Consider the following 60948-nt stretch of genomic DNA (forward strand, 5'->3'; position numbering starts at 1 on the left):
TGCATTCATCCGCCTAAGGCAACACACACACACGCCCACAGATCCACAGACATGCTCACACCCACACAAACACATTTTGAGGGCTTCCCCAGAGTGAAGCACTGAAGCATGTCTTCCTCATGCTCTCCCCCAACAAGAAAAATAATCTGCCTGCTCAGCCCACATGTCAGTCACCCAGCCTGTCTGCTTGCCAGTCAGTCAGTCACCCAGTGTGCAGCTTTTCAGGTACATCAGACACTGAAGCTGAATGCCCTACAGACATCCTAGCAGGTCAGCTGGCTATCGGATGGACTTGAAGCTGACTCTGAGCAGCAGATGGCTGCCTGTGAGCGGAGACCGATGAGTGGGCTCAGTTATCACATGATGAGACAAAGGATTTTGAGTTCTTAGGGTGGAAATGCATATTGCAATGCCGCTTAAATCATTTCTACTGGAATGCAATATACGTATTTTCTGTAATCCAGGCCATTATTATAAATGTAGGAGCCTGTTGCAGCCTTCACAACAGTGTTGAACCAGGTTGGATTACAGGAGGGCAACAGGGTTTAGAGGATAATATGTATTTACTGCAAAAAAAAAAAAAGAACAAAGAGAGCATGCTTTGACATTAATTTTACATTTTACAGTGATATATTTAGAGGGAAATATCTTGCTAAACTATGACAAAATGAACATGTATAAAGAACTGTGGCTCCGTAAGCTTTCATTGATATTTCTGGGTGGTTTTATTCTCCTCTTAGCAAAATGCAACATGCGCTTTCTTCAGAGCCTAATGATCATTTCTCTCTTTGCTGTGAACGAGAAGGTTCACACATGCACACAAGCAACAGAGGAAGCACACACCCTATTATCTCTACACACACACACACACGCCCACCCTCTCTTCATCCCCCCATCTGTCTAAATAGGGTTCCCATTTCAGCCCCCTGAGTGAAGCTCAGCACTAAGTGGGACAGTTAGAGGGCATTTTCTCTCTCTGCTTCTCTTTCTCACTTGTTGTGTTTTCTAATAATATGGCTTCTTTGAGCGTGCATGCATGCATCGTGAGTGCATCCTCTGCATTGTGCCCGAATGCGGCCGGTGAATGTGCTTTTAAACTCTCCATGCTCTGCCAGCGAGGAGCCCCAGGATGCAAATATTGACGCTACTTTAAAAGCACATGGGTGTGTATGTGTGTATGGCAGAGGGACGGCGACAACAGACAGATGAGCATGCAACTTGATATCATGATAAGAAGGCAGAGACCTCCTGACAGGGTGACAGAGTGAACACTGGAACTTAGTTGCCTTCAAACTGAAACCACCTGTAACTTACCTGTTTTTGTTTATTTGTCAGTCTTTGGTATTAAAATAAAAGTGCTAGGCAACATTTTCCAGTCGTTTAGCTCCACTGCAGCCTCCTCTGAGTATGTCACTGTGTCTACATCATGTCCTTATCATCCAGCTTTAATTATATGACTAACATGAGATTGCCACTTGTGTCAATGGTGAATATGATGGTGCCTCAACAGTAATGATCTCTTCTTTGTTCAATCCACTTTACGCTCAGCAAAACCCTACATACTTATTTCAAGATAAATAGTCCAAGGGCAACCTACTCCCATCAAGACAAAAACTGCTTATCAGCCACTACAAACACATACTGCTTCTCTCGGCACCAGCTCTCCATCACCTTGTTTGCTTTGGAAATACAGTGACCGGGTTACTGCAGCAGGATAAAAACACTGAATGAAATCATAGAATTTTACACGCTCAAATCGAACAGTTGAGCAAAAGACTAGCTGTGTGATATTCCCTCGATTGTGCCTTAGACGGTGTTTACATGACCGATTCAATAGCGTGAGTTTTGCCTAAATGGGCCCATCAACACTGAATCACGCATGCTAATCAGTAGCCTACAGTACCGTCAGCTCCCGCCAAGAACTTGAACTAGCTGGGGTTCAACCAGAAGTGTAACATGCCTGAAGTGCCAAGCTTAAGTGCTGCAGCAGTCGCCTCTTAGACCAGTTTCAATCGAGATCAGGTGTGTGTGTGTGTGTGTGTGGAAATGTATGGCTCTATGGACATGAGCTATAAAATACATAATAGACATGCATATTTTAGTGTGAGTGCAATCTGACAGCACTATGATCAGTGCAAAACTATAGTATCCATACAGCAGGATCATATTTCAAACAAGACAGAGGTGTGGCCGCTTTCCACGGTTGGGCAGTTAGATTGCACAAACAAATCCAGCCTGTTCTGGCAGCGTTGTAAACGAGCAGATTACACACACACACACACACACACAAACACAACTCACGTTCATTATCTGCATGGTTATCATCACTAAGGGTCCTGTTGGTTGGGTTGTTTCAGGACAGAGGGTCTTCCAGCTCAAGATTAAACAGAGCTACAGTGTGTGTGTGTGTGTACAGTATTAAATCCCCAGGATTACCCCCTGCACTCTTTTGTTACTTTAGTAATCAGCAGGGAGTGTTACTATTATTAAGCTGTCTAAGCACAGACTCCGCCAACACTTTTACATTCCAAAGCCTGCAAACAATGTCACTGTGAGTATCTTTAACCTTTTACCTATAAGCCAACGAGCCTTCCCCCCATCTAATAAACCCATGCTACATAAATAAAATATGGTAAATTAAATAATGATAATCAGACTGAAACTCTAGATCTGCTATATGTATCCTCTGTACAGGTCACTGACCTTTATTCAGCAAACAATTCACTAATCATGCAATTAATGATGGCTCTGCTCCATTTATTGTAGGTGCACCAGTTCCAGAGTCCTGGTTTTATATGTTCTTGCTAATTACTGGCTCACAAGGACACGAAAATGGAACAGAGCCATCATAAACGTTGTTAATTGGTCCCACGAAAAAAGCTCTATCCTTACTCCATGTGCATGCCACACTCTCACACTCAATCATACGGCAATGTGCAACAGCAAAGAACACAACAAAGAAATGTGTCATGCGATTGAGAAATATAGTAATGACTTGTGTAAAGTGAGTAAATAGAGAGGTGCAGTTGCCAATTTCTAGAAATTAAAAATGCTACTGATATACTGTGGTTCTATGTTTCCAAGGCCTGCTCCAAAGAAATGCACCCCTACAGCATCCTATCAGTCTGATACACAAAAACAACTTTCTGCTAATGATTAATGTATGTTGATGATGCACTCTAAATGTGGGATGATGAAGGCATATAGGAGATTTTAGTCTGATGTCATACACACACATATAGGCTGCACGTGCACCATCTACATATAGAGTGCGTGCATGTGTACAGTATGCAATATTTATGTGGGCTTTCTGTGTGTGTGCAGACGTTTTGCATGAGTGCAGGACGTGTTTATGTTGACTGTGAGTAGAGCATTCCCTCCTTGTCCTCAGGAGTGTTCTCCCCGCATGGCGTGCAGTACTCATCTGAATGATTCAGGGCCCTGGGACAGCCCTCGGCAGCTTGTCTCTGGAAGAGGCCTCTCAATGTTTCATGTGAGGTGACATGCACAAGTAGGCTACAGGAAGACAGTGGTGACACTGTGTTAGAGGCGTGTTAAAGGCAGGGTGAGTCATTCTGGAGAGAGATGGTCGATTTTACATCTCCTCGTGGTCTGCAAGCTGCCGTTCTGCGTGTGAGATGAAGAAAAATCTGCTTACACAAACCTTGATCTGCAAATGGGAAGAAAATAAAGTGGTTGGACTGAGCTACACAACACCATTCCAGCCAATCAGCAACAGGTGGCATTCGTGCTCATGCATAGGACAATGGGAAGGGGAGGGGAAGTGGATGGAGTGAGAGGGGGAGGTAAATCTGGCATGCCAATGTGGAATCGCATTGAGAAGGAGGGGAGGTGGTGATATGAACAAGCTTTCTCCAGAATGTCTCACTGCACCTTTAACCTGACTTACCACATTCCAAAAAGAGAGCTTGTGCCAATTGTAGCTGCAACTACTAAAGCAAATCTATTAAATAAATACTCTAACTTGCTAGTAGCTAGAATAAACATAATAAAGCCTCTTAAGCACATGGCATTCATTCAACAAGTGCATATAAAAGACAGATCGCCTTAAAAGGAAGTTGAATAGAAAAAGATAAAAAGCTGTGAGAGAATGAGAGAGGTAACAGATGAGTGAAAAATGTGTGGGTATTCAGTGCTCCTTTTTTCTCTTCATGTAATGTGTATTGAGCTTTGGAGAAAGCTGACACTGCCAGCCTATCTTTATTCCAAGTTGCTGCTGCTGCTGCTCATAGACACTGGTTCCACTGACGCCAGTGGTCACTTTGTCTGACTGCTGTGTGAACACACAAAACTCCATTTATTTCTACAGCGTGTGAGGAGCGTGAAAAGAGCGGCATCTAAGGAGGAAGCAGTTCACTGCCAACGCTGCCAGCACAAATTCCATAAAGTATTTAAAGGCATGGGGCTGGATGAAGCACAGCAGAGTGAACAGCGGCTGGTGTTGTAAAGTTGTGCTTTGTTTTTTTTGAGTCCCATGCAAAGTACCGCACAATGGAAATATATGAAAATGATCAGGAATCTGCAGAGGCACACGTGTCACACAACCACTCTGTATGCGCTGACACTCTGCAGGTTTGACATCTTGTTTTTCTGTAGCAATCTGATTGAGTTCGATGTTTGCTTGTATAGTAACTCCAATCCAATGAAGATCAAATCCTTTCTGAGCTCTAATAAGAAGCAAAGTTACAACCTCAGTCTGGAGCTATTAACACAGAGTTGCTATGGTTTCAACAAATAAAATCTGAGCCAAAAAACACAATCTGGCTCAAAAACAGACATTAAGTTCTGGCCTAATTTCACATGCCACATCCCTGTGGAAGTAAGCCCACAGCAACTCATTTAAAATAAGTGTGTATAAAAATGCACCAACAAAAAGAAACATTTTATTTTAACCCAAAAAACTCTTTTCTAAAACGATAGTTAATGAAGATAGAAATATTATATATATATATATTATTATATATAATAAAGTATTTCAACACCCAGTATTAGCAGCAACAACATAGTAAATTCTATTTGGTTCTGTCCAGCAACACAGTCTGATGTAATTCCTGTGAACTTTTGTTGATGTTCCAGACTTGTGAAGGAGAATTTAAGATAAATCCTGGAAAGTTCATATTATTTTGTGAAATCATATAGTCCAATACCCTTTAAAAATGTGCATCAGTTATGTCTTGCATTTGACAGTACAAACAGACCCAGTGACTTGAGACCGGCATGACCCCGGTGTATTTGTGACACTGACCCCTGATCAGGGAACAAGAAGTCATTGACACGGCGGACAGACATGACCAATAGGATTTGGGATCAATGCGCATTAGTAAATCAGATTATCTGATCAATGTGAGATGTAAAATAGGATTAAATGATCAATGAAGGCCACAGTTGACAGCTGAACCTTCTCAGGGTCTGAACATCACAGTCCATTTTTTGATAGACGCAGTAATGGTAAAATAAGCGGGATGACCAGTGATTGCTTCAAAAAGAAAAGTGCACTTAGTCAGACCCAGTTAGTAGTGCAGCCAAACTTTGGTTCAGCGTAATTTCCAGAGCGAGATTATCTTTAACCATGTACAAATAGATTTTTTCCATCAGTCCCACTGAGCAAAATCAGCTCAGGTCACAAACAGCATTCAGATTAGGCTGGACTGAAGCCTTTGGATGAGATGAAATATTTCTGGTGCCAGAAAATGTGATTTTCTGTTGGTTTTCATGATGAGAAATATTTGCCATGAACATCACGGCCATTGGTTTTAAAAATGGAGTGAGTAAAACCGAACAAACTGGAAGACTCACATTTGTTTTGGATGAATTTATTCTCTTATTCGATTCATTAATTCTTTATAGTGCTTTTCGACATTCATAAAAAACAAGCTTTTTTTCCTATAGGTGCAGTATATGACATATTAATGAGGCTTTCCACTGAGATTTAGACTATACAGACACACAACTTCATCCACTTGGCCCATTCAGGACCATTGCGTAATCAGCACGTTATCACACACAGGACGACAGCTTCCCCTTGACACGCACACTCTTTCGGTACGCCCTCTCACTCAGTCACGCCTGTCCCTCAGTATCCCACAATCCCCCTGTTTGGTCTCAGCAGGTCATGCGCGCCACTCCAAACTCCAGACTGACAACAGCTGGCTCCTCTTTGGCCAACTCGCTGTTGTATGTCCCTTCCAGCTCTCCGTAGCTCTGCTTCCTGCTCTCGGTGCCGCTGCTGCCCTCTACTGTCCGCTCCGTGTCGGTGCTCTCCGTGGCCTCCTCGCCCACCTCCTCCTGCTCGTCGTCCTCCTCCTGTCGCTGCACTTCTTTGTGGCTGATGGGCGCCCCCAGAATGAGGGAGTCTGGACGTGGCGGCAGGGTGTTGGAGTTGGACCGCTGATCTCTGGTGGGAGGAGGTGCAGGGGGGTCAGAGGTCGCGATGGGAGTCACACCAAGCTGGTGGAGCCGCTGTACAGAGAGCGAGAGACAACACAGACAACAATGTTTTCACTCAAAAATTATGAAATATGAACAATCCATATTTTTAATCATGGTTTTTAAGTGTGGGAAATACCATATGCTCTAAATATGACGACTCTTTGAGGTTAATATTAACAGTGTAAATGCTAGAAGGGTACAATATGTGTATTCTAAGACGACACTGTAGGATTTTATGTGCATCCGCTAAAAGTTTTTTGGAAAGTAAAAGTACGGTAATGGAGAACAGTAATTATTCTATTTCAAGACAACTGTATTCATCACGACAAGATAATTACTGTGTTATCTCAAAACAATGATGGTCTTTTTTCCCCAAACATTTGTTTCCTTGATATCACGAGGAAAAAAACTTTGTTATCCAAACAAAGATAATTGACTCTGGATAATGAGATTTTTAAAAATTGCAACATGGCCGCTCCTGGCTTATGCAGAGAGGGGATTTAAAAAAAAAAAAAAAAAAAAAAGCTAAGACAGCAGTGTTTATATCCAAACTAGATGTATAAAACACTCATTTGCCAGCTCATTAGGTTCACCGAGCTACAGCCCTGCAATTACTGTTACCTTCATGAAAGCTATAATGCTCAGTTTGTGTTTAAACTGTTAGTGAGGTGTGGAATCAACTGTGTGATCATCCTGGAGGATGTAGTTTGTGGAGCTGTTGAACAGTATTGTGTTTTACTGTTTCTATTAGTTTGTCCACCCCATTTATATCAGTGAGGCAGGCCTAAATTCAGTGTCCTGACTTTGCTCTGCAGAGAGAATCAGTGCGTGTCGACTCACGCTCTCCAGTGCTTGCAGTGAGCTCTCTGCCTTGCGGCTGTTCTCTCTCAGCGTCAGGATGGTTTTGAGGATAGACTGACGTGGGTGCATGGACCGATCAAACTGGTGATACATGTTCCTCCAGAACCTTGGAAACACAAGTGACACAAAGGCACAGATAAGATTAATGGAGATAATTAATTTATGGCGCTATTAAATATGTCCCGACAGCAGGGAGGCGAGGAAGGCCGTACTGACTTGAAATTGTAGGGCAGGGTGGAAGGCGCCAGCACAGGATGCGCTTCAGAGTACGCGGGGCTGTAGAACGGATTCATGTAGTTCTGTTTATCGCTCATTAGAAATGCCCACAGCGAGTGAGTCCGCTCTCTCAGCCTGGAATACAAAACAGACGTCAGAGAAAGGTATACAACAGTCCAAAGGGGCGATTAGGTCTTCATGTCTCTTTGAAATAGAGGGCTCACAATGTCTTCTTCATATCATGCTTTATTGACTTTAATTATTGCTTCAAGTTTATTTTAAATGAAATACAGTCAGGACAAGTAAAAGCATTGTTTGCAACCCTTTCTTAGCTGGAATATTAAGACACATGTATGGCTATACGTTTTTTGTTATCAAAACACCCTTATGTGGTTGAGAAATGACTGTTGTGCTCAAGTAACCTTTGATTGTCCTGAAAGCACACACATACGCAAGAGATTTCCAGTTGTTGTTGTGGGGACCTTTCAATCAAGTTAATCCACTGGGTCTTAACTTCCTCGGATGGTGAGAGTAGATGAAGACTTCTGTGTTGGTTCTTGCAGCCAACAACAGAGAAACAACACAAACGTGTGTGTGTGTGTGTGCGTGCGTGTTTGCTGGACTCACTGCAGCTCCTCTCTCTGCCTCTGATTGTTGCCAAGGAAGTTTCCATATTGGCAGGAATGGACGTGTTCATGAATCTGCAGCAGGAACCACTCGCTGAACTCAAACGCCTAAGGAGAGGGTCATCATTAAATAAAAGCAATAAGACACATAGGTCTGTGTAAATGCAGTACACCTCTCACACCTGTGGGAACTGCTCTGTCAACTGCCAGACACACTCCAGGAACTGAGTGAAGATAGGAGACACCTCCTTTGGATCCCCGTCCAACTGGTCACACCTAGATGTACACAGTTCAAATAACAGTCACATCGTGATTATTGAAGGACAAACTAAGCAGTATAGATCCAGCAATGCAGTCATTAAATATAAGTCTAACACTGCCTAAATCTCTAGTGGAAACCTCACCTGTCAGCAAACTTGTGGCCAAAGGAGATCCAGTCTTTCTCTATCAGCACCTGGAAGACAAACATTCAACAGAAGAGGAAGTTAATATTCTTATCAGCTCTTTAGTCCTTCTTTTGACTAGTGAACAAACTGCAAGTGTTTGTGGATGGTACCATGAAGCCCTTGATGGTGCGGTAGTAAGGGTCCATGAGCAGCGCGCCCAGTGAGCAGACCTGGGCTGTTCTGTCCCAGCCGTCTGAACAATGAACCAGCACACTGGCTCCTTCCACCACCACCGCCTGGGGTCAAGAGTGAAAAAAGACAGCAGAGGATTGAGAGAACTGAAGCAGTGATTGACAGTCCAGTGTCTATGATGGACTAGAGGAGATGGGCCAGTGATGGGCACTGAGGTTTGGGTTCAAGACGAACAGTTAAGATTTAAAGAAGTGGGAAATGGTGATAAAAAGTCTAATTATCCTATAATGTGCAATTAAATGTTTTTTCAAAGAAACAAAAATCAAGGAGCAGGAAAGGTAAAATGTTTTACCTTGGTGAGAAAGATAGCTGCGTCTACGACAGCTTTGATATGCCGCAGCCAGCCACTGCTCTCCAGGCCAACCAGGTAGTCACCCATAGAAAGAGACCGAGTCCCAATCACTGAGACACCCACACGAAGACAGAAAGTCATTTTAGAGGAACCATTTACTGAATACAATGAAAAGATGTATGGTTTGTATGTGTGCCGCTGTGTGCAGCAACATGTTTTTAACCTTCTAACAGTTTCTGCAGGCTGGTCCTCATTACGTGGATGTTTTCAATGCCAACAAACTGGAAGCGGATGTTGGAGTAGTTGTCCTCGTTCTCATAGCCTTTACCTGCCGCCCGATTAGCCAGCGCGTTCAGCTGCGGGACAGAGAAAACAGATAAAATCTAAATAATTGGAATTCTTGTGCAAACACTGCTCTCAAACTGTGTTTATATAGTGGTGAACCCATTTGCACACATAGCACAATCTATGCCGCTACCTTTGGCCTGGTGTCCATGACATAGACGAATCGGCTGTTGTGATTGGCCTTGCTGATGGCCTGCAGCATGCTCTCGTCTTCTAAGCATCGCGCACTGAACCCAGAGAGAGGCTGACTGCATCGACACACCGCCGCCTGTCGGGGTGAACAGAGTGTTACGATCAGAACAAGGACAGTAACAAACTAGAACTGCCGTGCTGCAGCCGGTTGCCTGTGTCGACCAATCAAATCGCAGTTTACATCCATGTCTTTCCAGACTCATGTAGGACATGCAGTGAAGACTTTGAAGGATTTAATTAAAGGTATTAAGTTATCAAAATATTGACATGTATGATTCCAGTCAATAATTTCCAGTGAGAAACATGCTCTCACCATGACTCATAGAGAGCTTCATCACATGGTGCATGGTGACAGTTTTTTCAAGTTGCTTTTTTGTGTCGTCTCACAAAGCCAGACTTACTGTTATCTCCACAATCCATACTGCAACACAAGCTACTGAGCAGACAAGCCCTGTGGTACACTGACTGCTGCACTTCTACACTTTGGGTTCATTGTCTAACTCTGAGAATGAATCACGTTACATTAACTAATGATCCCACATTGTGGATCAGGTTACTCCTTCCATGTGGATGTGGGCCAATACCTTATTTTCAACCCCACATCACTTTAAGATATGTTCCCTTACATTGTTTTGCATGGAGTATCCCGACACCATGTAAAGCAAAAAACAAAAACACCATGATAGAAATTTTAGACCACATCGCCCACCGCTAACCTACAGTGTTATAAAATGTGTTTTATTCCATTTATGTTTAGTAGAGCCTGATGACGGCAATGTCTGTTCATCAGTTCTGACACTTTGGAAGAAGATACCTTCCTACTGTCCAGATTTCCCTGATATTTCATGGGACAAGAAAATTATTGCTTATAATGTTGATTCTCTCAGCTTTCAGCTGTCGCCGATGCAGAGGCATGAAAATACAAAATACTGAATTATCAACTAAAACTGCAACATCTGACACCTTTCATGGTGTCCCTCTATAGCTCACCTGTAATCTAACAACTACAGCCCCCATGAGTTTGACAAAGCTGAACAACATAATTGTTTAATCTTTATCAAACTGACAAGGAGTTCAAATTTCAAGAGCTATTTATTCGACATTTTACTTTCACTTTCAATTATGAACAGAAAACACTCGTATCGGTGTTCGAGCTTTCCAGTCCTTAATGGATAATTGATAATGACTCAGCACAGTATGTACTGTTAGTTCAGTATGTGTTAAAAGCACAATGACTAAATGCGGAGTGCAGCGATGTCTGTTCATGAGTCCCGCTTACATTTCCGAATTTTCTAGGTATCTAGACAACTACAGTCCAGATTTCCCTGAAATTTCATGGGATAAGACTATTATTGCGAATGATGTTGGCGATCCTCTGAGCTTTCATCTATCACCACTTAGAGGTCAAAATTTCCATCTGTACACAGGAAACATTCAAATCTAATGGCCAGATTTCCATCCACTTAAACAAATCCTCTGGCCTTTCCTCTAGCACCATCTTGTGGAAAACAGTTAAGCTTAACTTTTTTTAAAATATACTACAATTATTTATAATTTGTTTGTGCCTTTTTTGCTGTGGGTGTAATGTCAAGTACAAGTTCGCGGCACAAACTGAGGTCTACTAAATGGGCTGCAGACTTCCAGTCTTTTGTTTTTACTGAACACTTTTCAAAAAGCGACTAAAGAGTGTACAGTTCAAACGCACTCCGCTTTTAAATGTAGTGATTGAAGAGAAATTCATTTTGAAAACTTGTACACTATTACACCTTTAATAAGGATAACCATAAGGATGCTTTAAACAGCACTGTAAAAACATTTGTCCTCATGCTGTATGCAGGTAATAACACTTCATTACCGTACCTTCTTTTCTTGGTAGAAGTACGTAAGCACAGGAAAGCGTCCTTTGCTTCTGAACTTGGAACTCCCCACAATGATGGGCTTACTGGCTGTGATGGGAACATACAGGTCTCGTGGATATGTCTCACACACCTGCAAAACCAAACACAAAACACACTGTGAGCATCAGTGATCACTCATTGAAGTCTGTGTCACTTTTCGTTGAATATTTTATTTTGGAATGAAGTTCCGCTTGTCTGTTAAACTACAGGTTGGAGGTAATATTAAACACTGGAGATAACTGTGAAGCTCCACTGCCCTCTTCCACGTGTTTCAGGTTTTAATAATGTGTGGCAGACCAACTGGTTTCTCCAATACACTGTCTTAACTAATTTCTAACTAAAGTGACACCACACCCTCAGTCATAACCAGATCCCTAGCTTCATACTTGATCAGGCAAGCCAGGACAATGTTGTGTAATGCAAAGGATTACTAAGTGTCAAAAAACAAGCATACCACATGCATGGCTTTGGTGCTCATTAATCACGTAACATCAACAAACTGCGGACTCCTTTTTTTCTTTGTGGCAGGTTGTGTTTATGGCATGCCGAGACAGTGCCAAAGTTCAACAACAGTCAGCAAGTCCTGCTTTAACTGTGCAGAGTGCTCACCGACTACCATTTGGAAGCATCTTCTTTTTTCTGATTTTACTCTTCGTCTTTGCTTTGATTGCTTCCTGTGGTTGGATGATACATCCTTCCCATTGCCAAACCCCTGGAAATAATCTGTGGTGTTCATGCATTTTGTCCTGATTTTGGGGGACGTCAGACTTATACAAAAAGGTGTATTATTAAATAAAAGTCTGGTCTTCTCCAGATTTAAGAAGAAACACCATGAAACTGTGCTTCACCTTGTCAACACTTAAGAAGCAGTTAAAACTGCAGCATCAGACGTAACAAAGAAGTACCAGAAAGTGACAGAAGACCCTCCTCTCAAGGAATCCCCTCGAGCAGTGTTCTCAATTTGGCACTTCAGACGGAGAACACTTAAAAGACAGAGCCAACTGTCTACCTTGTATTCTCTGTTGACGTCGGTGAGCTGCCATTGGTCGCAGGGGACGCCCATCCTCTCAAACTCCGCCCCCAGGTCGATGAGCTGCCACCCTTCCTCTCTCTGTTGGTCGTTCTGTTTGGGGTTGTAGGAAAATGCATAGAGCTCCTCATAGGATACTGCACACAGGAAGGAGAAAGAGCTCAACAAATCACAAAGTTATACGAAGACACTGTGTGTGTTTGTAAATGTATTGATTACATGTGTGTGTAAATGAGCACATTTATGGTAAGAATGAGAGAAAAGAGGAGGGGGGGGAGAACTGAGAGGGCACAGGTGTGAACGGACGGGTGAAAACTCAGATCCTGACACAGACGGACGCACTGAAACCCACCAGGCCGGAGCAGACGCAGCAGCGAGCTGTAAATGTCGTGGCAATCTCTTTCTCTCTGTACCACAAAATGAACCACCCTGAAGTTGCGACACTGGATGACCAGAGGGCAACCTGTGGTGGTGAGGGAGAGCTTCTCCACAGACGCTATGTGGTGATGCAAAATCTGCAGAGGAGGGGAGAAGTGAAGGAGAGTGTTTCAGATCCTGTTTAAAGATTTAGATCTATCTAAAATGGCACAATCATATATTCTGATATATATGGCACTGAATCACCTGCAGCACAGATACATATGGCTAATGAAGAGAATCTCACAGCATGTTCATAATCTTTGTGAAGGCTAGAGGAAGGCTGTATGCCTACTGTAGCAATTCAAACTCCCAATAAAGATCTGTAGTAAATAAGAATGAAGAATAAATAAGATTCACTATTTCTGAAAGACGTGGAAGGATTTCATAGAGACGTATATTGAGATAAGGAAAGTCCACGTCACGAATTATTCATAAATTACTTTAACACAACATAGAGAGGGCAAGAAGGACAAATGCAGCACATCAACATATTCAATGAGGCAGAATTCCACAGGGATTCCAATCATCAGAAATCATAAAGATGCACATACATCAGCATTGGTAATGACCAGAGAAACACCCTGTCAGGAAACTGACACACACACACACACCAACTGAAATGACCAGCTGTTGAGACAGACAGTCACTCCATTGCTGTTTAATATTTTATGAGGCACAAAAAGTCTAACAAACAGGCATCTGCACACAAACAGAACCGAATGCACAACAAAGCAGTGGATGGTACGACTGCAGGCTCCAGAATAAGCACAAAAACAAAGAGGAAAAGTCAATGTTCCATTTTCTCAGCACATAGAGCAGGAAGGATGGTGGGGAGGTGGTCCTGACCCGGAATCTGCTGCACAAAGCATTTTAAACCACGCCAGCATTTCCACTATGCAGACTAGTCACTGTGGCTAGCTAAATCCTGGAGTACTATTTTTATTACATCACATAATAGCATACAAAGAGTAGAGCGCTACTATACATACAGATAGATAATATACTGTTCAACCAAGTGTGCAAAATGTGATCAAGACTCTGTAGAAACCACCAAAAAAGCTGGTCAAAACATTTGAAAGTATTATCACAAATCACAATATTAATAATACCATTTTGCCATATTATAAAAAAACTCAGTGTTGAAATTGCATTACATGAGACTAAATTTATATCACATCCAAAGAATTAGAATGACTACTCTTTGTTCATGACAACAGTAGTTGCCACTGCAACATTAAAAAGAGGTGACAATCAGCAAATCAGGATGCCCTACAGACTGTTGCTGCCGGATATCAACAACCCAGTTCTCAGCGCTATAACAGTAATCCTCTTTCAGGTGGAGGCACAAAACACACACACATACACACCTCACGTGCATGCACAACTAAACAGAGAGCTTGCTAGTATATAATGAGGGTTTTCAACCTCTCCCCTACTTCCTCCACACACACACAAGCTTGCACATTCTCCTCTTCTGCCCAACACACACACACACAAAGACAATTATGTTGCACACTTCCTTGCAGTCGTGGATGTGGTGATGTCTCTTTTGTGTGATTGCTGAGAAGTGACACCGGAATTACACTGACGCTCCATCAAGTGTGGATCGGCAATAATTTTGCAAGAAGAAAATCCCATATTGCAGACTAATGAAAGTTAGTTAGGCTAAAAACAATAACATCAAATGAGCATCCTGAATTACTCACAGTAATTAACAATAATTGTAACTGTGTCATCGCTCCACTGTAGAAATCCTCCCATTCGGCATCAGACCTGATATACAACACTCAGCATTGTAGGTTTTAACAACGTACTTCATCTGTTCTCAGCAAAAGAAATTGGTGCGACTATTGTGGTTGCATCCATGCAGCGATATACTTAGTGAAGCTGTGAATGACACCTGTAACACAGACAGGATGCACCGCTGAAACCACTCACCCAGATCTCCTGTCCAGCAGATGTTGAGTTGTTAGAGTTGCTCTCCACAAAGATGAGATGTGTTGCTGTGAGGTACAGTGTGCCATTTGTGGATTTGTTGCTGAAGCGATCCAACAGTCGCACCTGCTCCACCTGCAAACACACACACACAGACAGACAAGCACACACACACACACACACAAAAGATAACAGCATTACTCAGTAGTAAGATAGCAGGTGGGTGTAAAGTTAATTTCTTCTGCTGGGTGTAAAGTATACAGGATACACTGAAAAGAGGGAACAGCGGATCTTGCTAACAGGAACGACACCTGTCACAAAAAATCTGTAAGTGGCACTGGCTCCATCTGGCACACCACCTAATCCTGACCACCTGGGCCTCATTTCCAGCTGCCAGTTCAATTAGAATTAGTCAAATGATTTCAGGATATGGGAAGAATTTCTAAACACAGCATTGGTATATGGCGTTCATTTTTTTCTGTTTTTGTGTTCCCTGTTACTGTAAATGTATTCTGCAACCCCGATTCCGAAAAGGTTTGGATGCTGTGTGATATTCTGCTGATCCTTTTTGGTACTCAACTGAAAACAGTACAAAGACAATATATTTAATGTTTGACCTCATCAACTTCATTGATTTTTGGAAATGTATGCTTATTGTCAATTAGATGCAGCGACACCTTTCAAACAGGTCGAGACAGGAGCAACAACAGACTGGGAAAGTTGTGGAACGCTCCAAAAACACCTGTTTGGAGCATTCCACAGGTAAACAGGTTGATTGGTGACAGGTATTGACAGGTGATAGCATCATGATTGGGTATGAAAGGAGCACCCTGGAAAGACTCAGTCGCTCACGAGCAAGGATGGAGCGAGGTTCTGAATCAGGGTTGTAATATACTGCTGAGGTGTAGTCTCGCAGTGTTCTTCCACTGCGACCTCCATACACTCTTTCATGCACATATGCACACACACTGTAGATGCTCACAGTAGAACATTTACTCAAGTCACACATTTTCACACAGGAAGAAGGTCGTGGTCCACTAGTGAACAGCAACAACAGGTTTTAAAACCTCTGGTGGTATCATAACCCCATTAAATCAGGTTTGACAGAAAACCTTCAGTCCAGGATAAAAGGACTTCATTAATGTTTGCATACTGTCTACTACACTTTTCTAAGTATAACTAAAAATGCATTACAGGCCTTAACAAGACCTTTCCTAACATGACAAGCATATACTCTAAGACACTGTATGAAAATACTGTTGAAGGACTTTGTGTCGGCTGTAACCATGACACACAAAATACATGTACAGCCTTGAGTGTTGCTTTCCCATCAAATCTTATTTTAGCACTAAAATCCATTAGAATAAGAGTTCTCATAAAAAACAAACAAACAAAAAAATCTGCTGATTGTTACTACACCGTGGCCAAAAGGCTACCGGACCGTTGGATTTGGACTGTCTGCTGCTGTCGCTGCTGAATGTCCAAATCCATGATTCATCACGCTAGCGGTTCTCTTGTTGACTCAGACTTCCTCTCCTTGGTTTCCGTTTTCCTGTCGTTCTCAGATATGATGAAATGATTGTCTCCAAGCAACCAGCAGGACACAGCTTTGTCACGGAGACACTTTTTAGCACATACTGAAAGTCAGTGGTGTGTGTGTTGATGAGTGAGTTAATCTCATAAGGACGCAGACTATGTTTGACTAATGACTAATGTTTAGATTAGAACAATGCAATCTAAGATATGCACATAGAACATCAATTGCATGCTGTTTCATGAGCAAACCACAGAGTTATTTCAACTAAGAAACAATAACAAAGAGTATCACTCGACAAAATGCTCTTGCAGCAGTATATATACAGTAGTAGCAGGGTTTTTCTTTCCAATAAAGTAAAAAGACACGTATGTTTGCATTTCTGGAAAGCCTTCCTCTGCTGTTTCATTCAAGCAAACACCCGTAAGCGCTTGAAACAATGGGGCCACACCCAGTGAGTCTGCGTGGCATCACACACACCTGATCCTCAGCGTACCCTTATTCCCGAGGTAATGTACCGTACAATTGTCCCGGATGCTCGGAAATTAGGTCGCACTCTTTCAACACGATGGAAAAAGCTCACCTTTCAGCACACAAAGCCTTGCAAACACACATTGGAAAACAGAGCAGCTGTAGGCCTAACGCATGTCTTACGGCTTATGTGGGTTTGTGTGAAGGAAAAGCCACCCGAACTATCCACAGCGCAGTCCACAAGTATTTGCACGGTGACAGTTTGTGGGTGTGTTGCCTTTGCACTCCAGCATGCTGGATTTGAAATTAACAGTGACTATGTGGGTGCTGCCTGCATCTCAACACTGCAGCCCTTTTAACATATAAAGGCACAAATTTATGGGACAAAATGCAATTTTACCATTTCACATAACATATTAGTCATCGCATTTAACATCTAGTGGAAACTTACTAAATCTACAGCCCATAGACATCACAGGCCACTCAATGTTTTCCTGTACTGCAGCAATGTGCAGTTCTTGTTTTTTTGGGGGGGGTTTGGCTTTAGTTTATTCTTCAGCAAGTAATTTAGAGGTCATGTGATTATCTTGGCCAGTCAAAAACAGTCCACTGTTTGACGTATTGTTTTGGCTGTACGTTTACTGTCCAGATGATAAAACTGTGAGACTACACAGTTAATGAAACAGAGACTGTCAGTCTGGGTGTGAACATCGTCACACTTTCAGACACCCGACCAGTGCTGCAACCGAGCGGTCCATCAGTGTGCCATTATACTCGAATGCATCTTGGGTTTCTCCTTGTGGTGTTGTACCACACTAGATGCACTGGCTGGCTGGATAGTGTAATGTTAATTCAATCAATAAAAGGGTGTGCAGGCCAGGTAGTAACGTTAGCATTGCAGAGAGGAAGCCCGACTATCTGCTGCACGGGAAAAACAAACAGCTCACTGATGCTCATCACGTCTGACACTTCAAGCTGCTGCCGGCGACACCTGCTAGTCATCGTGCTGTTAAGAGTGGCACACACACATTCAATCTAAACATCGATATCCGGCATACGTTACCACGCTCAAGCATTACACAAATCCTAACAAGACAGGCCGAGCTGCTGACTGTATCCCATCCATTTGTAATTAGCTTGAAATGTTAGCTGACGCTACCTTTGGCGTTCGGATATGCTCCATTTCACCGAGTCGAAACAGCTGTCAGCGACTGTAAAGCTTCAAACGACGCCTTCCGCAGATAACTGAGTCATTGATAATTAGACGACCTAAACTGCTGCATAAGCCGCCTTTACTTTGTTAGAGGCATACGATATGTGTTTATTGTCAATTATTTCACTCCTGCATCCGCATAAAGATCATGGCAAAAACGTCAACACTTACGGTGTGGGATTGCCGAAGTAAAAGCACGAGTTGTAGGTATGGTTGCAGCATAATAAGGGTTTATTTATCCCACTTACTGTGAATTGTGTATGTATTAGTAATTCATTTGTTTTGTATTGGCCATATAGGAAGCAACACAGTCATGAGGGAGCGAAGTTGGCCAGTATTACAAAGCACTTTTAAAAGGTTTTTGCAATAGCACTAATAGTGTTGCAGACAGGGACAATTAGATAAATGTTTAAATTGGAAAAATTGCTGATTGTAAATGTGTTGTTAGACACAATAATGTAAATTATGGTATATTTGCAGTACAAACTCAGTAATTTTTTTGTATGCAACGTAAAACAAAATGAGAATGGGTAAATGCAAATTATGAAAAAATTGAAATAATTTGCAAATAAAAGGTAGCTCCCTTTTATTTGCAAATGCAGAAGATGGCAAGTGGCATGAAGTGACAAAAAATAAAGATAAGGAGTCTGTTCAGATAGTGTTTGTACACAATTTTACTTGAGTTTTGCCTGACGCATCTGTCATATTAAAACCCCCTCAAATGGCGTCTTTTATTTTGAAATCTCGGCCGGATTCAATTTGGGGTCTTTTGGTATTGACGATTTTTGCAACGTCCGTAAGAACCAAAGTTTTTACCTTGCGCATGTGTGAAAGTGTGAACATCACGCGACACAAAACGGTTATAGGACAGACGGGAAACGTAGTTTGTGAAAAGATTACCCAAAATGCAATAGCATTCGGGAAATACCAGGCGGGGAATAGGAAAAGAAGCACCATGCGATAAGTCGTCTTGTGATATTCGGAAGCTTTAAAATCAAAAAACAAAAGATTGGGGTGCGAAAGCATTGAACAGCTGCAGTTGAATAGCTCTGAATTTATTTGGGAAAGGCCGCATTTTGTCTAAGTATGTTTTGAGGAAAGGCAGGACTGGAGTTTTGGCCCTCACGCGGGCATCTTTCAAAGCTAACTAACATTAGCGTGTTAGCTGTGATGCTGGGTTGCCCACTGAGCATCTGTATGAGTAGCTGAAGTCCAAATAGCCAGTTGATGTTAAATGTGTGCCTCTTAAGACAAAATGTCTGGCTTTAACTTTGGATCAGGGACCCTTGGTTCCGCCAACGCTGGTGGGGGATTCTCATTCGGTACCGCAACCAGGTAATGACATATTCCAAATAGCCGACTTAGCTAACGTTAGCGTAGAGTTAACCTGTTAGCGGGTTGCAAACTTGCATGACTAATATTACCCGAGTCTGCACATAGTCGACAAAGGTACCTACTTTTTTGAGAAACACTTTGATGTGAGGATTATTGCTTGTCTATCGATAAAGATTGTTTTGTTGTTATTTTCTGTTCAAAGTTCTGTTCTGTCGTGCACTCGTGGCTTGTCCTGATAAGCAAAGGCAAAGTTAGCGTGACATTCTCCTTAGCAGAAGTAAATGTAAGGTAACCATTATAACGTTAGTTTTTACTTTGAAACACTCATTGTAATTCTTGCAAATTGCAGGTTGCAATGATAATCTGTTGTCTTTGGGGTTATATGTAATAAATGTGTAAGGTGAGCAGTAGGAAGGCATTCCCTTTTAAAAGTTATGTCTTTCTATTGAGTAGATCCATGAAGTTGTAGCATAAAAATCAGTTTGCATTACTGTGTCAATGACATACCTTGCTTCTTAGTTTGTCACTTGAGTTTAATTAGATTATGTGACTGAATATATTGCCTCTTGCCTCTGTAGTGCACCTCCAGCCAGTACTGGTGGCTTCTCTATTGGGACAGCTCTGGGTACAGCAGCTGCGACCCCTGCTGCCACCACCAGCACCACCCCATCTCTTGGCCTAGGAGGCAGTCTTTTTAGTCAAAAACCTACTGGAGGATTCTCTTTCAACACACCTGCCTCAAGTAATAATGTCACACAGATACATAAACACACTGGCAAGCAGTGAAGTAAATTCCTGCGTAATTAAATTTTCTGCCTGCTGCAGCCATACACATCATCTTATGTTGTGATGTTGTTCTCTTTTAGGCGCTGCTGCACCCACTACAGGCCTTACATTAGGTAGGTTTTTATTTCTGCAATATTTTTGAACTAAGATCTTCGAAAAGTCATTGAAAACTGTTTACAACATTGATTTCTACATATACTTTCTCTCAGGTACCCCAGCCACTTCAGCTGCATCCACTGGCTTCAGTTTGGCCTTCAACAAGCCCACCGCCTCAGCAATACCCTTTTCCCTCACCACCACTGCAACCACCTCTTCATCAGCCCCTGCAGGGGCAGGTTTAACGTTTGGCTCTGTGCTGACATCCACAGCTCCACAGCAGCCTGCAGCCTCGGGCTTCACGCTCGGTCTTGGTAGCACAACAACCACCACACCAGCTTTAACAGGCTCGTCACTAGGTGGAGGTCTCTTCTCCAGCACTGTGTCTACAGGTGAGATGCAGACAGCGGGGCTGAGCTTGTCCACACATAAGCAGTATAGGCCAAACTTGACTCAGGGTGCGCTGACTACATTACAGCAAAATGTTGTTATACGGCTATTTTAGAAGCAGTTTTCATTCTTAACATTGCTGCACAGTATTATAACCTACATGTTTTGGTGTTGCAGGTTTGGGTCAGACCACTCTTGGAGGAGCAGGAGGCGGGTTAACGTTGGGTTCTCTGTTAGCTCCCTCCACAGCAGTATCAGCGGCTCCTGCCCCCAGTGTTGGCCTGGGTGGAGTTGACTTTAGCACCTCCTCTGAGAATAAGAGTGACACATCATCTGGAGCCAATGCACAGTAAGTCCTCCTGACTAATATACGCTGAAAGGATTCTATAGAGCAACTGTCCGTGCTATAACGTAAAAATGTGTAAAAAGCTGTTTACTGACAGGCATTCAATGGCTTCCTATGCTTTTAAATGTATACCTGTATTACTTTTCAGTTTGTTGTAATGAACACTCGTCTCTTCTTCAGGGACAGTAAAGCTTTAAAAGACGAGAACCTTCCCCCTGTCATTTGTCAGGATGTGGAGAATTTCCAGTAAGTTTTGTGTGTTTATGTATGTATTGTCACAGGATTTGATCAAACCTTGGCACGTTGCTTGGCAAGTTTGAACTGTGTCATTTGTTTAAAGATGCAAAGGTTGACCTGTTTGACCGGTAGTGTTATTGTTCCAAAGGAGATGTGGCTCCTTGTGCTGAGTGTTGTAAACATAAAGTAGTTGAAAGGATCATAGAATCTTAAATCTATGACTTCAGGTGTTAGGTGCAGTGTAGCAATGTACTCCAAACAAATCTAATTTGATATGTCCAGCGGTGTTGTCAAGGGCTGGCAAACTGTGTTGTGAGTAATTTGGCCTTTGTCCCTCATTTTTACAGGAAATTTGTGAAAGACCAGAAACAGGTTCAGGAGGATATCAGCAGGATGTCATCTAAGGCCATTTCTAAAGTCCAGGATGACATTAAGAACCTCAAACAGCTTATCTCAGTCAGTGCCAGCGGTCTGCAGCGCCAAGGTCTTGCCATCGACAAGCTAAAGATGGAGACAGCGCAGGTAAAAACAGCACATTGACACACACAAGCCTAAGTGTGAGAAGATGTTAACTCCCTCAAATACAGTCAAAAAGTACACATGACAATTAGTCTTTTAAGGAGGCACACATATTATGTCTGTATGTGTGTACTGTTTTTCATCATAAATTACACATAAGAGCCATAGGAAAACAGGCTTATGCTTTTGGTCTGTACTAAGATGGATATAACTAGTATTTTTTTCTCAGGCATAGCTACAGACATAGATCTTGGTTGTTAAGTGTCTGTAACTTACCTTGACTTGAAAATGTGGAAAATAATCTCCAACAGAAAGAAACAGCACCCTGAACCTGTATGTATAAAAGAAACTGTCTTTTGACTGTCTCTTTCCTTTCTTCCCAAGGAGCTTAAAAATGCGGACATAGCACTGCGTACACAAAAGACTCCACCTGGACTTCAACATGAGAACACTGCTCCATCAGAGTAAGTAAACTACCAGATAGTAGCTCTGAGGCAAATCAAGGGAGGGTGTGCAGTAGTGCAGTCTGTTTGCTTTATTTATCTCTTTACTAAGTTTTAAACTAAAACTGCATCTGAGTCCCATGAGACCTTATAATCTTATTAGTAATGTTAAGGTCTTGGCCTGTTTAGCCAGTATGCCTCTCAGTTGTTTTCCATCCATCAGCTTTCAGTTCATGGATTTGACAAAAATGAAAATATGTTATTTGTTTGTGTTTAGTTATTTCCGTAGCCTGATAGAGCAGTTTGAGGTGCAGTTGCAGCAGTACCGGCAGCAGATAGAAGAACTCGAGAACCACCTGACAACGCAGAGCAGTGGCGCTCACATCACCCCTCAGGGTAAGAGGACATTGCTTTGACTTATGACACAACTCATCAGAATCTAACAAAAACAGAGATGGCACACAGATGATTGTATGTATGTTTTTGTTTCCAGACCTGACCATGGCCATGCAGAAGTTGTACCAGACATTTGTTGCGCAAGCTGCCCAGCTCCAGTCTGTCCATGAAAATGTCAAGGTCAGTCCTTTTACTCCAGCTTTGTCTGAAAAAATTGATGAAATTAAATTTGATAATAATGTCCAGGGTGTAATAAGGAATTTACCAAGTTTAAGTAGAATTGGATTGTGATAACATGATCGTGTCGTGTTATTGTTTTACAGAAGTTTGTTGTCCAAATAGCCAATGTTAAATCAATTGCAATTAAAACTTTCTTTTTTGTCTTTCCCTTTTGTTTATGTCTGATATCACAGATCTTGAAGCACCAGTACCTTTCCTACCGTCGGGCTTTCCTGGAGGACTCCACGGATGTCTTTGAGTCCAAACGGGCATCAAACAGGAAGTGGCAGAGTACGGCACGAGTCACGACTGGGCCTGCCCCTTTCTCCAGTGTGCCCAACGCCGCAGCGGTTGCCATGGCAGCCACGCTGACCCAGCAACAGCAGCCAACTCCAGGTCTGACTGCGTACAAATTCTAGAAAGTTATTCTCCTCTCACGTTAAAATATAGGAGCGAGAGGAGAGACAAATATACGTTTTCGAGAGGATAAGTGCGTTTTTAAAATGAGGCAGTTGCGTGAGTGGACAGATCAAAAGGACACATTAAAAATAATTAAAAACAAAAAAGCCTTAGCTGGTGGCAGGCTGTTGTGTCTCGACTTTCTGTAATGAAAGAATGGCTGAAGAAAGAGGGAGACAGGCAGAGCTGAAACCCGAGTGGAAACCTTTGGTGCTGCCTTACCATCTTTTCTCTCACTCAGTTCAAGGGTTAGACACATTTATTTAATGCGCCTTACATCTCTAGAGTGAGGACATTTTATTGATAGCTCCAGTGGGAAATGAACACCATAATCTGGCAGTGTTGGTGCCAAGCCTATCACTTGAGAACATCATACAAAGGACATAATAACACACTCCCTACTTCTAATTTTTCTCTGTCCAGCTTCTAATAGGATGTTAGAGCGGGTAGATGAGGCTGATATTATTGGAGAGATGATACAATGGGAATGAACGTTCAGCTATCTCAATTTTGCGCACTTGGAATCTTGAAGTTATAATTAGCACTTACAAATCTCATTTGATCTAGGACTGTTTCAATGGATGCTTGAAATGAGCCAACTCAAAGAAGGTTGTTATGTAATGTGGGTAGAAACAATTGATTCTTGCTGTGTGATTTTTTTAGGTATACAGTACTTAACATACTTAAAAAAAAAAAAAAAAAGATTGTGTCTGGGTGAACAGTTATTGAATGAGGTATAAATTTATTGTACTGTAGCTCCTACTCTCTACAGTCCAGCTGTCAAAAGGTCTCTTCCACGTAGGGGAAGCTCCAATTGATCCGACACCAAATAGCATCAGTTTACTTCACTGAAAATACAGGCCTTTTAAACATTTTTAAGAACAGAATTTCTCTAAACATTGTTTTGCCGTTGTTCATTGAAGAATGCAGCCTCTCTTGTTCACGGTCTTACCAATATTAGACCCACCTTTTGAGAAACCATAGTTTTAATCATAAACTAAAGACTTACACCAACTTGTATTTAAAAAGCCAGTCCTTTTCATTAATCAAAGAAGATAAGACATTAAATGTTAACTAGCGTAAAACATTTTCAATTCTTTCTATCTCGTGCCAGTAAAAGCAAGACTACATTCATAAAGGTTATTGAAGGCAGTATTAATATCTAGCATAGGCAGAAAGGTGAAGACTGATCTATTACTTCTGCTGCTTGGTTTTAGAGATGTGTTGGCAAATTAACATCTTTTAGGACTTGGTGCTGGGTATATCCCAAGAAATATTTAAATGATCCTGATACACTAATATTATAAAACACAACCTAGCAGGTCATATTGTTTCAGACACCTCAGCACTCAATGGCACACAAATTCATTGTTATGAAACATTTTACAACTAAAATAACAATGTTAAAATTGGTGTCCATTATGGCTGCTGCCACATCTCTGATGTGTAAAGCAAATGTTAAGCCTTTTTTGTAGGCTTTGGTTTGTAGGCCATTTTACTGGCATATCAGGGCACCCAGTTACTATGAACAAACTAAGCTACAATGTGTACAGTATTAGCATGTTTCTGCTGTCTTTTTTTTCTTGTACATTTAAATAAAGTGTAGTGAAGAGTTTGAAAGCAATATTTTAATTAGATGGGGTTGCAAAGGCAACGTGGTTTAAAAAAAATTCTCACATGGCAAATTACAAAAATGAAAAAGAGAATTTTCTGCTGCTTCCTTTCCACTAAAACTATCAAATCTGCTTTGACTGTTATATGATAACCACCAATTGTTAACCAGACAATGAATGTGGCTTCTTTTGTCAGTGTAATAATATTTGAGCATTCACATACCTTTGATCACTCAGAAGGACATGCAAGAGCTATTCTGAATAAGCATCTCACTTATTTAATTATGTGCCAAGTAGGGATGGGAATTTCTTACCAATCCATTGCTTAACCACAATTTCTAGTAAAAAGCCCTTCACAAACAAGCCCTGTTGCCACAGTAGATAAAATCCACTTGTGTGGTACAAGTGCACACTACCTTGGTGCCTGCTGAAGATTTTATTTGCATTGCTTTCCATTTTTCTTTATTTCATATAAAGTCAGGTCAATTTCTGATCATATATGTATTAACCCTGTGTGCTGTGGGTTTTCTAGCTGTAAAAAAAGCTGCATTGCGCTGTAACTTATGTCTAACTCATAGCTTTGTGAGGCTGTTAACCCCACAGTTGGGTACTAGATTACATGATTGCCATTTTAATGTTAATGATGATATTTAGCAAAATCCCATCCCCAATGCCAAATAGTGGTTGTTCTCTAGTATTTGACTGAGTCATTTCTTAGACTAAGCCTAGTTACAGGTGGATGTCTTAGTCTCATCAGTATTTATTTATCTATTTATTTCTATTTTTTTATTAGTGTGTTACTTAGTCAATAATTGGAGTGGCATAGTGGAGGTTGGCCAGTATCACAGTACATACAGCACCAATCTTGCAGCTGGGTGGCGCTTACTTCACGCAGGCTCTTGTTTGACCCATTTACTTGTCGGTGCAGTGGTTGATGGTGTAGGTCAAAAGCTTGTTCAGGTTTGTGCATCAATGAACATAAGGTGAAAGGTGCCAAAAGACTCAGGACTGAAAATATTAACTATTTAATTACCTGAACTGTAAATTTTTACGTAGAAATTGTCTTTCCATTGCTGCACTTAGTTGGTCTTGAAGTTGAACCTATAAAATAGCCCCATGACAAACATGCATACTCTGCATAATCTCACTGTTCAACACTAAAATGCATTTGTTTGGTTTGGTTGCATGAGGCCATACCACAGTTACTTGATTTAAGCTATTTCACCTAAGGGCTACTGTCACTGTAACAGGGCTGGATCATTTCACGTTAAGTTTAGTTGAATTCAAATGTAGAGTAAAATTGCTGTTCATAAGTTGGAATTTCAGGTATTTTATCGAGGGTGGTGATACTTTGTATGGACCTTTGCCGAGACAAGTTTCTTTGATTTTTGTAGAAAATCTACCTTCTCGCTGGTTTTGACTTCGGTGATTGAGTCCAATGTGTTTTGTAGTTCAGAGGAGAGGAATGACTTTTGCTGCTCACACTGGTCCTTCAGTACCAGTAAGATACATCTGTGCCAAACAAAACAGACTGTGGTCAGATCTATGTCCACATGTCTTTATAGCGTGGGGTTTTATCTCCCACCATTTTATGATGAAAGGAGACAGTTTTGCTTGTTTTTAGATACTGGTGAGGGCTTAGCATTTTTGGCACTCTGAAGAGTGAGGACAAAAAAAAGTAGTTAATGTCTTGTGATATAAACTGGTTTTCAGTTCACTCTACAGCACTAATCTGTATTGCTGCTAGTTACAGTGGTGCTCGGTGAATCCAACCCGATCGATTCTTTCGTGATGGAGTCGCTGCACGATAAAGAGAAACTGCTGCTTTGGACATTCCAGTCCTCTGTTAAACGACGCTAAACATTTTGTAGGATTGAGATGCATTTTTGGACCGAGCTGGACGTGTGTTTGATAGATTCCTATGTTGTCCAGAATTTTTACTTTTGTGCAGTTTAGCTTACTCTTTAACATATTGTCTTCCACATCTATACAGTCATACTTGGCAGAATAATGGCTATTAAATTCTAATGATTATTGGCCTGTCAAGTTGTTTGGACCTTGAAGGTGATGGTGGATGTTTAGCCGTCTTATTCCCGTATGTTGAGTATCTTCCCAGTATCAGTTATATGTATGCAAATGCTGACTGCTGTATCCTCTTGAATGTTATTACAACAACAGAAATTATCCCATTTACCTCTTTTTCAGAACAAGTGAAGGAATGTTTTTTTTTTTTTTAATTTTGATTATTATTATTATTTTGGATGGTTGGACTTGGCACACTACTAATACCACAATTTGTCTACATTGCTCCACTCGAGTTATTCTCAATCTCAATAATGATTCTGAATTGTGCAGATGGTATCTTTCTTCTTCTTCATTCTTCTTCATTCTTCTTCTTTATTCTTCTTTCTTTTTCTGTGTGATGTTGAGCTTTAGCACAACAGCAGAGAGTCTGGTCTTTCAAGTGGTTGGCAGTTGCAGACTGTTTTGAATGTGCTTATTCACTCTTAGCCTTTTCCTTTGACCATTTATCATATGCTTACATTATGCCCCTTTTTTGTAGTGGGTTTTCGAGATGTGGCATAGAGGTACTACTATTGCAAGTTGTGTTTTGGGGGGTCTTTGTGATCTCTGACAAGGTACACATTCACTAATGTTTATCTGAAAACTAGACTCTCTTACAATACGTCAAAAACGTCACCTCACTTAAGTCAGACTTGATCCAACAAAGTGTTTGTAGCCTGTAATCATGTGTAGATTTATCCAAGGTACAGCCTTTTATGTTTTAAAAAAAAAAAAAGAAGAAGCATTAGCCACCAAGAATTTGGCTGTTATTATATGTAAAAATACACTGGTGAAAAGTGTTCACACAAACACAAACCATGAAGGTCATTTCCTGTTGAAAGGATGGCCCAACCACCTTGACTTCCACAGGCAAACTGTAACACATCACTGAGTTTTCTTTCATTTTGACCAGTTAACACTGAGAGGCAGCCATAGATGCCAAATTCACATTTCTTATTTAAATCTCGAGTGCTTTTACTTGTAGATGAATGTGTTTAAACTTATATAACCAATGCCTGTTGATACAGTATATTTAATATATAATATGGTGTGCCTTTTAAGCTATATTCAATAATTGTGTGATGCTTTTTTCTTTTTTTTAGCATATGCTAGTTCATTCACTCTCAGAAATCTTGAAAATTTGGAAACTTGTCAAATGCAGTAGCAGTTAGCAATTAACAATCAATTCTGTTCTAAACTGTTTGTTTGTGTTTTATGTAAGTGGAATTGCATATTAAATTGACAATAAATCAATTTTTAAACAAAGAAACGTTTGTCCTTGTTTCTTTTTGACTGAAGTTGTTTTAACGACGCAGACTAATTGGAAGCCTTGCAAAATTTGAATACATAAAAGAGAAAATTGCATAGAAGAAAAAAGACAAGTTTCTGAGTGAAAGAACTAGCAGCATTTTTTTCCACACTTCGTCAGCAACTATAACTGTACTGATTAGCTGGAATGTTGTAGTTTAACAGTATTTGTAAAGTACATATATTTGTGTACTGCAGCTGTAAAAGCATGGGGCATTTCCTGATTCTGCAGTTATACTGTAGTATATTTCCGAGCACCATGTAAAGGCTGTGTAGTTACTTAGCTGCTGCAGCCTTTTGGTGTACGTACAAAGACAAACCGCTATGTTCAACTCATATACCATCTATCGCAGATATTCTGCTTCTTACAAATGCGTTAAAACTTTTAAAACAAGGTATTGGAAACCGACACATTTAGGATTAAAAAAAAAAAATCGATAAAACAGCATATTCCTAATTTTTATTTTGTCAAGGTGAAGAGGAAGCGAATTTTATGTGACAGTAGTCACATCACAAGATACATAATGTGTCCTTGTCATGGTGAATGTTCTTACCACTTCTTTTCTGCCAAAGGAGATGAGCAACATAGGTTACCTCACATGCAAAGCACATTCAGAGGAGTAAGGCATATGCTTTCTCTCTGCCTCAGGCACCCAGGCACCCTTGGGGGCAGGGTTCGGAAACCCCTTTGCCTCGGCAGTGGGCACTAGCTTGGGCTCTTCTACCCTTGGAGGTACTTCCTCTGCCTTTTTTAAAGGAATATTGACTTTTGTTTTGCCCTTCTCTTAAACAGTTTGCCATCCCCCTAATGCCTCCTAGCTTTTATTGCCAGGCAGCTTGTTTAAGTTCTATGTGTATGAAAGTAGTGGTGCAGTGTCTTTGTGTCTAAGAGTGTAGTGCAGTCCCAGCTTGGCAGTTGTTTTTTTTTTTTTTTCCCCTTGTTCTTCCTTGTGCAAGTCAAGTGCGTTCACACCACAAGAAAACTGAGCAACCACTTGCCACAGGTCACTGCACTTCTTCATGTGACAAGTGGGATGATTTCTTTCCTCAGTGAGGAGAAATTCGGCACAAAAAATTTACCAGTCTTAGATCGAAATAATGTTTTGGATGTCAACTGGCAAATCCACTTGGCCACAACAGCCAGGTAAAAGTAGCTTGGCGTGTGGGAACAAGTGGTCTGAGCGCACACCAGTTTGGTGTCTTCTATTGTAAGTGGTGTGTTTGGTTTTCTCCCTTTGGCCTTTGCTTTGCCATGTAGTGTGTTGTGAATACAGTTTTGTTTTGCAGTCTCCAATCAGAAGCTTTGTGTAGTGCTTTATTGATTAGACTGAGGCATTTGTTTTGCATATATGTTTGCTAATGCCTGCCCTTGTGCACTCCTGAGGCCCTGCTCCTTGTATTCATTCCTGGTGTAGCCTGTGTGCTTAGTCCAAACTGACCTCCATGTCACTCTCTCCCACAGGTTTTGGTGGTGGGCCAGGATTTGGTGGGGTGGGGACTGGGGGGTCTTCTTTTGCCTTCTCCTCCACCAGTAAGCCCACAGGAGGCAGTCTGAGTGCAGGTACATACATACTGTATATACCCCCTTCACACCCGGCCCCGAAAAATTACAGCAACTAGAAAAATGACGGAGTCTGAGTAGGTTTGTGTTTGTAACCGCACACCCTGAATTGTGATATTTCTCTTGAGAGCATGCCCTCAGATGCATTTGGACAAGCTTCCTGAATACATATTGTCAAGCTATTCTGAGCTTGAAAGCAATATGCAGATTCTGTATTATACGGTTCTCTGGTTTCCTCGCTGCTATAAGTACGCTTTATCAACAACATCCCCCTTGGAAGCCTTTTATGCAAGTGTGTTGCCAGTTTGGCCCAACACATTTTAGGATATGCTGTTTTATGCCAGGTGGACAAAATCTGTATATCATACTGACCTCTTTTATTTTTATCCCGCATTTGCACCATTACTTTTGTTTTCTCTAACATTTCTCATAATTTCCTCTTTTTCTTTTTTCTCTGTTGCTTCTCTAGGTTTTGGTAGCAGCAGCAGCTCAGGCTTTAACTTCAGTAACCCTGGCCTGAACCCCTCGGCTGGCCTGACCTTTGGCGTGTCTAACCAACCTGCTGCAGGCTTTGGCGCAGGAGGGCCCCTTCTCCAGCTCAAGAAACCCCCTGCTGGTAATAAAAGGGGCAAGAGATAGAACCAAGGAAAGACAGAACCCTGTGACTCACCACCTGACCAGCTAGGGGTTTGTAGTGGGGTAAGGCCTGGTTTCCCAAAAGCATATAAGTGCTATAATACTTGTTATGCAACTGCAGAATAAAGAAAATGTAAAGTTTAGGAAATCTTAAGGGATGAGTTTAAAGCCACCATAAAACAGCAACACTAGATCTCCCATTTAAAATCGTTTGGAGGTATATAAAAACTCGAGGCTTGAAACTGAGGAAAAAATAAATCCCATTGACAAATAAGCATTATCTTTCTATTATACATTGGTCTGTATGGTCCACTGTTCTACATTGATTTGATTCAATTTAATTGGATTCCGAATGGCTAATTACTTATCAATACTCAGTAACTCTGAATCACTGTAGACAATGCCGTGTATGTGAAATTTAAAAACAGTGTTTGCCAATTGCATTGACTCAAAATGTTGGCTGTATGCTTTAATCTGTAGCCTTTGGGATGCTTTTGGGAATGCCAGCCATGGACAGAACTGGGTCAATTGCATATCGTTCAGCTATCTGTGAAGAATTTCTTTAGCCTGAATATAGTACAAGATCAATATTATTGTGCTTTGAGGTGGGCAGTGCAGTTGGTTCCATTGTGTTACGCAAACTCTGTCAATCACGTAACTGCACTTGAACACCTCTAAAATGATGACTTGACCCAAGTCTCGTCCAGAGAAGGGTTAGAAAAGGTAAAGGGAAAGAAGCTTAGGGGGTAACAGTTGGTTGGGAACAGTGTAGTCCTTGCCCAAAGGTGTCAGTGGGAGGTATTATCTGATCCTAGATAGTTTTATAGGCACAGGAGAGTGTCCAGGGTGGGTTTTTGGGGAAGCACAGTTTTATTTTTGTATCAAGTGGAGAAACAGAGGGGTGAAAGGGGACTAGCACCTTGGAGTAGTCCATTATGCAGTCCACATAACCTGTGTTGTTTTTTGCTGGAGTCCATCCTTATCATTGTTTATTAATTACCTTTTAGCCACATTTTGTTTGCCCCAATGTGAGACGTTTTGGAGAGGAAACTCTGCTGTTTGTATTACATGGCTCCCATTAAATGTTAAATTAGTTGAATCTGAAAGGGATTTCACAAGCAGATTGTACTTTCTCTACTCAATTTATACATGTGCTAGAATAAATTTGCACTTGCGCAGTGTATATGACCTGACAGTGATTGTGTGAATGTGCATGTGTGCCTATTGCACAAGTATGAATTTGTCTCTCTGGTCTATCGTGGTTGCTGACTTCTTTTGAACGTCCAGTGTGGTTGAGGAGGATGTTTTGCTTTTTTAAATTGTCCATGTCAGTTTGGTTACCAAATACTGGTAGTTGTACTATTATTTTCTAATCACAGTCTGTGTAAACCTGTATTTTCAAGAAGCTGTTTAATAATAAAATCTTAAATATGATGTTTTGCCTGTTTTCGGCATCACTTCAATAAATGTGTGTGTTGACACAGAATAGTGTCTGTCATTGTGTGTTTGTCTAAATGGGTGTCACCTAATTTGGGACAGTTCTCACTTTAATCTGACAAGGAAGACACTTTAATTTGCACCAATCTTATGTCACAATAACAAGACTGCCAACATTGTCATAGTCTGTATCCAATACATTTTACTGGTCATTGCATTAACATGTAACTTTTTTTGAAAGCTTTGTGGGGGAAGTTGTTAATTTGTTATTTTGTTTTTTTTTAAATCACTGTATAGTTCTTTTTTTTCCCATCATTATTTTTTATTGCGTTCTAAGCATTTTCATGTACAAACATGAAAAAAACAACAAAAAACAAGATTACAACAATAACCCCAAAACAAAGGCTTCTCTGTTTTATACTGTGTGATTAAACACAAATATATAATTCACCCATAATAAGGATGTGGAGTATCAAAACAAGAAAAAGAGAAAGAAAATAAAAAAAGAGTATTATTTTAGGACATCGCAGAGGACACTGCAGAGGACTACCAATAACTACACCTCCTCCTCCATCTCACTCCCTATACCACTCAAAATCACTGTATAGTTCTTACGGAAAACTGCAGAGTGTAGAATAAGGCAAAGGTCGGAACTGATCAACGTAGTTTTTTTCACCAATTACGGCTGCAAAGTAGAACGTAATCTGTCAACTCTGAAGCAGAATGGGGGCGCTAATGCACTTCACCCGGCGTTCCAGCCACCCTTAAAAGAACAAACGAAGAAGAACGATGTTGCTATGCGACAATGCTGCAAAACAATTATCAAGTGTTAGGCATACGCTTAAACTAACGACAACATCATTTGCGTAAGCTATCCATATTTTTGGCCACCTTTCCTCGTTTTTGTTTTGACCCACATTAATTTTTCAACAGTCGAGGTAATGTAGCCGTTTTTAATGCACATGGCAGTTGCAGTTAGTCAGTAAAATACCGTTTGGCTACACGTCAACATCTTCCAACGTTGTTTGTGGCCTGTGGCATTACGATGAAAAATGTCTGTCTTAGCTAGCGTTAAGGAACTTTAAGTATAAAAATGCATTTTTCGCTAAATCAATCGAGCAAATAAGAATTTATACCCAAAGTGCTTATTGTGCTTCCCATAATAGCTGTAGCAAAAAAGTTATCACAGTTACCACATCTCTGCTTTTGGGGTTAACTAACACTACCTGCAGTAACCTAGACACCTGTATCCAACATGGTGATATTAGGAACTGGATCTTCTCCGGAAAGGCTTCTTTTATCATATAGAAACAGTTTGCCACCAGGAAATATAAATTTCTGCAGCTTTTCCCGTATCTCTTTGAACCATGCTGCTTTCATGGTCTTTTCCTCCATATTCCTCTCAAACTTCCCCAGTGTAAGGCAACATTGGATAGCTAAGTCAGTAGAACCAGAATTGAATTTTAATGTTGTGTTATTTTGTCAATGTGTATAGTTTTAAGTGGCCCGGGAGCTGCCACTTTTTTATTTTCTCTTAGATCTGCTTGATCTCATCTGCTAATTGGACTGAATTGGAATGTTTTATATTGCAGCCATGCCTCTTCCAGACACAATCTACTGTGCCCAGCAAATCAACATCCCTCCCCAGCTGCCAGACATCCTCAAAAGCTTCACTAAGGCAGCCATCCGTACACAGCCCAAGGATTTGGTGCTGTGGTCTGCGGCGTAAGTTTTAATATCTGTCAGTGGTGGTTTGGGTAGAGGACAGGGATACATGTGATTGTGTTTTATCCCAATCGTGGTCTATTTAACAGTACCATAAACAGTGTCTCCAGGCAACATCACTGTATGAAAAGTTATACCCTTTTCACCTGTGCATCTCTCATCTTTGCATTGACTGGCTGTAATTGGATCCCAGGGGCTTCCATGTTACTGTGGCGGTTAAACTATCTGACTTCCACCAACAAAGAAACGGCACTTTGAAAATGCTGGATAAAATTTAAATACATGAAGAATTTTTTGTACCCCTAAGGACGACTGTCATATCCCCTGCTATTTTATTGGCCAGTGTAGCTTGCTGTAGTGTTTACTGCAAAAGACAATAACCTGAGCCATATAGTGAAATAAACAAGATGTTTATATGCTATTAAAGTAAAACCAGGCTGTGTAACCTCTCAGAGATGCTGAAAATCATGCTGCCTTTAGATTTACTGTAAAATATTATTTGAGCTGTAAAGTAAGATAACGACAGTGTGCCCTAGCATAATAAGAATATGGCTAAACTTCAGACAAAGTAAACTACAACACAAAATGATTTATTAAACTGATGATACTCATGAGAACTCATTAAATTGGAATAATGCCAACTTATGCCTCATTTTACAGCCTGCTTTTGTCACTTAATTTGATTGGCATACTTGGGAAGCAGGGGAGATGAGTGTTGAGCAGGGTGAAGCTATGCAGAGTGTTTAATCGGATATGTGCGTGTATGTCCTCTCCCAGATACTTCAGTGCACTGTCTAAGGGAGAGTGTCTGCCTGTCAAGGACAGGCTGGAGATGAATGTTGCCACCCCGGAGAGAGACACTGGGCTGACTCCAGGTTTACTTACAATTCTCCATAAGCAGGTATTTTCTCTACAGCAAGACGACACATCATAGAACTGGTCACTTGTTTGCTCCATAATGTTGCTGTTGGAAGAAAAGCAATACATTCAGTGTATTGCATATTTTCCACTGCATACACTCTGTAGTGATTACTGTATCTTTTGTTATATGAACGTAATTCTGAGCTGCATTAAGTTTACTATCTTATCTTTAATAGCTTATACTTGTTTTGTTTTTTGTGTGTGCATATTGCAATGGTGCTGTCCCCCCATGTGGATCATTAAAGTTTCATATTGTAAACCTTTTTTTATCTAACCTGGGGCATCTACAGGCTTCACCTTGGTGTGGTGGATTCATTAAAAGAGCTGAAAAATGAATATTTCCTTAAAGGCCAACATTTGAGAATTCTTAACCTTGTGAGGATGCTGCTCTATTTCTGTCCTTTATGCCAGTAATATAAGTTATTCAATTCTTTTAACTGTGTTTACTTGAGAATGTTTGACAAATTAAATAAAAGACTGCTAACTTTATGGCCCAAATCTAGCACAAATACAAAACTGCATTGTTATTTTGAGACATTGATGCTCAAACATAGTAGTTTACTAACCAATCTACCAGCTTCAGTGGGAATAAACTCCCGCTCTTATGTATCGATCCTTGCTGTGTCTTGATTGCATTACTTCCCATACATAAAAGTCTACCACAAGTAAAGGAAATCTTGCAGATAAATAGATAATTAGTATGCATGGCTGCCTTATTCTCTGGATCCAATACTGCTGTTTATTTAAACAAATAATGCTGAATAGTTACTCTTTTTTTCAACCTGTAAACTAGAAAACCTAATTCATTCCTCCTCATCTTTCCTAACCCTCCACTCCCCTGACCCAATCTTAGCTGTCTGCCGGGCAAACGTGCAGCAAGGAGGAACTGCAGAAAAAATGGAAGGGTCTTTGTCTACCCATGGACCAGCTTGAGACCCTGCTGTTGCTGGGCGGCTTTGGCTCAGAAATCGACTGGATGGAGTTTTTCGCCCTGTGCTGCAATGCTCTGGGAGGGGTGAGGTGTTACATAAGGCCAGCTATAGATGCTAACACCACTCTATACCACTTCAAAACCTACTGTGAGGCAAAGGACAGCTGGAGATCCCCAAGCAGCTGCTTTTTTGTTCATCTCACCGTCTAGTCCTCCAGTGTTTAGACTTGATCCAGGCATCCATGATCCAGACTGCTCCAGACTACTTGAATCTTTGCAATGCTTCAAAGCTGCAGACAGAGCAGTAGAGACAGATGAAAGGGAATTTGCTTAAGCATGCAGAACTTTGCAGATGATAACTTAGAGTCAGCCAAAGTAAATGCAGCACTACGTGATGTGCTCAGCGTCAGTAGTTTGGAAAGTATGCTGCTGTGTGTGTGAGGCTGTTGGACACTGCAACCACATGGGGGCAGTCATGATCTACACAGATTAGGCTGTTTTTTTAACTGCCTGCCAGCTACTGTGTGCACATCTAAGTGTATTTACAGTGTGTGCTTGTGATGCTCGAACTAGACATTATCGTCCTTGAATTCTGAATGCATGTTTTTGTATTATTGTGTGTCTGTTTTTTGACAGAACCCTACTGTCTGCTTCTCTATGTTCTCTGTATACACTTTCTCAGACTCTTCTGAGTTCACTGAAGTTTGCCTGTGAGATCCTGACAGAGGATGAGGAGGGTGGTGCTGCGAGGATCCCGTTCAACACCTTTGTCAAACTTTACACCTACCTGGCTCACCTAGATGGGGACATGATGCAGGACCACATTGACAACTACCTCAGCAGCCTGCAGGCACAAGTGTAGGTGTCGTTTGTGTGTGTGTGTGTGTCAGTTTGGAGAATTATAGAAGTGAAGCCTACCTCACGACTTCAACTGCAATAAGCAGAGTGGATGTAGGCGGTGGAAGATGAGGTTGTTATGCATCACGAATAGAGATGCTACCCAGTCTCAAACAGACTAATTATTTTTCTCATTTGAATAAGTTCCCCTTGGATTCAGCTCCAGTCAAATCTCATAAAAAGTCCTTATTTCACTGTTGTGTATGATGATCTTCAGTCATCAAAGTCGTGTGATATCTACAGATGCAGATCTAGAGATCGCTAGCAAGTCACCCAGAGGTTCATTTCGTGAAAATTTCAGTGCACATGATCGTGTCCAGCATACATTTTGCTGCTGAACATTACACATTAGGGCCTTTAAATTCCAACACTCCACGTGTGTACAATCGATTCACAGTGAAATTTTGTGTTTCATAAGGGCCATATTTTTTTTTTTAAATGCATTGACATACATTCAAAAGTATTTTAAGATGATAGTGCCAAGGTATTCTCTGCAGCATGACTCTGGATGTGCTGAACATTGCGTTAGCTCTGTCCGGCCCAACATGTCTGTCAGTCAGTGTCGGTAAGCTAAGAAGCACAGACAGTTTAAGAGCTAAGCCAGGTCCCCTGGCCTCAGATAAAGTTGTGAGATAGTGATATTCACTGTTGTGAAAATCCCTGTGCTGCTGAGTAGAGCTGTAGCACTGATACACTGGTTTCTCCTCCCGACAGCAACAAGCAGAACGGCATGATTCAGGTTTCCAACTTCTACATCAGCAGGAAGTGAGGGGAGGAGAGACAGAAAGCAATGGAAGACAGGAAGGAAGAAACAAGTAACAAAATGGCATTGCTCAATTAATAAATGGGCCTGCTAATGCTCCTTCAAGCACAACTGTTGTTCCATTATCAAGAAATTGGTCCCATTAATTGTTAGCATCAGGCATGGTGGGTTATTATTCAGCGTTGTCCAGCTGAACGAGGCTGCTAACCTCAGTCAGGTTGGAATCTTTTAATGAGCAGCAAGAGAGGCACAAAGCTGCCTTACACAAACGGTCAGGTGTGTGTATGCTTTTTATTGCCTGTTCCCTTATGTCCGGGTTAGCCAAAGTTCATTTATCATACAAACAACCTATCAGCTTGCAGCCTTGCCTCATTCGGCCTCTCTGCTGGTATATTAATTTTTCCACAGTCGACAAAAAAGAGCTAAGGAGATAAACTCTGAGGGCTCAGGAGTGATTTTCAGATCATGTTAAAGACCTACAACCCCCTGTGTTGTGTTCACTCCCCATACAGTAATGTACATGGGTGAGTATGAATGACCCTCAGACAGGTTTATTACACTAGTCAGGAAGCGCACAAAAATCACACACAGGCTCAAGAAATCTCAGACACACATACACACACACACACACACACGCATAAATCTCACACCCAGTCTTAAGTTCAGCACATGATTTTATGTTGACACATATTTAAAAGAAGCTGTTTCATGTGTCAGTGGGAGAGCGTGATCTGTGGTCACAGGCCCAATGTGACACTCTACTTCCCCTAACACACACATACAGAGACAGATGAGTAGCTGTGTTATTTTCTGAGTATTTCATCAGCCAGTACAGGAAACAGGATCAATGAGAATTCAAAGTTCAGGCACAGTTGGCAGTAGGTTTTAGGGGTGGAGGACACACGCACAAGCTGAAGCTTACCCCTCACACGATTGCAGCTGTGGCTGAGTCAGAGGGGATTGGAGGACAGATAGAATCCCTGATAGCCTGATAACTGCAGGCCCTCCACCTGCATCACACAGCAGAAAAGGAATTTTGTTTGGGCTTAAAGCAGAGATCTTTCTGCGAACCACACAGTAGAACTCTGTTGTGTATGTTGAAAATAACTCACATTGATTTTAATATTCTTAGAATACTTTTCCCGTAGGAAATTACAAATTGTAATAGGTTGATTGTTTCTGTACAGGTCAAGTCTGCATCAGGATGTAGATGTGAACCATCTTGAATAAAAAAATTAGAAGCTTTAAGCTACACTCATATTATTTTCCGAGAAGGTTTAAAGACTTTTTCTCAATAGAAATAGAGAATAGAACAGAACTTTTGTAGGAACCCGGAAACTTTTTTAGGAAATCAGGAACTTCCAGTTTTGGTTCTGGGGAGCATATTTTCTCCGCCACAGAAAGTCCCAGATCTGAAATTGGTACTTTCCAGTGACCCAGGAACTATTGGGATCGAGTTTGCAGAGCTGAACATTGTTGAGCGCTGGAGCACAAGAGACTGCAGCAGTTTGTGGACAGCATTCACTGTTTTAATTTAGGTATTGTTGTTGATTGAAATATAGACAGTAAGCAAGAGAAGCATAATTAAAAGTTTTCACTGTGTTTATTCATTGCGAGAGAAAAACACCAGAAAAACTAGATCGTCACAGCTTTAGAGACGTACATCCACCTCTGCATGTCTTCCTTCAAGCATTTATCTAAAAATCATGCTCTCACAGTAGCAAACTACAATGAGCAACAGTCCATTGTCTCAAACCAATCTACCTTGTTTCAGTTATCTGTCTAAAACTGAAACGGGTAAAACTGGCATGTGTGTGCAATCAGCAACACCCCTTGCATTTGTTCTATTGACAAATGATTGTTTTGTCAGGCTACATCTGTCCTCTTTGATTCTAGTAAAGTAAGTTGTACTTCATATTCATCCATAATTCACCGAGATAATCCACTATAGACCTTGTTACCATGTATTGATTATTACGTCTACTATTAAAGACAAGGAGATATGGTGGAAATCCTCCTGTATTTACGGTTTACTAATCTGATTTCCACTTTTCCCACACTTTCCACAGTACAGTGTGACACAGTGACACGTTCTTCACAAAGCATTTGTAGGCCAATCCTCTAATTTCCATGCAACAAAAAAACATATTTTTAGTTGCGTCCTCTGGTACAATGCTCATACAGTTCAGCTCCAGAGCTGTATGCTCCATTGTTTTAGGATGTTGGAGCTCGGGAGCGCCATGATGTCATTGCAAAGATGTCAGCGGTTTCGGAATCTCAGCTCCAGGGTGGACATTGTTGCACAACCTTTACTGTTTCTTCGAGCTTTGCTCATAACATCACATCTCCAGGGACACGACGAATGTAGCAGAGTAGTGCGAAATAGACGGGAGAGGAAAGAGCGGACACAAAGGCTGCATTTTAGCCTTCCTCTCTATAGCTGTTGTGTAACAGATTTCAGGGTAAGGATAAGGGAAAACATGATTCACGCTGTATTCTGAAGTTGCAGAACATGGACATTTTATCAGTCAGCTCTACTGCACTCTATTGTGTAGGAACTTTTTTAAACATTAATGGGTTTTTTTACATAATTTACAGTCTAGAATTCACTGTCAGGCCGGGCTGTTTGTAGTTGTATGTATTTCCATTATCTGTTCAGTTGTATATGCATTTCTTATAGATTGTACTATAAATGTCTGTCAGATGTCTAACTGCATACATATATATACTCCAGGGACCTCCAACATGGCATGATAAAACCTGTGGACTTCATCCATCGCGAGGATGTGGACTCAACTCCTCCTGGTTCATCAGACTGTGCCAGAGCTGAATACGAGCAATGAAAGACGAACGTGTCAAGATTAAAGCTTTGTGTTTAACCCTGAACCAAATCCTAAAAGATGTGTTGGTGAGTGCAGGGTGCAGCATGTGTTTGTCAGTGTGACCAGAAGAGAGAGTCAACTGGAAACGCCTATTACTGCACTGTATCTGATGTAACTAATCTGCTGGGATCATGGACGTTATGCCGCTGACACCTACCTTCCTCTAGGGACGTTTTAATGCCTGACTTTACCCCTCACCGGTATCCTAAAGCTGAAGTGGAATGAACAAGCAGAAACCTCCACGGCCGCCTGTGACAGACACCTGTCAGTCAAAGCAAACACCCCCAAAGCATTTTTCTCTTTAAGCCTCATTATCTTCTTAATGCAACAGTGATCCCATAAACCCCACTGTGTCACACATTAGCAGGTGTAAAATTAATTTATTGAGAACTGAAATCCACGCGGAAATATGAATAATTGCTTTGTATTTCAAGAGAGAAGTTGGAGGAGTTTTCCCACTGATTTCAACACATTCTGGGATTTGTTGGAGCCGGTATCCTGCAGCCATTCGAGAAAACAGCATTTAAGACACCTCCGCACTGGCTTCATCGCTCTGCCTCACCGTTACAGCAAGGTTTTGTGTGTGTGTTTGTGTGGAACAGGACAACCTTTAGTTCCTCTGCAAGAAGGATCAGACTTTTAGCTTGTGGCTGTCACACTTCACAGCATGGGTTGTTTACTTCTATGTCATGTCTTGCATATTTATTATTAATGCTGATTTTGTCGAGGGTTTGCAGCATTTATTTAATGTGCTAACAATACATGAAGCTGATTTGTCCAGGCTGTATTTGGGAGTTGTTCTTACACACATGAACACATATCACTAAAATGTAATTAAGGGCCATTGCTGGCTGAATAAAATAGTTAATTACCACTTGTGGACTATTGAATTTCCCCTATTCAACTGACAGCAAAAGCTTTCTCTGTCCCTGGACTGAAGTGTGGTCCTTAGCTTTTGAATAGACAGTGTTGTCTGTCCTGGGCTCATTAACTGATTAAGCCGTAATAAGAAGGGTTTCTAATCAAGCTATTAATAATCAGTATGCTAGGCCTTTGCTATGAAGTGGAAAAACAACATTTTCAGGCAAATCTTCTCAGGCACCAGCAGTAAAACCCTGACTTAAACACTCTTGGTCACATGTTGGCTTTACCATCACACACATAAACAGACCTAAACAGTTCAGTGCTTGTATCGAGAGGAGACTCATAGGAGATCTTTGTATAGCACTCCCGCTTCAGGTATGCCACAGAAGAGACCAGGGTGTGTTGGGGTGTTTTGCTGTTTGTGGTTTTAGGGGGAATACATGAATGACTGAATGAGGCACTGCAGGCGCTTGTTTAAAACTACCAGCACCAAGGTCGTGCTCATTAGGCGTGTGTGGGGCGCAGGCATATATGAGCTCTACCGAGAAAGATGATGTTGCGGAAGTGTGTTTACAATCAGCACTGGTTTTTCGTACGAAGAGCCTTACACACTGCAGTCACTTCTCAGTTTGAAGAAATATTTCGCTGATGGTCAAAGACGTATTTCAAACGACCGCTCTGGTGACATTCTGATCAGAGAGCCTGTCCTGCACTGCTTCTCATTAGGAGTCATACTTTACATGGCTGTTGGGTTTGGTCTTTGTTATGTCCAACAAGCACATTTGCTTGCCTGTGCTTACACACTCACTAATCATTGCAGTTATGACCGCTTATATAGGCGACAAACAGAGCAAGGTTGCAGAAATGATTAGCTAATGCAACATGCCAGGATTACTGTAGTGACTGCACATGTCACGGGCGGGGTTAGTGTTGACCATTAGCCAAGATGCTTTTTGCTATCCTCAGCTTGATGAAGTCTTAACCAATTTTTCAGGTTTTCCAACATGTGATGACTCCTTCAAGAAAATATTGTCTGCCCAAATGGCAACAAATATTCAGCCAAACAGCGCGGAAGAAAGAAACAGAATTTGGACAGCTTTTTAGTGCCCTGCTCTGGCTAAATATAGTTGTTTGAAAGAGCCTTGAGTATGTAAGGGTATAAACCTCACCATTTACATGGCAGACACACACATTGACAGAAGAGCTCATTGTGATTATCTGTCCGGGGATTTAGCTTTTTCTTCTAAGCCCAGGTAATGCAAATGGCTCTGCAAGTGATGGTGCTGTTTGGTAGCGTTGTGCTATTTACAAAGTGTCTTAAGCCTGACATGACTACATGTGCACGGAGGGTGAATGCATGTGCAACACAGTGAACGCTACAAATCTGATTCATCAAATGATCATACGATAGTATTCTACAATGCTGCACTATGTTGCAGAGCAGCAGCGAGCGTGGGACGTTGTACATAGGACATATGGGAAGGGGACGTGGGATCAAGCCTACAGCTGTCTAAACATCATATAACACCAAAGAGCACCAAAATTGATGAGACAGAATGATATTGAGTAATTCAAAAGGCAAACATGACTTTTTTACTGTGCTTACCACTTGCAGTGTTTTCTGTTACAATTTGCAACAAGCATCTCTTCTGCAATTTAAATTTACTCTACTTGTTCAGTTGTGTCCCCTGAAACATCAGTTTATTATCAAGCAGCATTAACTAATTTCCTTTATACTGGCAGCAAACTGTTGCCTTTATGACACCTTTTTCCAGCTGGACTTTTCACTGAGCAGCGCTGTAATTGCTGGTGGATGGAGCAGGCTGTAAAACTGGAACACAACACAACTGTGATTACAGAATACAGTATTGCCATAAATCAATATAATGAGAGAAACTGAAATATTTAATTTTCGTTCCAGTAAACTGTATCAGATTTACAAGCATATATTTGTACAAATAATTTACAATAAAAAAAAAATCAACTCTGTTGCCAGTTTATTAGGTCCAATTGGCTAAAAGTAATGCTGTCTAATGGAACAGCTTATGATAGTCGGTTAGTTAAGATGGTATCCCTACTGTTTCCAATTCATTTATTAAAATGATGGTGAACTACAGAATATTGATGCTTTTTATTAAACGGCTGTTTTTTTTGTTTTGTTTTTTTTTAAATATCTTTAGTCTCTTGCCTATATGACCCTAAAACTGGAGCCCGGGCCTTCTAAAAGCTGGATTTCAGTTGTATGGGTGCATACATACACCCCCTTTAAGCAATTTTAAGTGAAGACATGAGGATTTTTATTTTCCCATTATCTTCTCTGGTGATTGTCTCTGTGGCTTGACCAAACAGGGAACCTTCTCACAGATATTTATCTCTGGAGGCGCTCACACCGACTGTCAAGCACACAGCAGCGGACTGATACCATAGAGATGGAGGAGCCACAGGAGAGCAGATCTCTCAGCTGGGGGTAGATGAAGGTAGAACAATAATGGGTCCACACTGGGACTGTTATGCACTTGGTTTTTCCACTGCAGCTGACGCAGCAAAGTGATATTATTAATTACTGGAGAAAAAAAAAAGGATCATCTCTGTAAATCTGGCTGCGGCCTGTAATGATAATATCATAATACTGGAGCGTTCAGGCACACATTCTCATGTTGATGGATGCAGTGCACGTCGAGTAATTATGATCACCTCTTCTCGCTTTACCCCGTCTTTACTGATACCTTTTTATGCATAATGAAAACAACCATATGCTTAAAGGATATTTTGGGTAACATCAAAACAGGATGCCCGGGACAAATGTGCACCCTATACCTCTCAGCCCTGCCTTGCTGTATGCAGGATATCTATTGTAATAGCAAGGTCCTCACTCACAGGTGAAGCACAAAAGCAGCCCAGCACATCCAGTAAAGAATGTGATGCTGCTAGAGATCAATATCAACATGATACCTAATTTCAATTATCCCAACTGCCTGTTTAGTGGATCTATATTTCATGCATTACTTTGAACTCCTCATCTTCAAGAGCAAACCTGACACTTTTTACCACTTTTTAGTTTTAGTTCCCTATTTTGGCTGTTACTGATTCGACAATTTTTTTTTCTTTGTCATGGTTTTGCTCGCTTTTGTATAAAAAGGTCTCAGGTTGAGCCCACACGGTCGCCAGTTTTTAGGCTTTCCTGCAAATTAGTATGATTTGTACACACGTGCACTAAAACCCAAGCCCAGCTCAGTCCATAGTTCAGCGCCAATGAAGGGAGCCCAATCTATGTCTCTATTATCTCAACTGGCTGCTGGCCAAGAAAATTAGAGGAGAGCGAGAGAGAGAGGTGACTGAACAGAATGCGCAGAGGCTGCGTGTGAAATAAATTATCTCAGAATCGCAGGCTACTAAATATTACCTATGTGCCACAATCACTTAAACAGCGTTAATGGCTTAATTTGAACCTAACCTGCCTTGAATCTGCCGAGCCCTTTTTGGCTTACAGTAAAGTGATAGCTTGCAGGCATTCAAATGACTCACAGGCTGAAATGCTGTTGAGTTTTCATGAATCAGACGGAGAGTACTGTGAATTCATACACAGAGGGGATTTTTTTTTTTTTTTTTAAAAGGAGAAGAGCCCACAATTCTTCCTGTTTTGCAAACCATTTGTCAAACATTATAGGTGGGGCTTTTGCAGTGTTTGCTGTATTAACACATGGTCCTTCAAAACTAATTAATAAGAATGGGGGTATATGACTCAGACCAAATATATGATATTTTGTTATCATTTTTCATACTTTTGAATCTTAATCTATAAAACCTACTAAAGCAATATCACACAGACAAATATGTGGTTCATTAAACTTAACTGAACCACATATACCCCTGTATGAATATTCTAAGAACATTAATGTTTCAGTACCAGCAGAGTGGAATTAATCTCATGTAGAGAGAGAGAGAGAGAGAGAGAGAGAGAGAGAGAGAGAGAGAGAGAGAGAGAGAGAGAGGGCCCAGTCCCAGTAATCGGATTAGGGGACTATATGTTAACCGACTGCCGTCCCTCTCCGCCCTACATGGGACGGTCGTGTGCGCAGCAGTTTTCCTTCTCTGTTTTGGCTCCACTTTTCTTTGCCGAACCTGTTTCCACTAACGCGATAAGTGTTTCCACAGCGTGCTCTCGTCGGGCGCGCACCTCGTGAGGCGTTCAGGGCTCAGATGGGCACAACGTCCAACACTCTGAAGGTAACTGATGGGCGACCGCACGCGCACCATGCTCAATTAGCCCGCGCCACAGGTCGGGGAGTTCGTGTCGTTTAGGCTCCGGCAGGCGATGGGAGAGGCTCTTTAGGCGCGGCGGCTCGGTTTCAGCTCTTGTCCGCGGAGACGGCCAGTCCCATGCCAGCGCCCCGCGTGCCAGGCTGCACTCCACCCCGAGGACAGTGCCCCAGGCTCGGGGGTTAGATGGTGCTTATCACGGACGACAGGGATGGAGGAGGCGCTTCGTCTGTCCGGGTCAAACATCTCCATCAGCAGCAGCAAAAAGTCGGGGGGAACATCACCCAAGTCCACCCGACCATAGCTGAGGAGCCCCTGTCCAACTCTGACGAGGACTACCTGGGCTCGTGCGACGAGGAGGATGAAGACGACGACGACGGAGGGGAGGAGGAGGAAGAAGACGAATTCGAAGAAGTTGACTTCGAGGACTTGGAAGATTGTCGGAGCATCGCGTCGGACGACTCCTTCTACCCGCCCGATGATGTGTTCGCGGACTCGGAGCGCACCCCGTCCCCGGAGAGCCCGCAGCCCCTCTCTTTTTTCCAGGCGTGCTGCACCAACAACGCGGCCATCGTCCGGATAATGATACGGCATGGAGTGAAGGAGGAGGAGGTCAAGGAGAAGGACAGGAACAACAGGGTACGGATCACACACGAGGACCACTTTACTAATACTTTCAGTTGTCACATCATCTCTTGTAACAAACTAGTGAGAAGGACTTTGTTGGATTTCTTAGACGCCTACTAACTCATTTATAGACAGCTTACCAGGCAATTAGTAAGTGACCTTTCTCAGGGGCACTTCTTGTGTAGTAATCGGCCACCACACCATCCTCAGACAGCCTCCATCACCTCCCTGTCACTCAGTGCAACAGGTTCAGAAGATGAAGGAAGTGTGAGCTTCCTGCAGCGCCATGCTTTCCAGGCCCGTGCTGGTTATGACACAAACGTCAAAAGTCTTTAACGTAATTGCAATCATTAATTAACGATCTGATTAATAATCACTCAATGCACAATTAAATATTCGTCGAAAAGAGGATTTGCCAGTTGGCTGGAAAACGCCACATTTTTAAATCTTATACTTTCCATTCTTTCCTTGCTACAGTTATTTTTTATAACGAGCTCACGCCTTCGTCCTGAATCATTTTTCAGACCATGCTGGTGTTTTCTGACAGGTCTCTGTGTTGACAGACCTCAGTTTTGCAAGAGTGAGAAACCCCAAGCTCTATAAAAACACTGAAGTCTCTCATGGTTTGCAGAACACACAATCCTGTGTCTGTGTGTGTGTGTGTGTCTGTGTGTGTGCGAGGGAGAGAGGGTGCATGTGTGGTCATGCAGGCGCATTTATGTGTATGTGAGAGTGCATCTGACTGCACTTTCTTATTTCTGGAGTCGGATTCAATTTGTGGGAGGCCATGGGTAAACACATTGTCTACCAATGAGCCAGTGACGGTGTTAGTGTGTCTAACGGCCCAAGATGCATTTTAAAACCATACATTCCACAATAGCAAAGCAGCAGTGCCTGTTCGTTGAGTTATTAGAAATTACATAATCAAATCTATATTTTTCACTGAAGGTGATTTATCAAAAGAGTTACTGCTTATTGGAAATGTGCAATCAAAGTATGTGTCCCTTCACGCCTTGTGTATCACTTCACGCCTGCCAAAGATTTGCAGCCCAGAGCAAAGAGATAAATCCATAAGGATGGCACGTTGGACTACTTTTCATTGATCTGGACATTTCACTTAATGGTAATTGAATTAGCTGGCAATGGGCCGCGTGCTGAACAGGAATCACACACCTTTTATCATGTGTTGTTGTGACAGCGTATTTGTGTGAGTTTGTTTTTTTTCTTTCTATCCAGGAAAGAGCTGACAAAGCCTTTTTTTCTCATTACCTGCACATCACTTTATATCTTCACGTGTGGAATATATAGAGTCTTCTTCCTCTGACAACTAAAGAGCTCTAGTAGAGACGTTGGGAGTGCAGCGTCATTGTCAGAGGCAACTAACCTGCAGTTGCTTGACAGGGGTGTGTTTTATTCCTGTAGTTTCTCCTCTGAACATTTCCCAGCTGGTCTGGGTTTTCATACTACTGACCTTACGTCACAAATGTGCGTCTCTAACCTTCAGGCGACCCCCATTTCTCTATGCTCTCTCACTTTTCTATATATCTCTCACCACCTCCCCCTCTTTAATTCTCTGTATGTCATTACTGATGAGGTCATGGGGAGGAAGAGTAGGAGTGACATCATTGGAACGTGAAAATTTCTCCTCTAAATGACATGTAAGATAGAGGGCAGTCATTTGATAAGCACCCCAAAACACATGCTTGCATGTCATATTCATGTGTGCGTGTGTGTGTGTGTAGCAGTTCTGTGTTGCTAGTGCATTCGACATTTACTTTGCTTTGCCCCTGTGACCTCAGGGATGTGCACACAGACCCAGACACAATATTAGGAAACACATCCATTAGAAACACATTTATATCAATCTGTTAAGATCATTAGTGCTTGTGTGTGTGTGTGTGTGTGTGTGTGTTTGTGTGTGTGTTCATCCTAGCACAGATGTCATCATCCTAATATAGCAGACAGCTTGGCAATGTCATGTGCTAGACAAAGAGGGACTATATATCAGGAAGACAAAGAAACCACTGTAGGGGTTGTGTTAAGTCATAGTTACAGTTTATGGAAGTATTGTGTTGCATCTCTATAGTTGCAGCTGCCACATATCCCTTTTGCAGTTGAAGTGGATTAAACAGGCGAAATCAATAAGAATAGTTAATATTAACATTGATACACAGGCCATTCTGAAAGGAGTAGGCTGTGTTAATGTGTTGTTGTCTGTGTTGGAGAGCTAAAGAGGCTCTGAGGCTGCAGAAAAGAATTAGTTGCCTCTGATGTGTGTGGTCTCCTTCAGCAGAGAGGTCAGATGTCAGGGTCAGCTGCAGAACGGCGGCTCAGAAGCTGGTAGGGATTTCTGTTTTGCATAAAGCTACTTCAGCAATAGTGGGTATTTGGCACCACAGGAGATAAAAGCTGAGGCTGTGGTTAATGGTAGTCCAATTAGTACACTTAATACCTGCAGATACAGAAAAACACAATTCTAAGGCATTTGGGTAACATGTGTGGTTTGATTTGATGTGGCAAACAGGAATGGTAGATTCTTACTTTCTCACTCAGTTACATCAAATTAATATGATCCAGAAATGGGTTTCATGATGAAAAGGTAAGCAAACCCCAGCAGTCCCTCTTGTGGACACAATATTGCATATGAAGGACAAGACATGCAAAGATGGTCCAATAGCCTGAAGCAGCACTTGCTAAAAAACAAAAGAAAAGAAGAAAGAAGCAGTGTGACATAACAGGAAAGAACAAATGTTTCAATATGGACATTAAGGAATGCAAAGGAAATTTGATAGACACAAACCTGCAGTGAGCAGTACAACTGTTTTTTGGAAATGTTCCATGGTAACTTGCAGCTGATGAGGAGGCTCATGTTAAACTTGATTAACTGAAATCCTGATCACAACAGAATAAGCCAGACAAACACTAGACATAAGCAGACGGGGCACAACGTCCCCTGCACCCTCAGAAGACTGTAAGAGACAGTCCATGCTTAAACTAAACACAGTCTGAATGCTAAATTTATCAAGAAACCTAATGACAAGCCAGTATATGTATGTATGTATATGATTACAGCTTAGTAATTATATATGCTGTCAGTGTCAGAATCCCTTTGTTGTCAGTGTTGTGACTAATGGCTGATGGCTGGATGAGAGTTCAGAAAACTATTGGCATTGTGCTGTAAAAAGATGAATGCAAGTCAATAAGCTCTGGCTGTTAGGAGATGTGTGTGTGTGTGTTAATGTCCTGTATCAAATTAATGTATCAATGTCCTCAGGCACCCCTGACCCTGTTTAGGACAGTGTTTGTTCCCCTTGCAGTGAATAGGATAAGTTGTCATGCTCACATGTAAACTCCCTCTCTCTCACGCACACTCACACACACAAACACACACACACACATACACACAGAATCCAATCAACTTAAATTAGGCCACCCTGCCTGAGTCTCCCTCACTCACACACACACACACACACACACACACACACACACACACACACACACACACACACACACACACACACACACACACACACACCTCCTCTAGAACACAATCAAATTTTCCAAATAGGGTGCGCTCAGGTGACAAACAAGGACATATACAGTCCGTTGCAGAGACCAGAGTGTCAGACAGGCAGAAAAGTACAGCCGACCAACACGCGGATCGACCATCAGGCCAACAAGCGGGGCAGACTAAATGAGGCGCAGGCGGGGAGAGACAGATATTGGGCTCTGCAGATGGTAACAAGCATGACGCTGCTAGCAAGTATAGATGAGTGGAAAAATCAAAGCGACAGTCATACACATCTGATTTGATGCAGCCATGTGAACGCTCAGCTGCAGACAGAAAGCCGGTTAACCGGGAGGCTATTGAAAGAAGCGTGGCCCAGTACGTCTGCGTGTCAGTGCTTATGGTATGTGGTCGAGGGCGGGCTCGAGCGTAGTGCGTATGTTTGCTTGAGCACAAAGAATTACTGTAAAATGCAGAACCAACACATTATGCTTGGATTACGCAGACTGCAGAGGAACAGGTTATCTGCCGTTCAGATGATTTGGAGGATTTAGTTTCGACCGGTACTTATTTGGATGTAAGAAATACAGTGTTAGGAAGCAGAAGGAAAGTTAGATTTGTTTATTGAGGAAGTGACATTTGGGAATTCACAAGGGAAGGTGGCTCATCGTTACTCTCCCAGTGGAAGGCCAATTAGACATTATGGGGAGATTAAACAGGTTTCTACTTGTCTGGGATGCTATCTTACTTGTTATGCCTCCACGCTGTCCATCCCATTCTCCTCAACACGATGTCTCAGAGGCACCTCGAGGGAATTTCTCAAAATTTGGAACAAACATTGACTTGGACCCAAAGATTTAGTGGTCAAAGAAGTCAAAGTCACCGTGTCCTGACAAAACACATTTTTGGGCACAACTCAAGAATTCATTCGCTATTTATGACTAACTTTTGTGCAAATGTCTCATAGGATGAAAATGATGAAGTGATAACATTTTATATCCAAAGCTGCTGATACTGAGCTTCAGGTGATTGTCGTTGCACTGCGTGTTTCGCACTGGAAATGATTCACTGTAATCATACATTCAAATATAGTGATAACTTCCATTTCGCCAAATAAAATGCACTTTAACACCTGATGTTAAATTCCTTCAAAGTCTTCACTACATATGTGATATGAGTCTGGGCTGATATGGATGTAAACTGCAACTTGACTGGCTGGTAAGGGTTGCACTGGGTATTGTGTCATCCTCACTGGAGCCAATTATTACAGCATTCTTACATTAACTGTAGATACACAGCTCTGTGTCTCTCCCTCCCCCACCCTCTCTCTCTCTGTGTCACTGACTGATACGGATAAGCCTTTCTATTCCTGGCTCTGGATATTCCTCAGATTACTTTGTGAGTGTGTGTTTGTGTTTGTGTCTTTGTCTGATTGTCTGTGTTGGTCTGTCTACTCGGGCTAATAATAAGTTGACCAGAATTTGTATGTGTGTGTGTGTGTGTGTGAGTGCGTTATTTGTTTTTATGCGGGGACAAATACTGGTAGACTCCACTGGACACATGTTTTTGCCACCTACATGTGTTGCATTCGAGTGATCGTAAATTAGAAGACCAGAGTGTTGATACTGAACTATGAAATACGACTTCACAACGCATTTGTGCTTTACACGCTTTTCTAAAAGAGAAGGTGTGCATTCATTTTAGGTGTAAAAAGCGCATTTCATGAGGGCGGCTGCAATCCATAAAACAGACGAGATTACAGTCGGGAGGACATGTCGACACCCATCACCATCACACAATGAAAAGCTTTAAACTTGCTGTAGTCTACATCTTCGCTTGGCCTATATACAAAATACATAATCCTCCAAAAATTATTGGTGAGGATTTAAATCTCTGTCACGCTCAGCATCTCACTTTACATTTTACAGTATCTCTATCCTGCGAGCATGCACTGCGCACTCTCATCCATCCCTGGAAGTACCCCTCTTCACTGTTTCAGGGTTGTTGAGCGTCCCGGCGATGTTATTTTTAGCCCTTTAGCCTCAGAGTTAGCCACCGAGTGCATAATATTGTGCAGCTCATGATCGCCTTTTCTGGATCCGTGTTTGCCTCTGCAGTCGTACGCTTGTACGCTGGTGCTCCTCTCTCTGATTCCTCAGTCACCAACATTGCCAGCAGCCACCGGTAAAGGGCATCAGAGCCCGGCAGATGTAACAAACATTCTTGCGTGTGTGATAGGGAAGCGCTGTATAGAAACTAGTGCCTGGGAGAAAAATAGAACAGAAGGAAAGAAGCTAAACGCTTGCGTGTTTGTGTGTGAAAATAGGACATTGTCAGACGACTGAGATCGCTCCAGACGTGCTGCAGGGCATGCTGCTTAAGTACATCACAGCAAGGCTGGAGGGTTGCCAAGAATGTGTGCGCCTGTGTATGTGAGAGAGCAAGAGAGAGACATAGACAAGCTCTACATGCGTGTGTCTAACCAGATAGAGCTGTCTGGAGCTGTGCCAGCGTGAGTGAGCTCCTTCCAGACAATCCACCAGTTGCTCCACAGGACCTCTCTGCACCTCTTCCCCTTAAAACTCTCCGGGCTGACAGCGCCGCCGCGACTCCATTTCCATGTCAGCTGGCTGACAGCCCGGCTGGTCGTAGTCAAAAGTTTAAGTTCAGTTTGTCTCACAGGTGACAAAACGACGATTGTGCATGTACTGTAAACGCTGTGAGGCATCATTTTAACTGAGCCTGCACTGCGGACTAGACCAAAAGAAGGAGACTGTTAGATGGGTCGCATGTTGATGATGCTCATATATTCTTGATGCTGGCTAAATTAAGGATCATTCAAACATTCTGCAACCTGATAAATGTGTGTACGATTTATGTAAGTTTGTCATATTTGACTTTGACTTGAGTTGTGATATTGTTTAGAATTCATTATGTGGAGGAGCACATATAACTCATCCTTCCACACACACACACACCCTGTCAGTATCATGTTTGTGTGTGTGGGTAGTGGGTGGAAGCAGGGTAGGCTGGCACCAACTTTGGTTTTCTATCAACCTCCAGGCCCTCTCTGTACCAGCCTTCATTATTATATTTATTCATTTCAGTGGGACAGAACTTTTGATCACATCCACACCAGAGTTTGAAAGACTAATTTACTGGAGTAACGCAGTGTGCTGGGGAACCAAGACTAGAAACGTATCGTGCCAAGAGGTGCAAAGTGCTCTGATGAGGGAGAACACCATGTCACAGCAGCAGGTCCACAAATCAAGTCTACTTAAGAAATATCAAATTTGGTTCAAATTATAGCAGTTTACCCAAACTCTTTGAAACTTGACTCTTGCCACTGAAGTTTGAATTGATTTCTCTCTCTCTAAAAGGAGAGAAAAAGAACAAATAGACAATAAAAACGGATCCAAAATACAATCAACTATATGTATGTTCATTATATACAAAAAGAATATAGTATAGTATAGTAGAAGTAATATATAAGCACAGTAAAAAATAATATGTAATAATGTGCCATCTCTTCAAATAAAGTTGAATATGGCACAGGTCTGACATGTCTTCTGTTTTAATCACCATGTCTGTGCAGGTTGATCAAACCTCACACCTGGAGGTGATGCACAGCCAGGCAGGGCAGCGCCGGGCGTCTGACCTTTATCACCCTCTGCTTTAGCAAAGTGGCTTCAATCTCAAGCAGTGCATTTACTGGAAAATGAAACTAACACAAAGAGGTGTAAGCGAGGAAATACAAGGTCTAAATTCAAATGCCTACACCGTGCCTCGACGACTCTCAGCAGGCACCTGGAGCAGAATAAATAAATGTTTGTCTTGCCGCTGATGTCTGCATGTGTTCTGACACGGACGAGGTCTGACTGGCCGACCTTTCCAGCACGCCTGGCTTTAATAAAGCACTAATGAAGAGTCCCTGTAGGGGCTGCCAGTGCTTGCCAATTAATAGGTCGTTAAGAACAACACATTGTTGTTTGTTTGACTGTGTTGCGAATTCAATTTTTCCGACAGCTCCGGCTTCTGAGGTTGCGCCTGTGAGCCTGCGTGTGCGTTGTTTTGTTTTCTTTTGCCACCTTCTGCATGTGGTTGAAATACAGTAATACAGTCATATTCCGAGAAACTGTTTCGAGAATACGATGTTTTTCACTTCTCAAGCTGTCAACAAACCCATGAGCTTCGTTTGAAGGCAGAATTTAAATGCGCTACATGAAGGTTTTAGTCAGCTGTGAGAAAAGAAAAAAGACATGGTATTGTCTCTCTATGAATAAAAGGTTGTTCCTAATGCTTTCAGAAGTCATCTAGAAACCAAATTGATATATTAATATATTGACAGCTTTGAGAAAATCCAAGCATCAGCATTTATCCACCAGTGCTCTAACCCCTCTAGTGAAAGGCTTTACTTTCTGACAGAAACAGCTCATGTATAAATGTATAAGTACAGCACGTATATAACATGTCAGCTGAGAACTCTGTGTTCCGACCACTCGCAGCTCTCTGGTGGTAAACGTGTTTGTCTTGGCTGATGAAGGCTGCACCTTCCGGAAAGCACCCAACTTTTACAGGAGTTTTCCAACACTCACACACTCGCAGACATAATGTTTACGCAGATACACACACACACACACACACATAAAAGGGTTCCTGTTCTGGCATGAACGCACACACGCAAAAGTACACAAGGACATCAGATGGGGAGACAGCTTCTTTTTCCACTGAGCTCAGGTCGCTTCAGTTCTCAATGAAAAGACAACAGTTGTCACATTTATTCAGGGGAATTAGTTTTGAAAGATGCACAAAGATCTCCTGGTCTGTGGATTCCTACTGACACCAGCTGCCGTAATCGCATTTTTCCTCATACTGCTTCCTCTATGTCAGCACTTTACTGCAGTGTTACTTCATCTCCTTTGGCAAGTTTTTGTTCCTGAACATTTTTGCTGATTCCACCCTTAAGCCTCTCTCCCTTCCCCTCGTCTTTTACCTCCTCTGCTTTTTTTTTTTTTTTTCTCAGATAGGGCTGTTGGTTGCATGTTACCAAGGTTACGTGGACGTCGTCATAGCGCTGTCTCAGTGTCCGTATCTGGATGTCAACTGGCAGGACAGCGAGGGGAACACGGCTCTCATCACTGCCGCTCAAGCAGGTAACACACACACACACACACACAAATGGACACACTGTTGAACGTGTGCACACGCTGATACAAATATACACATGCAGGCAGTTTGGCACTAATGCTGACACAGGAGAACACACAGACGAGCACAGAAACAGTCTGCAGTGGTTGTGTGTGAAGGCAAATAAGGACCAGCAGTATTATGTGTGAATGTGCATTTACAGACCTACAGTAACCTCTGTCCGTCCCTCTGTGCTTCAAGGCCACATAACAATCACCAACTATCTGCTCAACTACTACTCTGGGCTGGACGTCGAGAGGAGGAACTGCCACGGCTTCACCGCTCTGATGAAAGCCGCCATGCAGGGCAGGGTGGAATGCGTGCGCTCGCTCATGATGGCAGGTGAGGAAAATGGCGCCAAATGCACAAAGCTCGAAAGCGCCGGTTCCCGACCTGGGAGCCCCGGCCTCACTAGGGGTCGGCAAAGCTTCACAGTGGGTCGTAAGAAGGTTGATTTGAAGGGGTTTAAGAAACGTTTTTAAAAAGTATTACAGCAGGCCTGTATGTCAGCATTTCAGTCAGTTTTGGGAAGAAAACTTGATGAAGTTGTTATTTTTGAAGTTTAGATTATTTTATAACATTAAAAAAAGAATAGAAAATTATGCAGGTAAAACAGCCAAAGCGCTAATAGAATAGAACAATGGCCAGCATCAGTGAGAAGAAAACACTGAACTATATGTCATAATTAATGACATAATGAAATATGTCACTTAGTCAATTTACTCAATGATAGAAAATGGATCCTGTCAGGAAAAAAGTTGGGAACCACGATGAGGTCAGAAATCTGTCTCTAGTATTTCTGCCTTTCACAGATTACCTGGATTTTTTTGGGTGAAAGATTTTACTGATTACAGCCACAAAGATGTTGTTTGTTCTGCCATTGCTGTGCCATCGGGGCAGCTCAGAAAAATATGAACAGATTTTCAGAAAATTCGTGGACAGATGGACAATTTGAATTAGTTCTGGCTCTGATTCAGATTTGCTTTATTAGACGATTATTTTCTTTTTAGCCATAACTTTGATACAAGTGGAGATATCTGATACCAATTTATACAGGCCTCATTATTTAGGATTTAATTAGGACTTTAATGGTGGGAATGACACCTTTTTTCAACATGTTTATTTTGGCATTATTTGCACTTACACACATCTGTCAGCTGGAATGCCCTCCTCTCCTCCCCTCTTCACTTCAGAGTAACTACCTCCACCCTCTTATCTTTTAACCCATATCTGTGTGTATCCACCTTCTCCCACGTCCTTTCGCGGACATATTTAACCTTCTTCTCGTGTCCGCCAGGAGCTGCCCTGAACGCCAGGGACTTTGGCCGCAATTTGACTGCGAGGGAGTGGGCTGTATTCACGAGCCGTTATGAAACCGCCTGGGTGATGACACGCCTGATGGAGCGACCCTGCCCCCGCCAGTACTGTGACACATACAGGTTAACTGTAGCTCTGTGTCTGTCATGGCCAATGTGTCATACGCCAATATCTGAAGAAGCGATGCATTTCATCTCTGCAGTGCAGTCTTTTTAGCGTTATGTTCCAAGGCAGGAAGGTGGAAGGCAGGCAGATTTTCATGTATAAAGAAAATATTACAGGCTAGTTTTCAGGGGGACAAAATATTTATGGAAATTAGAGAGGTGCTACCTTGTTTACACTACAAAAAAAGCGTTCTGATGCACCTTTTTGCCTCGAGGCGCTGAGTTATTTTGCAAGCCCTTTTCTCTAACTCTCTTCACTTGAGCTACTCCTCAACTCAGCGTCTTGATTCTGTCTCAAGAACACAGTCTATCCCTGCCAGCTGGCTTTGAAGGAATAATCCTGACTAGCATACTAGCTACGCAGTTATGTACAGGTCATCAACGTTTCTGCACAGGTCTTGCCTGACACATGTTTGGATTCACTTTCTTTTTTGGTTATTTGCTGCAAGATATGGGGATTTAGACACGCAACACAAGGATAAAGAAAAGCTACGTGTTGTAAATATATGGAGTGTCAGTGCAAGTGGCCATTGATTGATTAGAGAGGGAGAATGTGGTGGCAGGAGTGAACTGTACCCAGTGCAGAGCATACAGTTTCTACAGATGCATCAAACAACAGAAAAACATAACACAGAAGTAGTTTTGAGAGAGGCGATGACTGACTTTATGATGCTGCAGAGTCAATCTGACAGCATGCAGTGAATTTATATATCTGCTGTCTCAGTCTAGAGTGGCCTCCACTTGCATCACTGGTAGCCAAAGCCCAGGAGCCCCGTGGCTGTCTGAAGCGGCTGTCGGACACCGTGCGCCACGTCTTCAACATCGCCAATGTCACCAACCCCGAGGATGACGGCGTCATCGACCACATGGTCTCTATTACAACCGCCATGAGGAGCCCTTTTATCGCTGTGGCATGCCATACAGTGAGTACTTAAGCTCTAGATCATGTTTACTCTAGTTATCCAATCGGCATTAAACAGCAATTAAACAAACCTTAGGAGATCCAAGAACACATCTACCCTCAACCCTCATGTCCCTCACACCAACGAGCCTTTTGCAAATCTAGGCTGATAAAAGGTGAAGCAATTAGCATACAGGTGACGACTCTTTGTGATAAGGAAGGATTTTTTAAAGTCTATAAAGTTGCTCTCCTCTGCATCATTCCTGGTGGCGTCTGCACATACTCAGCATAGTTGGAGATAGCAGAGCTTATTTTCTTATCTTCTGATGGAGCCAAACATTCTTGTTCAGTGTGCAATCACCTTCCACAGACTCGAAATTTGACGGAGTCGTCGATAATTGTGTGCTTTGCACTTGTGAGTTACGTCTGTGTTTGCTCAAGTCATAGGATAAAGCAGTTGAATCAGTGTGCAAATAGACTAATAATAATATTGTGGTAATGCCATTAAAGAATCTGCCACTAATTTATCTTTTATTTTATCAGCAAATTCTCTGCATTTTCATGGGATTTATTCAGAATAATTAAAGGATATAATTAACAGCAGCCTTATCTGATAAGCAGGTTATTCATGCAAGATTACCAGCAGCTGCAAAACACTTCTAAAGCACTTGTACAACCCTGATTCCAAAAGAGTTGGGATGCTGTGTAAAACAGAATGTGATCATTTGCTAATCCTTTCAGACATATACTCAATTGAAAACAGTACAAAGACAATATATTTAATTTTCCCTTTTCAGCTTCATTGATTTTCGTAAATATTTATTTAATCTGAATTGATGCAGCAACAGGTTTCAAACAAGTTGGGACAAGAGCAACCAAAGACTGGGGAAGTTGTGGAACGCTCCAAAAACACGTGTTTAGATCATTCCACGGGTAAACAGGCTCATTGGTAACAGGTGATAGTATCATGATTGGGTATGAAAGGAGCATCCTGGAAAGGCTCAGTCACTCACAAGTGAGGATGGAGCGAGGTTCAACACTTTGTGAACAAATTATTGTGTAAAGGATGTTACTCCATGGGCTCACGAACACTTTGTAAAAGTGCTGTTGGTAAACACAGTTTGCCTTCTGTTTGTATTTCTGTTTTACACAGCATGCTAACATCTTTGAAATTGCAGTTGTATGATATTATGAGTAGTCATACCATCTTATTCATATTGTTTCAGGTGTGTCCTGACAGCCCCCCAAGTGTGGGCAAACGGCGCCATGCAGTTCCTGAGATCATCCGCCAGCAGCGCGCCAAAGAGCTCCGCTCCGTCAACCCTGACAGGGTGGACAGCCACCTCAAACTCTTCCAGAACTCCCGCGTCACACTGGTGGCCAAGAACTCAGCAGACCGCCGGGCCAGCCTTCAGGCCCAGAGCCTGGTGCCTCGACACAGGAGCTCCAGCCTGGGCATGGTGGCTTACAACGAAGCCATGGAGCTGCGGAGGACCAGCCTGCTGCCCATGCACATGGTGCTGAGGAGGAGCAGCGTCAGGCCGGGGTTCAGCATCCCCAAAGTGAGGGTGTCCAAGGCCCCGCCGCCCACTTATGAGCCAGAGAAGATCCGGAGGAAGAGCAACGTCAAAGACGGAGGGGGGCACCTGCTGCAGATCCCAAAGTGGCGGTACAAGGAGCTAAAAGAAGAGCGGAGAAAAGCTGAGGAGGCTGAGAGGAGGAGGCTGGAGGCTATAACCAAGAGACACCTCGCCGCCGGGAAAAGGAAATAATATCATTGCCACAGAGGTTGTCATTTACGCTGCTCCCGAAAGAGATAATATCTGGAGAGACCATTGCTTTTGACAGATTTTTGGCGTATATGTTTTTCTACAATTTATGTGCTCAGGGTGAGCCTAAAATTACCGACAGTGTTCCTAAAAGAGGTCAGAAGACTGAAGGTTGCTGTTGCTGGTTGGCCTCTGAAAAATGGGTTTTGCACGATGCTCAATGTCCTTGACGATGTCATACAGTGAACACCCAGGGGATTTGATACTTGAAATGTTTGTAGCTAATTTATTTTTCATATTTATTGCTTTTTTGTAATGGATGGCCAAGTCTACTGTATAGTTTGATACGCTTCGGGTGCTCGGCACAGCGGCGTTTCTGTAGTGCGCCGGAGCAGACGACACTAATTCTTTCAGATTGTAACCACAGCAGAAGTGTGTTCATCTTTCTGCCTAAAAAAAACGAAGCAATTTATTAAAGATGTTATGGAATAATGTCTTTATGATAATTCAGTGGAGAATACTAATGGGCGTGTCATATTGACTTAGAATGCTAAACATAAGCTTACATAGAACATAACGGCATTTGACAGCAGTGATTTTAAATTTTTTGTTTCGCTTTATAATGACGAACCCACGAATGTATTTCGCATATATATTTTATATTAGAGACTTTAAAGCTTTTTGATGACAAATGTCTAATTTTTTATTCAATATGGACTTTTTCACATACTGGTATATAAACAAGTCTGTTTTCTAGTCTTAATGTTCGAGAGCAAGACTGAACTGTAGAGCACTACTGTGATGTAACACTTAGATCTTACCATGTGGGAAGAAAATTCAAACTTTCCAAATGTTTACATTGCAAGGCCACATTCACACTGGTTGTAATAGTGATAAACTACCATGCAATGAATGAGACGCTCAGATGTGTGAGTTTGGTGTTACAGGGTGTGGACGACGTGGACAAAATAAAACACTTCTGTTAACTGTGACTGTGATTGAGCCAAACGCTGCTGCTGCTGGTTTGATTTCAAGCGCCTCAGCCATGTTTGTTATGGAAACTTCAGGAGAAAATGATGGGATTTCTTTTTTTTTTTTGATTTTCATAAATCAACTTAGTGTCGGGAGTGAGCCGGGGTGAGCCTCGATCAGTGTGACAGCACAAGTAGAATTGAAGTGATAATCCCTAGCATATGGACCCCTCTGATAAAAACAGCCAAGTCATTATAGAACAATAGGGTCAGCTCCCTGTTTTAACATTAGAACAGTGAAAATAATGGGGCAAAAAATAGCCGTGAGTTTAAACACACAGAGCCACGGGGGAGGGGGCAGTGATATAACATTGTCGGGATTTTTGAGAGCACAATTTCACGGTCGTAACTCCTCATGGCGATTGCAGCTTAAGTGCCATCCAAGAGTGTGCGTCTAATATACATGGTGATGACTTGCTACGGGGTTACAAGGGTATTGCACAGCCAAATCATTTCTTCAAATAAACTTCATTGACTCCAGAGTGGCAATCTGCTTAGATACTGCCCGGAGGAAGTCATTTGAACATGACAAAAGAGGAGCAAACTGAACATTTACTGAACTCTGCACTTAGCAAACTCTAAGTGGTTGCAGGATTAACATATTTAACATTAACATAAGGAAATGTTTCATATGAAATTGGCTTTTTGCTGGCAACGCGGTCTCATAGCCAACAATGTGTGCAGTATGTCATGAGGCATCCTGGGCTTGCTGATCATTCTCTTTGAGGGTTTTCTCAGTCAGTATGGAGCATCTTCACACAGCCTCTCCGGAACCGGTGAAAAGTTTCTCTGGAATACAGAACTACCTTTAGATACATGCTGATGATGTGTTTGCCCTTTGTTCGTCCATCCAAAGTTCACACATACAGAGTGTGGGGGAATGAACTGTGTGAGTGTGTTGTGTGCACGGGCGGGACACGAAACCTATTAGCCCTGAATGCATCAGTTAATATTTAGGTCATCGTTGTAGCTCAAACAGCTGTTGGCTTAGATTGTAACCTGAGATTATGAAGCGCCACAGGCTTGGTCAGCGATTCCCCCCTCCTGACCGCCCTCCTCCTCCCCCACCCCGACCCAAATCCCTCGTAGAAATTCTGAAATGCCCAAATAAACAGGCCGCTATCCACTCATAGTATGACAGCAATTATGTCATGCTGTGATGCTAGAGGCTGGGATTTAGACAGGATGACCTGATTCCAGATCAGCGCTCAGAGAGTGCTTCTGTCAAACTTGTG

The 60948-nt window shown here is 42.0% G+C and overlaps 4 protein-coding genes across 7 annotated transcripts; 3 read left to right on the forward strand and 1 right to left on the reverse strand.

Annotated features, from left to right (window-relative positions):
* Nucleotides 1–5827: 5827 nt before the first annotated feature.
* On the reverse strand, nucleotides 5828–18264 carry mtmr6 (myotubularin related protein 6). The gene is made up of 15 exons (XM_041961210.1): nucleotides 18068–18264; nucleotides 14907–15038; nucleotides 12901–13063; nucleotides 12528–12685; nucleotides 11481–11609; nucleotides 9562–9696; nucleotides 9307–9439; nucleotides 9084–9193; nucleotides 8710–8835; nucleotides 8558–8607; nucleotides 8336–8429; nucleotides 8155–8261; nucleotides 7528–7662; nucleotides 7291–7417; nucleotides 5828–6480 (listed from the first exon to the last, which is right to left on the reverse strand). The coding sequence occupies exons 1-15, from the start codon at nucleotides 18089–18091 to the stop codon at nucleotides 6124–6126; spliced, it is 1980 nt and encodes a 659-aa protein (XP_041817144.1). The 5' UTR covers nucleotides 18092–18264; the 3' UTR covers nucleotides 5828–6123.
* A 784-nt stretch (nucleotides 18265–19048) lies between these two features.
* On the forward strand, nucleotides 19049–32009 carry nup58 (nucleoporin 58). Of its 3 annotated transcripts, XM_041961516.1 has the most exons (14): nucleotides 19049–19456; nucleotides 20035–20198; nucleotides 20323–20355; nucleotides 20452–20730; nucleotides 20906–21077; nucleotides 21255–21320; nucleotides 21659–21833; nucleotides 22215–22294; nucleotides 22551–22669; nucleotides 22767–22849; nucleotides 23083–23284; nucleotides 28982–29065; nucleotides 29795–29893; nucleotides 30363–32009. In XM_041961516.1, the coding sequence occupies exons 1-14, from the start codon at nucleotides 19377–19379 to the stop codon at nucleotides 30530–30532; spliced, it is 1806 nt and encodes a 601-aa protein (XP_041817450.1). In that variant the 5' UTR covers nucleotides 19049–19376; the 3' UTR covers nucleotides 30533–32009. The 3 variants fall into 3 exon arrangements, with proteins under 3 accessions (XP_041817450.1, XP_041817451.1, XP_041817452.1); XM_041961517.1 differs by lacking the exon at nucleotides 28982–29065; XM_041961518.1 differs by lacking the exons at nucleotides 28982–29065; nucleotides 29795–29893.
* Nucleotides 32010–33560: 1551 nt separating this feature from the next.
* ropn1l (rhophilin associated tail protein 1-like) lies at nucleotides 33561–37209 on the forward strand. Its single transcript, XM_041961864.1, has 5 exons — nucleotides 33561–33691; nucleotides 34469–34592; nucleotides 35466–35627; nucleotides 36226–36401; nucleotides 37155–37209. The coding sequence occupies exons 1-5, from the start codon at nucleotides 33561–33563 to the stop codon at nucleotides 37207–37209; spliced, it is 648 nt and encodes a 215-aa protein (XP_041817798.1).
* A 7808-nt stretch (nucleotides 37210–45017) lies between these two features.
* On the forward strand, nucleotides 45018–59656 carry ankrd33ba (ankyrin repeat domain 33ba). 2 transcript variants are annotated; one of them, XM_041961547.1, is made up of 6 exons: nucleotides 45018–45848; nucleotides 54368–54497; nucleotides 54733–54873; nucleotides 55829–55970; nucleotides 56737–56935; nucleotides 58140–59656. In XM_041961547.1, the coding sequence occupies exons 1-6, from the start codon at nucleotides 45396–45398 to the stop codon at nucleotides 58683–58685; spliced, it is 1611 nt and encodes a 536-aa protein (XP_041817481.1). In that variant the 5' UTR covers nucleotides 45018–45395; the 3' UTR covers nucleotides 58686–59656. The 2 variants fall into 2 exon arrangements, with proteins under 2 accessions (XP_041817481.1, XP_041817482.1); XM_041961548.1 differs by having other exon boundaries at nucleotides 55829–55952.
* Nucleotides 59657–60948: the final 1292 nt, after the last annotated feature.

Source organism: Chelmon rostratus, chromosome 20 (genome assembly GCF_017976325.1).
Source record: "Chelmon rostratus isolate fCheRos1 chromosome 20, fCheRos1.pri, whole genome shotgun sequence".
Classification (NCBI taxonomy): Eukaryota; Metazoa; Chordata; class Actinopteri; order Chaetodontiformes; family Chaetodontidae; genus Chelmon; species Chelmon rostratus.

Excerpts from the sequence above, each read along its gene's own strand:
- mtmr6 (XM_041961210.1), bottom strand. The coding sequence starts at position 18,091 with ATGGAGCATATCCGAACGCCAAAG. Across the intron at positions 9,194-9,306 it reads CCTGCAGAAACTGTTAGAAG|TGATTGGGACTCGGTCTCTT; the intron begins GTTAAAAACATG and ends TGGGTGTCTCAG. Across the intron at positions 7,663-8,154 it reads AGGCAGAGAGAGGAGCTGCA|GCTGAGAGAGCGGACTCACT; the intron begins GTGAGTCCAGCA and ends TTTGTATTCCAG.
- nup58 (XM_041961516.1), top strand. The coding sequence starts at position 19,377 with ATGTCTGGCTTTAACTTTGGATCAGGGACCCTTGGTTCCGCCAACGCT. Across the intron at positions 20,731-20,905 it reads CTCCAGCACTGTGTCTACAG|GTTTGGGTCAGACCACTCTT; the intron begins GTGAGATGCAGA and ends TTGGTGTTGCAG. Across the intron at positions 22,850-23,082 it reads CTGTCCATGAAAATGTCAAG|ATCTTGAAGCACCAGTACCT; the intron begins GTCAGTCCTTTT and ends CTGATATCACAG.
- ropn1l (XM_041961864.1), top strand. The coding sequence starts at position 33,561 with ATGCCTCTTCCAGACACAATCTACTGTGCCCAGCAAATCAACATCCCT. Across the intron at positions 35,628-36,225 it reads GCTGCAATGCTCTGGGAGGG|ACTCTTCTGAGTTCACTGAA; the intron begins GTGAGGTGTTAC and ends ACACTTTCTCAG. Across the intron at positions 36,402-37,154 it reads AGCAGCCTGCAGGCACAAGT|CAACAAGCAGAACGGCATGA; the intron begins GTAGGTGTCGTT and ends TCCTCCCGACAG.
- ankrd33ba (XM_041961547.1), top strand. The coding sequence starts at position 45,396 with ATGGTGCTTATCACGGACGACAGGGATGGAGGAGGCGCTTCGTCTGTC. Across the intron at positions 55,971-56,736 it reads CAGTACTGTGACACATACAG|TCTAGAGTGGCCTCCACTTG; the intron begins GTTAACTGTAGC and ends CTGCTGTCTCAG. Across the intron at positions 56,936-58,139 it reads TCGCTGTGGCATGCCATACA|GTGTGTCCTGACAGCCCCCC; the intron begins GTGAGTACTTAA and ends ATATTGTTTCAG.